The sequence below is a fragment of the Eucalyptus grandis genome, chromosome 2, assembly GCF_016545825.1.
Source record: "Eucalyptus grandis isolate ANBG69807.140 chromosome 2, ASM1654582v1, whole genome shotgun sequence".
Lineage (NCBI taxonomy): Eukaryota > Viridiplantae > Streptophyta > Magnoliopsida > Myrtales > Myrtaceae > Eucalyptus > Eucalyptus grandis.
In genome coordinates this window covers 46,698,538-46,768,820 of record NC_052613.1, presented here as the reverse complement: position 1 = coordinate 46,768,820, position 70,283 = coordinate 46,698,538, and the positions used below count along the sequence as shown (strand labels likewise).

Here is a 70,283-nt window from a genome sequence, read left to right as displayed (position 1 = left end):
AATTGAGGAACCTCAAGTGCCATAATTTGCCAATGTAATCGGGTACCTCTCTGATACGATAGTGACATAATAAAAGCAGCCTCAAGTAATTCAATTCGGATAACAAGTCGCCTAAACACTTTCTTAGACAAATAGGATAACTATTCTAGATGATTTCTTATATCATCTGATTGACCTTAACCACGTGTGATACTACATCACTATCATTCCATCGATAATTAGCTAACTCTGTCATTAGCCCTTTAAGTCTTGCATTTTCTTCGTCCGTTCTTGAAAATGCAGATATGGAATAAAAATAGATTACTTATAATCCACAATGAACAAAAGGGAAAATACAGAATTTTCATGGTTCATGCAACAAATGCAGAATGAAAAAAAAAAGGATTACTTATAATCTATAATAAACAAAACGGCAAATACATAATTTTACATGGTTTCTGCAACATATGCAGAACAAAAAAGGGATTACTTATAATCCACAACAAACAAATTGGAAAATACAAACTTTTTCTTTTTTTTTGGGCCGGTCAACAGTGGTCAACGCCGGTTAACGTAGCTTAACGCAGAGTCAACGGTCAACAGGTTGAGTCAATGGGCAGTCGGGTCGGGTCGGACTAGTCGAGCCAGTCGAGTTGGGTTGGACCAATCAGGTTGGGTAAGGCGAACCGACCGGCACGTGCCACATGCGTGCATGGCACGCGCCACGCACGTGCATGGCACGCGTGCGTGGCACACACCAGGCACCCCGCATGTGTGTCGCACACGCCTGGGGCCGAAACGGTGCGTGCAACGCACGCGCTTAGGGGGGACCAAAGTTCATTCATTTCATTCGTTGATGTTTATATCTACTCTCGTTAAATGGAGAGGCTGGTGGACAATCGCGTCCGTCAATTTTTAATTTTTGCAAACAAGACATCATGTCACCATTATTATTGCTGGCGGTACTTGATTCATCCATATAAACACTTAATCCTCTAGGCAAAGGAATCTTGCAATTTTGGATAATTAGTGATATCAAAGACGTCAACATACCTATTTTAGGGAAGGACACGAGTTTTGGACATTTCTTGATGGTCAACTCTTAAAGAGAGGAAATGGTGTAAATCTCACTTGGGTGCTTCTGCAAATTGATGCAATTTCGTGAGTCCATAGTCTCCAGCTTGCTAGACAACTTTATATCTCATTCTCCAACTCAAAATAATATCAATTCAGGACAATTTTTTGACAATTAACCTCTTTAGACAAGTGAGATTTTGAATTACATCTCCCTCTTGTCATAAGTACATCAACTTTTTACAACTTTTGATCTTAAACTTCTCTAGCTTGATTAAGGAGCTTATAAACCTATCATTTAAGTAGGTTAATTCAACAACATCTTGTATGACAAGAGAGGTTAGAGATGCCAAGTTTACCAAACTCTTTAGCACTCCCTTAGTACAACCTCTGAAGGTCAATTTATTGAGGGATGAAAGGCTAATGATAGAGGATGAGGCATCCATAAGCGGACAAGAGTTGATTTCCAGCTTTTTGGGGGAGCTCAGTTGACTAGGCAATCTTCTGATCAATATAGGACAATTCCAAATGACCAGATGCTCAAGACAAGGAAGAAAGCTCCTACTTCTTCATTGTCGAAGTAATGAGACCAATCCTCTCACGATCGCATGTCCTTGAATTCCCAAGTCATTAAGGATAGAAAAAAACTTTTAGTTCCATAAAATTCAGACCCTACTGTGTGTATTGCATTTAGACCTTTGATATATAGTTCTTTTAGAGAAGATAGTTGTCCCAATAAGGCTAGCGCTTTGTCCCAACAACACCTATCTAAACGTAAATGCACCATGTTAACGTATGAGGGACTTCCTAACCATGACGAGAATTCTAGGTCACCATGAGGCTAGCGCTTTGTCCCCGCAACATCAAGACCTCTAGGTAGTACAATGCAACAATTGACTTTGGAAGGGTTTCAATGTTAGTACACAACAAATTGAGGAACTTCAAGTGCCTTAGTTTGCCAATGCAATCAAGTACATCTCTGATGCGATAGTGACATAATGAAAGCAGCCTCAAGTACTTCAATTTGGATAATAAGTTGCCTAACACTTTCTTAGACAAATAGTATAACCATTCTAGATGATTTTTTGTATCATATGATTGACCTTGACCACGTGTGGTACTACATCACCATCATTCCATCGATAATTAGCTAATTCTGTCATTAGCCATTTAAGTCTTGCATTTTATTCGCCCGTTCTCGAAAATACAGGTATGCGTGTATAACGCATAATAGTTTTTGCAACAAATGCAGAATAAAAATGGAAGCGACCGGAACGTGGCACGCACGTGCGTGGCACGCGCTAGGCACCCCGCACGTGTGTCGCACGCGCCTAGGGCCAAAACGGCGTGTGCGACGCACGCACTTAGGGGGACCAAAGTCCCTTCATTTCATGATATATCTTGAATCTTCTACCCACAATGTGACTACTACTAATGAATGAGGCATGATGAGCTAAAGATGCATTATTTACTCAAACTCTCTTGAGCTAAAACAAGTTGCATCGGCAACTAGCTTTGCGAGGTCATGCACAAGATCATGCATCAAGAAGTATGATTCGCTGCGACTGAACTTTTGAAGTAACGATCTAGAAACTAGCTTGTCGAAAAATTTCAAACCTATATTCCAACGGTTCTTTCATTCTTTTCCTTCAAACAAGCCCTCTGCAATCCACTAGTGAATCGACTCGCCTCGTTCAATTGCATAATCCTTGGGATATATAGCACAGTAAGCGAAACATCTCCTCAAATTCGAAGGGAGATGGAGATAGCTAAGTTTCAAGGTCGGAAGGATGTCATTACCTTCTTTCGGTAGGTCCCAAATTTTGCTATCCAATATAGCTTTCCATTCATGGGGACTGACTTTAAAGCTCAGTAACCCAGCCAAAGTGTTCATATCTAATGGCAACCCTTGACATTTTTTCACTATTTTCATACCTAACCCTTCAAGATATGGATGATGATTGAAATTTCCAACTCCAAAAGCATGAAATGCAAATAAAGTCATACAATAATCTTGCGACAACTCTTTGAGAATATAGGGTCGAGCACGGGCTATTTCAGCAACGTGAAAATTATGAGTCGTGACAATGACCTTGCTTCCCTTCACTCCTGATTGAAAATGCTTCAAGAGAATAGTCCATTCTCCATAATTCTCATTCAAACATCGGCTAGAATGACAAGAAACTTCTTCCCCACAAGGTGTTCCTTCAGCTTAACATGAAGCCAATTTAAGTCATTTCCTTCACAAAGCAAATGGCCATTCACTATCTCAAGGATCTTCTTTGTAATAGCAAGCACGTTGAAATCATCGAAAATGAAGCCCATGCTTTCACATTGAAATAATTGGTAACTCTAGCATTATTGTAGACTTGTTGAGCCAAAGCAATCTTCCCAATACCCCCATCCCCACGATGGGAATCACTTTAGATCTACACATGTCCTATCATCTTCTTCTTCACTGATCAACAATTCAAGGATCTCCATTTTTCAACCTCCCTGCTAACAAAACAAGGCTCGAGCAAACTTGTAGTGTGAAGCAGCTTATCCACTCCTCGGTATGCCGCTATGTTCCTGTTATTCTCTCTCAAGCTCAAAGTATCTTTAGACAAGTGAGATTTTGAATTACATCTCTCTCTTGTCATAAGTACATCAACTTTTACAACTTTTGATCTTAAACTTCTCTAGCTTGATTAAGGAGCTTATAAACCTATCATTTAAGTAGGTTAATTCAACAACATCTTGTATGACAAGAGAGGTTAGAGATGCCAAGTTTACCAAACTCTTTAGCACTCCCTTAGTACAACCTCTGAAGGTCAATTTATTGAGGGATGAAAGGCTAATGATAGAGGATGAGGCATCCATAAGCGGACAAGAGTTGATTTCCAGCTTTTTGGGGGAGCTCAGTTGACTAGGCAATCTTCTGATCAATATAGGACAATTCCAAATGACCAGATGCTCAAGACAAGGGAAGAAAGCTCCTACTTCTTCATTGTCGAAGTAATGAGACCAATCCTCTCACGATCGCATGTCCTTGAATTCCCAAGTCATTAAGGATAGAAAAAAAACTTTTAGTTCCATAAAATTCAGATCCTACTGTGTGTATTGCATTTAGACCTTTGATATATAGTTCTTTTAGAGAAGATAGTTGTCCCAACAAGGCTAGCGCTTTGTCCCGACAACACCTATCTAAACGTAAATGCACCATGTTAACGTATGAGGGACTTCCTAACCATGACGAGAATTCTAGGTCACCATGAGGCTAGCGCTTTGTCCCCGCAACATCAAGACTTCTAGGTAGTACAATGCAACAATTGACTTTGGAAGGGTTTCAATGTTAGTACACAACAAATTGAGGAACTTCAAGTGCCTTAGTTTGCCAATGCAATCAAGTACATCTCTGATGCGATAGTGACATAATGAAAGCAGCCTCAAGTACTTCAATTTGGATAATAAGTTGCCTAACATTTTCTTAGACAAATAGTATAACCATTCTAGATGATTTTTTGTATCATATGATTGACCTTGACCACGTGTGGTACTACATCACCATCATTCCATCGATAATTAGCTAATTCTGTCATTAGCCCTTTAAGTCTTGCATTTTCTTTGCCCGTTCTAAAAAATGCAGGTATGCGTGTATAACGCATCATAGTTTTTGCAACAAATGCAGAATAAAAATGGAAACGACCGGCACGTGGCACGCACGTGCGTGGCACGCGCTAGGCACCTCGCACGTGTGTCGCACGCGCCTAGGGCCGAAACGGTGTGTACGACGCACGCACTTAGGGGGGACCAAAGTCCCTTCATTTCATGATATATCTTGAATCTTCTACCCACAATGTGACTACTACTAATAAATGAGGCATGATAAGCTAAAGATACATTATTTTGATAGCCTTCATAGTCAAACTCTCCTGAGCTAAAACAAGTTGCACCGGCAACTAGCTTTGCGAGGTCATGCACAAGATCATGCATCAAGAAGTATGATTCGCTGCGACTGAACTTTTGAAGTAACGATCTAGAAACTAGCTTGTCGAAAAATTTCAAACCTATATTCCAACGGTTCTTTCATTCTTTTCCTTCAAACAAGCCCTTTGCAATCCACCAGTGAATCGACTCGCCTCGTTCAATTGCATAATCCTTGGGATATATAGCACAGTAAGCGAAACATTTCCTCAAATTCGAAGGGGGATGGAGGTAGCTAATTTTCAAGGTCGGAAGGATGTCATTACCTTCTTTCGGTAGGTCCCAAATTTTGCTATCCAATATAGCTTTCCATTCATGGGGATTGACTTTAAAGCTCAGTAACCCAGCCAAAGTGTTCACATTTAATGGCAACCTTTGACATTTTTTTTTCACTATTTTCATACCTAACCCTTCAAAATATGGATGATGATCGAAATTTCCAACTCCAAAAGCATGAAATGTAAACAAAGTCATACAATAATCTTGCGACAACTCTTTGAGAATATAGGGTCGAGCACGGGCTATTTCAGCAACGTGAAAATTATGAGTCGTGACAATGACCTTGCTTCCCTTCACTCCTGATTGAAAATGCTTCAAGAGAATAGTCCATTCTCCATAATTCTCATTCCAAACATCGGCTAGAATGACAAGAAACTTCTTCCCCACAAGGTGTTCCTTCAGCTTAACATGAAGCCAATTTAAGTCATTTCCTTCACAAAGCAAATGGCCATTCACTATCTCAAGGATCTTCTTTGTAATAGCAAGCACGTCGAAATCATCGAAAATGAAGCCCATGCTTTCACATCGAAATAGTTGGTAACTTTAGCATTATTGTAGACTTGTTGAGCCAAAGCAATCTTCCCAATACCCCCATCCCCACGATGGGAATCACTTTTAGATCTGCACATGTCCTATCATCTTCTTCTTCACCGATCAACAATTCAAGGATCTCCATTTTTTCAACCTCCCTGCTAACAAAACAAGGCTCGAGCAAACTTGTAGTGTGAAGCAGCTTATCCACTCCTCGGTATGCCGCTATGTTCCTGTTATTCTCTCTCAAGCTCAAAGTATCTTTCTGAGTGATGATATCCTTTAATCTACCATCCATCTCTTCTATCTTGGAGCTCATTCTACGATCGAACATAAATGCTTTTGGGCTCAATCTAAACCAACAACTCGGAAGAAGGGAACATGCACTAAAGAAAAAAAAAATATTTTCGAAAAGTTTGATGGATTAATTTTGAGTACAGGAGCACGAATAAATTTATTTTCAAAAACTTTAAAGAAAAAAAAAGAGTTGCCCAAAATTATTTCCAAAATTGGGTTGTTAGGCAAGAAATAGAGAAAAAAATGAGGTGTCGGGTTTGGACACCAAATTTTATAAGCTCAATAACACAATGGGGTTTTAAATTAGGTGCGTGCAAAGTCTGATGGATTAATTTTGAGTATGGGAGCACGTACAAATTTATTTTTGAAAAAAAAAAAGAGTTGCCCAATATTATTTCCAAAATAGGTGGTTGGGCAAGAAAATAGAAAATAAATGGGGTGTCAGGTTTGGACACCAAATTTTATTTTCTCAATAACACAATAAGGATTTAAACTAGGTGCGTACAAAGTTTGATGGATTAATTTTGAGTATGGAAGCACGTACGAATTTATTTATGAAAGCTTTAAAGAAAAAAAAAGAGTTACTCAAGTTTATTTAAAAATGGTGATTGGGCAAGAAATAGAAAAAAGAATGAGGTATTGGGTTTGGACGCCAAATTTTCTATGCTCAATAACACCGTGAGATTTTAAACTAGGTGCGTGCAAAGTTTGATGGATTAATTTTGAGTACGGGAACATGTACGAATTGATTTCCAAAAGCTTTAAAGAAAAAAATAAAAGAATTTCCCAAATTTATTTCAAAAAGGTTGCTGTGCAAGAAATAGAGAAAAAAATGACGTGTTGGTTTTGGATGCCGAGTTTTATCTGCTCAATAACACAATAAGGTTTTAAACTAGGTGCATTCAAAGTTTGATGAATTAATTTTGAATACGGGAACACGTACGAATTGATTTTCGAAAGCTTTAAAGAAAAAAAAAAGAGTTGCTCAAGTTTATTTCAAAAAGGGTTGTTGGGCAAGAAATAGAGAAAAAAATAAAGTGTCGGGTTTGGATGCCAAATTTTGTAAGCTCAATAATACAATGAGGTTTTAAACTAGGTGCGTACAAAGTTTGATAGATTAATTTTGAGTACGGGAGTACGTACGAACTTATTTCCGAAAGCTTTAATGAAGAAAAGAAAATGAGTTGCCTAATATTATTTCCAAAAATGGTGGTTGGGCAAGAAAATAGAAAATAAATTGAGTGTTGGATTTAGACGCCAAATTTTATTTGCTCAATAACACAATGAGATTTTAAATAAGGTACGTGCAAATTTTGATGGATTAATTTTGAGTACGGAACATGTATGAATTTATTTCCAAAAACTTTAAAGAAAAAAAAAAAGAGTTGTCCAAGTTTATTTCAAATATGGTGGTTGGGTAAGAAATAGACAAAGAAAATGAGGTGTCGAGTTTAGACACCAAATTTTATATGCTCAATAACACAATGAGGTTTTAAACTAGGTGCATGCAAAGTTTAATGGATTAATTTTGAGTACGGAAGCACGTATGAATTTTTTTTTTTTTTTGGTGACCCAGGGAACCTCCGTGCGCCGCTTCGCGGCGGAGAGTAAACCCTGGGGTGGACTGGGCTACCACCACAAACCCAGCCACAGGTGAATCGCGCGTTTTGCATTGAAGCAACGCGGACGCGGAGTCTCGAACCCTTCCCCCTGCGGATGGGGTACCAAGCCTTAACCATCGCGGCCACCGCGGGCGGTGGTAGCACGTACGAATTTATTTCTGAAAGCTTGAAAGAAAAAAAGTTGCCCAATATTATTTCAAAAAGTGTGCTTGGGTAAGAAAATAGAAAATAAATATGGGTTTGGACGTCAAATTTTATTTGCTCAATAACACAATGAGGTTTTAAACTAGGTGCATGCAAAGTTTGCTGGATTAATTTTGAGTACGAAAGCATATACGGAATTATTTTCGAAAGCTTTAAATAAAAAATAAAAAAAGAGTTACCCAAGTTTATTTCAAAGACAGTGGTTGGGCAAGAAATAGAGAAAAAAATGAGGTGTCGGGTTTGGATGTCAAATTTTATAAGCTTAATAATACAATGAGGTTTTAAATTAGGTGCGTGCAAAGTTTGATGGATTAGTTTTGATTATGGGAGCACGTATGAACTTATTTCCAAAAGATTTAAAGGAAAAAAAAAAAGAATTGCCTAATATTATTTTCAAAAAGGATGGTTGGGCAAAAAAATAGAAAATAAATGGAATGTCGGGTTTTGACGCCAAATTTTATTTGCTCAATAACACAATGGGGTTTTAAATTAGGTGCGTGCAAAGCTTGATAGATTAATTTTGAGTACAGGAACACGTGCGAAATTTTTTCTTTTTTTGGTAACCCAAAGAACCCTGTAAGCCGACAGCCGAGCAAAGCTTAGGGAAGCAACTGCAGGACTCACCACCACAGTACTCTAGGTAATAATCCCTAATGACGCATCTAGGATTCGAACTTCTCCTCTTCATGAGGGGGAGAGAGCCCGAGCCAGCTACGCCACTGTGGGCGGTGGTCGTGCGAAATTATTCCAAATGCTTGAAAGAAAAAAAAAAGTTGCCCAATATTATTTTCAAAAAGGTTGTTGGGCAATAAATAAAGAAAAAAATGAAGTGTCGGGTTTGGATGCCAAATTTTATAAGCTTAATAATACAATGAGTTTTTAAACTAAGTGCGTATAAATTTTGATAGATTAATTTTGAGTACGAGAGCACGTACGAACTTATTTCCGAAAGTTTTAAAGAAAAAAACAGAGTTGCCCAATATTATTTCCAAAAGGGGTGGTTGGGCAAGAAAATAGAAAATAAATGGGGTGTCGGATTTGAACGCCAAATTTTATTTGCTCATTAACACAATGGGGTTTTAAACTAGATATGTACAAAGTTTCATAGATTAATTTTGAGTACGGGAATACGTATGAATTTATTTTCGAAAGCTTTAAAGAAAAAAACAATTGCCCAAGTTTATTTCAAAAATGGTGGTTGGGGAAGAAGTAGAGAAAAAAAAAATGAGGTGTCGGGTTTGGACGCAAATTTTTTTTTTTTGCTCAATAACACAATGAGGTTTTGAACTCGGTGCATGCAAAGTTTGCTGGATTAATTTTGAGTACGGAAGCACATATGAATTTATTTCCTAAAGCTTTAGAGAAAAAAAAAAAGAGTTGCCTAAATTTATTTCAAAATGGGTGGTTGAGCAAGAAATAGAGAAAAATGAGGTTTCGGGTCTGGACGCTAAATTTTTATACTCAATAATACAATGAGGTTTTAAACTAGGTGCGTACAAAGTTTGATGGATTAATTTTGAGTACAGGAACATATACGAATTTATTTTCGAAAACTTTAAAGAAAAAAAAGAGTTGCCCAAGTTTATTTTAAAAATGGTTATTGGGCAAGAAATAGAGAAAAAAAATGAGGTGTCGGGTTTGAACATTAAATTTTATATGCTCAATAAAGCAAAGAGGTTTTAAAAATGAGGTGTCGGGTTTAGTAGCGCCGGTAGCAAAGAGAAGGTAATCATATCACATTTGTCTAGTGTTTCCTTGAATAGAATTTGCTTAATATTCTCTTCCCAATTTTATATTTACTTAAAATTCTCACTTGCTATTATGTTCGGGAAAAAAAGGTTGATCTGCTAAATAACAAGTTTGGATTTGATGATGCTTTCAACTACAAGGAAGAATTAGACGTGGATGCTCCACTAAAAAGGTGAACCAGGAATATAGTAATGAAGATTGAGCAAATGACTTATGTACATCCAAACTTCAAGAAATGTGACTTGGTTTGGGGCGTGACTGGATGGGAGGAGCGTAGTCTACTTACTGCACCAAAGATTTGTTTTAAGATCGAACACACTGATGTTTTTTTGTTTTACTATACCGACATTCTAGATATGTTCCTTAATCATCTGGTGCAATACATTTTCTATTCCAAGCAAAACAAAGGAGATTGCAAAAACTTGAACTTCATTCATGTTTGAACTTCATGTGGACAAATACATGACATCTACTAGAACAACTTAATAATGCAAATGACATTAACACATTTTACGGCAAAGCTCATTATATCATTCATCTTCATATTTCAAAATAACAAGTTTCCTAAACACACACGACACAACTAACATTGTCTTCACTGCGGAATTTTGTTTCTTTAATTTCAAGACATCTTGTTCGAAATGTTTCAATTGCATCTTAAAAACTATGAATTCTGCATCCATTGAATTGCCATCATCCTCAATATGACTTGATAGTTTCTCTTCAACATTGCTTCGATGAAAAGTTTTTGACACATTTCTTGCCAATTGACTAATTTCCGCATCAACCCAAGCAAAAAAACCGTAACTTTCTCCAATATTGTATTTTGGGCAATCGTGATATCTTCTTCCTCGATTCTTGTTTGTCTTTGTTACTTGTAGTGGACATTTCAAGCCACAATAGCAAAGCACATATGTATCGTTGGTGATTAGCGGGACCGATGTCATTGATTGTGGCGAATTCGTTGGTATCTTCATTGATTGTGATGATTGTTGGAAATAGGAGCCTCTTAAGCCTATGAATATGTGCACTTAGGTTGCACCTGAAAAGATGTAGATATAATGGTCAATAAGATGTAGACAGTACATTGTCAGCATAAATAAGATAGCAATATAGTTAACATGTTGTCTTATTTCTATAAACAAGAGTGAGCACCGGTATATAGAAATAGACAACATTAGAGTGAAGTCTAGTTTAGCTAAAACAAAGCACCAGCAATAACCCAATAATATCTTTAGCATTGTATATTGAGAAAGTGTGAATCTGATCTAGATTTTTTCTATAAGTCAACTTCTATCAGCAGGCTAAGGAGATAATCAAATAGTAAATTCTCAAGCTTCCACAATGGAGAGCTTCAAATGCGAAGGGAAAAAAAAAAAAAAACCTACAATGTTTCATGAATTGCATCATGACAAATTAAAATAAAAAGTTTCAGCTTTCAATCACTTTTTTAAAGTTGCAATCTCGGATATGCATATCATATTCAGTTCGAGTTGTGAAAAAAAATCGATGTGCTCATGGATGATATATACAAAATCTCTTCAAGTATAATATAAAATCCACAACATAGGCTGGCCAAAATTGCCGCAATTGCTGTGAGATTTAGGTGATTCAAACGAGCTTTGGGAAATTAGAAAGAGGAGTATATTAGGAACTCCATATACCTAACAAACTTTGTCGATCTGAACCAGAGGCAGCAACTCAATGTAATATATTCTTCCCAAATGAGCTAAAATTAGCAACAATACAAAAAATTCTAGGTGAGACAGAGACATTCTATGCGAGACCATCCACAAACCCATGTCAGCAATTTGCTTAACCATTTCAAATGAACTAGTTCAACAACCACAAACCCAATACTACAACAAACGCATGTCAACGAAATTTAAAATAAAATTCAAGTGAAATTAAGACGGCTAAAGCCTCAACATAAATATAAAGCACCGCAATTTCAAGAAGATGATGAAGGCCTTGAGTGAGCGTCAAGCATGCGTCGGGCGAATTTGAGTGAGTGTCGGATGGAGGCGTCAGGTGAGTGTCAGATGAAGACGTCGGGCGAGCTGAGCGTCGGATGGAGGCGTCGAGCCGACGCACACGTCGGATGGAAACGTCTGGCGAGCATCGGCCGGAGGGGTTGGACAGAGGCATCGAATAGAGGCATTGGACAAGCATTGGCCTGAGGGTTGGACAGAGGTGTCAAACGGAGCATTGGGTGTGTGTTGGCCAAAGGGTTTCGACGGAGGTGTTGAATGGAGGCATCCACCAAGAATCAATGTCAGGCGACCATGAATCAAGGGAAGATCCTCTCAATTTAGGTTCCCTGCTTGATTTTGGGAAAGAACCCGCCAACCCCACCCCTTTTCTCTTCATGCTCTTTTCTCTTTTGCCTTTTGTTTTTGTTTTTTTTTTTTTTTTTTTTTTAAAGCAAAAGGGTGACGTTTTGCTCTTCGGTGCCATGTCAGCGTCGGCAAAGCCGACTAGCGCTGACTAGGATGTCACATCAGATTTTTCCGACTATGCATGGCCGGATAGACTGAACTTGAGCAAAAACAAAATGTTCAGGACTAAATTGGCCAAAAAAAAAATTATGATTAAATTGGCACAATTATAATAGGTTTAGGACTTTTTGATAATTGACGTTCACGCGTGCCCTAGCTGTCATTTTTCCTGGACTTCGACCATAAATGCTTAATTTCACCGATGATGCTGGAGCTGCCCTTCTCATACCCCACGCCAGGAATCTGCTCCTCTTCCAGATATATTCTGGTGCTCTCGCTTTGCAAGTCCATTAGCTTGGCCGTCAATGCAGAATACTTCTGGAACCTCTTGTGATCTCTCTCGTCGATCGGTCGCCCGCTGCCGTCATTCAAGTCCTTAGTGAGTTCTTGTCTCGCCTTATTTATCATCTTCTCGGTCGATTGTATCTTCTTCTCCACTTTCTTCAGCCTCTCCTCCTTGCTTTGTGAACCCCCCATCCTTCCTCTCTTCTGTGCGTGTATTGCACCGATTTGGACAAGAATTTGCCAAGCAAAAGGATCAAGCATTGAACGATATATAGAGCTGCAGATCGCTGATCTTTACTTTTGCGATTCAAGAAATCCGCGTACCCACCCTGCTGTGGGCACACTGGCTTGGGCAAACGTCCCCATCCCGCTTGGGGGGATTTGATTCTCCATGCGCTCAATTTGCGTGACTTAAGTGTAGCACATGGGAGGTGGGTCCCTGTGCTAGGGTTGGCCCGGATTTATGTGGCCGATTGTTAGCTGTATGGCGGTTCTCGGGTCATAAAAAAAAAAAATCCTTACAAGCGTGATTCTAGATATTCTTAAGTGGTACTGGATGATACACCTTCTTCACCTTTTTAGTGCCCATAAATGATGAAATTGTATTTAATTTATATTGTCAATAATAATAGAATATACTCCAAATTTACATATTACTAATGTTAACCTTATGGGTTATTGGGTTCATTGTCATATAATCCCCATTGTGGTATTATTTTTCAAGAAAATACCCTAAAAATAAGATCTCAAGATAGCTTCTGTCGTATAAAATCCCACAAAAACTGAGATTTGATTAGAGGAGATATTTCTAAATCTTTCCAAATCCTTCTTTCTCTTTCAGAAGAATGTTAGGGTTAAATTTGGATAAGATCCCATCGTGATTCGCGGCATATCTATCTATCCGCAGCTTGGCGCTTTGGAAAAGGGAGGCTAATCACTTTCTGTTGATTTGGTCAAGTGCAACAAAATTGTACCACTAATATAAAAAGTAATTAGGGGGACTGTAGTACATAGCAATATTGTACATAAAAATATCATCAGGCTAATCAATAAAATTGGGGAAAATTCCAAATAAGGATCCGAAATGAATCTATTTTTTTAAATAAGGACCCAAAATGAACTTTGTGTCATATAAGGATTCAAGTGGACCCATTGTTTCAAATAAAGATCCGAAGTGAATTTTGTGTCAAATAAAGATCCGAATTGATCAAGTTAATATTTATTAAGAACCTTAATTTGCCGGCAAATATTTTCTGACAATTAAAATAGGGGCAATTTTGTCAGAAATTTATGATTGAAAAAAAATGAAAAATTTTATATTAATTAAGTTTAAGTTATTCATTTAGATGTTTACGTTTTCTTCTTTCTTCTCCCCACTGCTCCTCACCTTGCATCTCGTCACCTCCTTTGATCATAGGTTAGAAATGTGAGAACCACGAAGTGAACACTTGCTTCCATCAGAGGAAAAGGACGCAGCAAATGTTCACTTTGGAAAGGTTAATACAAGTGGTCCTCTCGGAAGTGTTGACGTTAACTTCAGTATACATCTCCGAGACCAAGTACAGATTTCAGCTGTCCTTCAGAACAATGCATTTGACAGTTATTACGTGAAGTTAGCTTTCTCACGGTAACATGCGTTTCCTTTTTTCGTCTTTCAGTCTAAAAAGACAATGCTACCCAGATGCTGATGCTGATGATGATCAACTGCGCCATTCATGCACAGTACAATGTCATTTCCCATTTGAAAATATTTTAAAAATCAAATCCAAAAACTCGAGTTATTAAATTGAAAGAGGGCATGTGCAGATAAGATTATTAAAGATTCTAACCCCATAAACAAGAGATGTGAAAAAGAATTTAACACCTCCTTGCACATGCAAATCAAACCAAGATCATATGAATACACTTATAACTGCAATTCATGGACTTACATAGAGGTGAGCATCAGTCCAGGGTCAACCCTGGACTGACTGACTTTGGACCGACCCAACCCTGTCGGTCTGGTTTGGTTCCCAGGAGATTGGGTCGGTCCTTAGTCCTTAAATTTCGGACCAAGATTTTGCGGGTCGATCCTCGATCCTAAGAGTTATGGGTTGGTTCCAACCTGCAGACAACCCCGATCATATATATATATATATATATATATATATATATATATATATATATAATATATTATTTATAATTTTTTATATAGAAAAAAATTTAAAATAAACGACGTCAACAACATTAAATAGCTTTTTAGCGAGAAATTCAAGTAATTTACATTATTCTTTAATAACTTAAGTTTTTAATGCCTTTTACGGCATCAATAGTCATAATTTACGTAAGAGGAAAATGTTTTTGTGAAGAGTTCTCATGACATCCAAAAAGGCATTTTATGGCATTCTCCTCTAATATTCGCTTTCTTGTCTTATTTGTCTTCTTAGTCTTCAATTTGCTAAAATCGAAAAAAAAAAAAAAAAAAACAATTTCTCCGCTCACCACTTGACACTCGCCTCGCTCGCTTTCGCCACTCGTCTTTGCTCGCCGTTGATGCTCACTTGGCTTCTTGCTCCCCACTCGACATTCGATGCTCATTCTCTTCGACTCTCACCCCACTTGACCCTCACCGCTTGCCTTTCTTAGCTGACCTTACTTATCATTGAACCCATCGGATCAGTATGATCCTCTATTGCCCTTTCAAGGAGTACAAAAAATGAAATAAAAAATTATTAGTTAGTCTTATATTGACCTTGAAACCGGACCGAACCCATTGGATCAATCCAGTCCTTAATCGTTTTTTTAAGGAGTATAAAAATTGAAATAAAAAATTATCAATTGGTCCTGGGTTGACCTTGGAACCGGACTGAACCCATTAGGTCAGTCCGGTTCTCGGTCTTAAGCTCAATAGGGTTAGTCCTCAATCCCAAAAATTGATGACTAATACTGTGTGAGTTGGTCATAGGGTTAGGAGATGGATCGGCTCAACCCGGATCATACTCACCCCTAGACTTACATGTGAAATAAACTTAAATGGGGGTGACATAGATCGAAACTTAACTCTTAATACCATGATAAAAGTCAAACCCCCCGAGCTCAAACCATGAGGCCATAAATCTATAAACAAGCGACGTGGACAACACTTCAGCACAGCGGAGATTTTGTAACAAACTCTGAATAAATGACCAATCACTTTATCCCCACGACACAAATGCCTGAACTTATTTCTTGAAGTTGAAACCCATCTATGAAATGCTTAATTGATGAAATCGAAACCCTAAAGCTTCGAGTACAAAATTCACGGTGGATCCAGTTGATGGACTGTTTATTGTTCAAGCAATCACATGCAATTATAGGGGGGAAAACCTTGTATCATCACAAGTCCATACCAATCCCAAGAAATATTTGTAACTCGTATGCAAGAGACCAAGTTAACTATGGAGGTAATATATCCAAATCGATGTCTTCTTGATCAAAAGGAAGGAGAACACCTACAACTCCCTCAAAGACAAGGATTTCATACCTTTTTACAGTAGTTCTCCTTAGTTATTTGAATATGGTAATGATTACAAAAGATAATTCCTTGGCTACCTAATGACATCTAATATTCATGGTGCAATTAAGTTTTTTTTTTGGTCGGTATGGTGTAATTAAGTTAAGCTAACCGACCAAAAAATAAAAGTTAAGCTAGTTGTAAGCTACTCAATGTGTGTGTATGTATATTTGGGTTTTGGAGCATTAATGATGGACTATACCTTTTTTTGGTCGAAATGGGCTGTCCTTGATCACTCATTCTTTATTCTTTTAAGTCCTTAAACAAGTTGGTTTTAGGAAAAATTATTATTTGAAAGACATTACTAACAACATCTTAGATATCTATAATCATATAAAAAAAGTGAGCCATTAATGCTTTTTTTTTTTTGAGAATTATAAATAGGGACTAATGTGTTTTCAAATAGATACTAATGGTAATAATTATCAACAAATGAGAGGTTATGACATCAAGAGACAAAGGCTCTACAATGCGGGTCTCGAAAAGTTGACGTAAATTGAAGTTCTTCAAGAAAATTTTGCACTTTCACAGTTTTTTCTCTAACCACGCGAATATTATTTTGCTTTGAGTTTGTGCGACATATAGTCCCATGAACTTTCAAGAAAATTAAAATAAATAGCAAGCGTTATCAATTAACCACCCTCTACTCTTTGAAAACAAATTTGAATTAAATATTAAATATACCATACTCTGTGTTTTTATACTATTTACCGTAAATAAGTTATTTGCTTTAATTTCAACTTGGCCAACAATGGTCTTTGTTTTTTTTTTTTTTTTTTTTTTTTTTTTTTGCTTTAGATATATCATACTCTGTGTGTGTGTGTGTGTTGTTTTTTTCTCTAATTTCAAGCCTTCCCATGTTGACCTGAATATCAGGCGTGCAAGTGAGGTCCAAATGCGACAATCGGTCTGATTCGCAGGTGGTTGACGATACAGAGGATGTTTTTGCTTTGCGGTCTCTTGTGATGGCTGTTTGAATCCCTTTAAAACAGATATCTCGTTTTCAATTTTCAAAATTGGGTCGGAAAAGGAAGTGAAAACATGGATATATACAATACCTCGGATGTTTGCTTTTTTCGTTTCTATGATGGGGACGTTATCTTACAATACATTTTTCATACATCGATTTAAGTCTACCTTCACGGTTCGTTTTTCTTTATATACTCGTCAACATATTGTAATTCTCATCATTCCACATAAACCGTGGCTACATCTTCCTTGACATTTATCGTGGCCAATTACAAATTTAGCAGAAGCTCAATTTATTAAGACCAATTTAAGAAATTGATTAACAATAAATGCTTGATACTGCAAGCGCTTTTAAACACTTTTCTTCTAGCCATGTAACGCACTAACAAACGCGGGAGATCAAAGCATCAAACACGATTATCTATTAATCTCCTTGCGCCGGGTCAACAATTGAGTGCATCATTTTATTAGCTCCTAGAATCCACATAATATGACCGGCTTGAAACCTCGAAAGTTGAAAGACTACAGAAGGTCAAAAAGTGGAGATAGCTCAGAGGACGACACTGAAGAACCATTTCATAAATACGACATATGAAGACGTTGATGAGTACCCAAAAAACGAAAAAATCAAATTGAATAAACGTAGCAATCCTCATAAAAACTACACAAGTTGAGCCGGGTCCCGCTAAAAGGGCCCAAAGACACTGTCGAGCGGGCTTGAACGAGGGTCTTCAATTACGAAACCTTGCTTAAACGGGGCGAGTCCGGCTCACCCGGCCCGCATAATCGAATTGCAAATTGCAATTCCCCAGGGCAGGCGGGTCACTTCCTGCCGGGGGGAGGACGGGAGTTGAAGAACTAGTGAAAGGACAGGGATGGTTAGGTCGATGCTACTAGCTAGGCTCGGGCAGGTGAGAAGGGGGCAAATTCGCGACCAAGGCGGAGGAAGGCAGGAAAGAGAAAAAAACCAGAACAGCGACGACAGCGAACGTTTGGTAGGCTCCGCACGCGAGGCCGTCTTTTCTTTCACGGTCTGCGGACTTCACGAGAAGAACTGAAGCAAGTCCCCCATCTTCCCCCTTGCCCCCTTTATATTTTATAGGCACGTCTTCGTATTCCTCACCAACCTCCACTTCCTCCTCCTCCTCCTCCTCCTCCTTCTCCCTCTCGCTCGCTCGATCGGATTCCTCCGTGCGAAGAGAAGGGAAATGGCCTGCGCCAGCTTCGCCAAGCTCAACGCCACCTCCTCCAAGTGGATCGCCGGGCAGCAGTCCTTCGCCCCGCGCCCCCGGTCGTCCGCCGCCCGCTTCCCCGCCCGCCGCGTCTCCGCCCCGATCCGCGCCGCCGCTTACTCCGACGAGCTCGTCCAGACCGCCGTCAGTCCCTCCCTCCCTCGTTACAATCGGTTGTTTTTGTTTTGGGCAATTGATCAGTTGGTGCTCGCTGTTTGCATGCGGGTTTGGTGTGGGGTTTTGGGTTTGGGATCTCTGATTATGAGGTTTGAGGGCTCTGGGTAGCTCGATTGATCCTTTGTTGGGCGCTTGGATCTTGAATCTTGAATCTTGCTGGGTTTGATCGTTGACCGGTGGAGTGTTCCCGTGGGTCAATTATTGCTTGAAGTTCCATGGAGACAGAATTGACTTCTGTTGGGCCAGGAGAGATAGCTATCGATTGTCGATCTTTCGTTGGATTTATCTGCGTTCTTTTGTTTTGTCAGCTTTGTCTCAAATGAGTGGTCCACCTCCTTGGGTCCGCTCGTTTGCATTCGTAAAAAATAAAACTTGACCTACCATCAACTTCGTTCGTATCGGAGACGAGCCTTCCTGCCTAACCGTTACCGCGATCCCGAGGGAACTCTCCTCGTGATGGATAATGAAAACTAATGTTGCCGCCGGGCGTGCATATGGAATAAATGAACATAGCGTTCCTTGTTTTTCTTTCGTCTTTGGGACCCCAATTGGTGGAGACACTTTTTACATTTCATTTGACTCGTCCCTACTTTACCTCTTAATTCAGTTTATGCTGGATTTCTCCTACCAAAGTTACTTTGGCCCAAAACAGCCAACTCCGTGGGATGTTTCAAATTCCTTCTGTATTTCCCTCGAGGAGGTGTACCTCATAATTTTAAATTTCATAAGATTCTAATCCTAAGTGTCCTCTCATGTTATCCTATCTTGCACCTGTTGTTTTGGAATATGAGATTGAGTTTTGCTATCACTATTGTCTTCTGGCAATGCATAGCAGTTTCATATTTTTGTCATCTGATTATATTCTTATGTTGGATGAGTCGTAGTGCATTATGACAAGCCCAAACATTTTTCCCTTTATCTGATCTTGCAATAAATTGCAACTATTGTTGCTCTATGTAAGAGATAGAGCGAGACAGAGAGAGAGAGTTAAGTAATTCTTTCCCCAAGTTAAGAGTTGAAACATCATTTACTCCCAGTGGGATTTCATTTAAAGGAGATGTTTGTAAACATATTCTACCAGTCTGGTGAGCTTTTTCTTGGTTCATTATGCACAGAAATCCATTGCATCTCCTGGTCGTGGTATCCTTGCCATTGATGAGTCAAATGCAACATGTGGGAAAAGGTTAGCATCCATCGGGTTGGACAACACTGAGGTCAATCGTCAAGCTTATAGACAACTTCTGTTGACCACGCCTGGTCTGGGTGAATACATCTCTGGTGCCATTTTGTTTGAGGAGACACTTTACCAATCGACAACAGATGGGAAGAAATTTGTTGACTGCCTGCGTGAGGAGAAAATTGTTCCAGGCATTAAAGTTGACAAGGTTTGCTTTGAGCGGCCCTTCCTGAATGTCTATGCTTCAAATAGAAACTGTCGTTATCAATGTGCTTATCATCAGTACACTCTGTTTGTCCAAAGGGTTTGGTTCCTCTTCCTGGATCCAATAACGAATCCTGGTGCCAAGGCTTGGATGGATTGGCTTCAAGGTCCGCTGAATACTACAAGCAAGGTGCTCGTTTTGCCAAATGGTGAGTCAGCTTGTGCTCCAATTTGTTCATTAAGATGTTACTTTCGGCCTTTCTTTAATTTCTCTTTATGAAAAAAGAAGTCCAGAAAATATCTTATTACACGACATGTAACTAATCTGTTTGCCATTGCTGAATATGCCCCTTGCTATTTGAATGCTTTACACTTGTGCTCATTAACCTTCAATGCTTAAATTATTTTGCAGGAGGACAGTGGTTAGCATTCCTTGTGGTCCCTCTGCTCTTGCAGTAAAAGAAGCTGCGTGGGGACTTGCACGATATGCTGCCATCTCTCAGGTAACTCATCAACTTAAGACACCTCTGTTCTCATTTTACAAACTGTTTTTGGTGTAAGAACTAAATAAAGGACTTCTCAATGACTGTAACTTCTTGATCACTGTTTTTATATTGGAGCTGAAATTTGAACTGACTGACTGTTCGACAATATGTCCAATTTTATGCCTGCATGACTTGTCAGCTCGATTTGGTCCTTGAAAATGCTTCCTTTTTGGGTGATGCCTTCTACTTAAAAATAGAGTAAATACTATTTTAGATGATTATTTTACTTAAATTTTCTGATAGGCTGGAATTTTCCGATTCAGTAAACATCCGTCTTGAAGGTTGTAAATAGGATGCACTGCTTTCATATCTGGTGTCCCTTAGTTGTTATATATTGTCTAATGTGCAGGATAATGGCCTTGTGCCCATTGTTGAACCTGAGATTCTTCTTGATGGAGACCACCCTATTGAGAGGACTCTTGAAGTGGCAGAGAAGGTTTGGTCTGAGGTCTTTTTCTATTTGGCTGAGAACAATGTTTTGTTTGAGGGTATCCTGCTTAAACCCAGCATGGTAACTCCTGGAGCTGAGCATAAGGAGAAGGCTTCTCCTGAGACGATTGCCAAGTACACTCTTACAATGTTGAGAAGGAGAGTTCCACCTGCTGTTCCAGGAATCATGGTATGTTCATGTTAACATTTACACATCTTTGCAGCCTATTGTAGTACATATAAGCCTAACAATTTAGCAGGCTGGTCGCGTGTTGTCATGCATTCTTATTCTAATGTTTGATGGCTTTTCTTTTTTATTTTCCTTTTGCGGTACATGATGCATATGGTATGTTTCTGCTGAAATAGGCACCAATATATGAAACCGAGGGTAAGTTTGGGCATGTAGGTTTGACTACTATAGATATACTGATGTGGGAGGGATTCTTATGAATATATGATAGTAATCGCAGTTGTGTGGGAGGTTAGCATGATAGCAGGTAATTGCATAGTTATGATCAGAGAGCATCAATTTCAATAGAACCTATTAGATAATGGGCATTTTTTTTTTTCTCTTTGTTTCCAGTTTTTGTCAGGAGGACAATCTGAAGTCCAAGCCACCCAGAACCTTAACGCGATGAACCAGAGCCCCAACCCTTGGCATGTTTCCTTCTCATATGCACGAGCGCTGCAGAATACTGTGCTGAAGACATGGCAAGGAAGGCCAGAGAATGTTGAAGCCGCACAGAAGTCACTGTTGGTGCGTGCCAAGGCGAACTCATTGGCTCAACTTGGACAGTACTCTGCCGAGGGTGAAAGCGAGGAAGCAAAGAAAGGGATGTTCGTAAAAGGATACACATACTAAGCCCCCAAAATTCGGAGCAACTTCGGTACAATGGGACTGCAATTCGGTTGAAGTGTTTTGTGGTCTGTTTTTTCATCTATCGTTCTGTTAAATGAGGATTCGTGAGTGTTTCGGTTCCTTGGCTTGGATCCTTGCCTTATTGCCCTCATACTTCCAAATAATACCCGTGAGAAAGGAAATGGTTCCTGAACGGCATTAGGAGAGTGATGTGATAGTTAAACTAAGACATTAAGTGTATGGATCCTTAAAAAGGTTTAGAACGACTTGTTTTCTAAATGATTTTGTAAGCATTCATAGGATACTTTTTATATGCTGGATTTTTATGTGTGGACAGATACAATATGTCCTTCAATTTGGTCATTTCTATTGTCATGTTACCGTTGTCACGCAAGTTTTTAGCAAGAATAAACCGTGGTCCTCAATTTATGTTCCAAACTTCTTTTTTCACACTTTCTTAGTTCTTTTGAAGATAAGTATATATTTTTTCTTTGGTTAGTCTTACTGTACTCCTATTTTTTACTCTTACTCTTGACTATATTTTACTCTTACTCTTGACTATAGGGCGTGAGAGTCGAAATCCATACTTAAAGTAAATTATCCTTCCAACCTTATCTGAGATTCGAATCCCCACTTCTCCCTAGCTACTGGGGCAAACCCAATGTTCTTTTTTAATGGCCCGGTGATTCTTTTTAAAGATATTTATATGATCGTCTTTGTACTATTACATTGAGATGAAGTAAATACTACCCTTTGAAAACTAATTTTTTATATGCCAATAGAAAAAATCTAATTTTGTATAATTGAGTATCTAATTTTGAGAAAAGAGAGTGTGTAGGGGCAGCTGTCCCTTCCCCGTGTTTAGGACAAGTTAACACAATAGGCCCAAAGAAAGCCCACTATTCATAGCCTACCGGGGGATGGCCCGAACCCTTTTTGTCTTTTCATTATCTGATAGGTCCACTTAACTTGCTCAGTGTCTGCTACCATCCTACACCATGTATGTTCCACGGCAGATTTTGCTCCTCGTCGTTCATTAGGAGACAATATCTGGCACCAAAGGTTGTTTGTCTGAAGTCCAATCTTTGACTATAAATCTACAATTTTTGGGGCAATTCCTTTCATTCTCATTTGCCGGCTGAATTGTTTTGTAGTTGATCATTCTAGTAGTAATAAGCACGGTCATAGGTCGCCTCAGTTTCGAAGTGAATATAACTTTAAGCTCTAATTTCAATCATCTCAATTTCAGTTCTCACCATCATTCTGCTCGGAAGGATGAGATGTGGTTGTGGCTTCAGTTTGGACAATTACTAATCTATTTATCGGTAACAAAGCGATGACTTCATTTTGGACGTTTTTGAGAGCACACACGTGAAAATGGCGACCCCGGACAGATCATAGGCTGTCCATCAGCTGAAGTTTTTTGGCCAGAGATCACATGACTCAAAATCCAAGTCGTGAATTCTTAAATTATCTAATGTCAATCTCTAGAGACCACCTCTGTTGGAGGTGCCTCTGACTCTTAACCTTAGACTAGACTTTCTCGCGGCGTGTTTTGTCTTCTAAGGCAGCTTTTCAATTTTCATATATGTTCCCCGAATCTGACCTGACCAAACTCCAACACCACTATAATCAATACTATCATATAACATAAAAAAATTTAATATATCTTTTTGGGTATCTCAAATCTTTTTCTTTCTTCCAAATATAATGGAAACGGACAGTTACTAGCTTCAAATATGCCATCTAATCGGTCCAATCAATGGGTGGACCATGACAATTTGAGTAACTATTTACTTATTATAATCCTAATATGACAAGGCCCATTGATGTACGGGACCACATCGAATGCCACAAGAAAGTTTGTAACTTCTATGCGACTCGTGGTAAATTTATATTTGTGTTACCACGGCAGTGCTTAGAGTAACCAAAATTACGATTCACGTCTCATTTAATTAGGAAAAAAAATTAATTATTGTTATCTTCGAACGAAAGGATTAGTGTCAACGATATTGTCTTCATTGCCCCCACTGACTTCGAGGTCAAGATCTCTAAGCCCTCTTGTTATCGTGTCACGTTGTCATCAAACAGTTGGAATCTTGCTCACATGTGTCCTTCATATGCAAATGGTTATGCTAATATAATATGCATATATATATATATATATATATATATATATATATATCACTCTTGGCCACTAGAAATTATCCGATATTTGCTATGAAAAAGTATAGGAATAAAAGTGACGCTGATTCGAATATTCTTTCCTATTTAGCATGTCGCAGCAGATTCAATTTTGTTAAGAGCACAACCTTATATGAAGAAAATTTAAGGTTGCTTTCTCAGCTTGCCATTCTTGTCCTCTTAGAAACTTCCTTTATATGGATTAATACCACTAAAAAATTTCAAATTGGTAGATACTTATGACAAATCTATCTTCTGTTAAAGTCCGTTCATGACGAAAAATCAGATGTGACAAATACTTCATATGATCGATGTGTGATGTGAATTGAATATGTAAATTTGACATGGATGAGTCTCCTAAATGATATCATTTTGGGAATGTAGATTTGGAACAAATGAGCTGAGATTTGAAATCTTCTAAAATTGCCACTTTGCCATAAGAGCTGCCTTTCACGTTTAAAAAAATCTGCTGAATCTTTCGTTTTGCCCCAATTTGCCTTAGTATTTGGATAGATTTGCCTCCATACCGATTTGATATTTTTTTCATAACGCAAAAATCAACTCCGGTATATATGGCACAGATGTACTGATTTGGAACTTTTTGACGAAAATCAATTTAAATAAATATGGCACAAATGTATCAAGTTGAGAATTTTGCCGGTGTTAATGTTAACCATTTTCTTTTATCTTCACTCACAGTGGTAACAATTGAAACGTACTTATTAACATGGATAAATGACAATTCTAATCTAGGGATATATATATAAAATAAAATAAAAATCAACACCCAAATATCCAGAGTTTTGAGTCAAACGAAAAAAAAAAGAACATGAAATTTTACTTGAGATCCGAATAATTTTCCTATTTATTACTGCGCAAATACAAAGACATGGACAATGGACACCACAAGTTTTTCTGAGGAAATTGAGTAATTAGGATGGGGCAATGAGCGAGCGTAACGCGTCGAGCCGGAAAAAAACGGTGCGTTTCGGGAAGAAGACCCATTAAACCATGTGGAGATGCGGTTTCGTCGTCGAGCTGTAGCCTGTTCCTGTAGGGCTGCCGGGGTGTCGGGCCATGGCTGGGATTCGCCATTTTTCAAGCATTTATAGATTGGCTGGAAATATGAAAATAAGACTTATATCATGTTCCTAATTATTTTATGCAGTTCTTTTCTTTTTCTTTTTTCTTTTTTTTAATAAAAGAAAAGGGGATTCTATGTCACCTTTCTCTCTATTATTTCATGCAATGAAAAAAATTACAGATTCCAAGAAAAAAAATCTTGAAAAGATATGGTAGCATGATTAATTGATAGCGAGATAAGTGAAGTTGACAAGCACGTTTGATTTGAGAGAGACGGATTAAGGGTGCGTTTGAAAATGCTTTCGCTTTTAAGATTTTGTAATGAGTAAAAGATCCTTGACTTGAAATTACTTTTATCGTACTAATTCGTTTGGCAACGGATATTTAATCACTTAACTATAATGGCAACTTTAAAGTGGAGAGACAAAGAGTTACGAAAGAAGCTTTAAGGGAAATTGAGAACAAATGCCAAACAAAGATGGCGGTCCTACTACCAGATCTGGCTCTCCTAAAGTTGCACGAGACCCTGCTTTCGCAACTTAATGTCAATGCCACCACATCTCTCTCTCTCTCTCTCTAGTGCAGACACCTCAATCCCATAAGCTTATGTTACCACAACATGTCCGTCGACTTCGTAGGCATAGTTGGCAACGGTAGCCGCGAGCATCAGCTAACCAGCTAACTCTCCCTCCTTTTTGTACTATGGTGGCTTGGGTATGTTAGGACTACAGGGGACGAAATCGGAAGAATAATTAGCTTGCCAGGGTAAGATAGGGACCCAAGGATTCATTAGAGCCCTCGCGTAGCATTTCGAAAATGTTTCAAAGTCAAAGTTGGTGGGCACTTGCTTTGTTTTGAGCTTTGCCAAGGCAAGTTTTTGGCTTAAAGTACCTCAGAAAAATGATCTAGACGTTTGACAAGGTTTGGTGAAACGTACCTAATTCCGGCGCCCAAAAGTTTTGATACTATATAACCTAAAATGTGTTTAATACCCCAAAAAGGAAATTTTCAAAAAGAAGTCAAACAGTTCAGCTGGACATTTAGGCCTGATTTAGTGGGCACGCAGTCCGGTTGACAAATCCTCCTTATAAACCGGAGGGCAATAACCGACCAAAAAAAACCGGAAGGTAATGGCTCTGCTCACCACTATAAACCCATGTGAAGATGAAAACGATGATGTCAAATTAGGGAAATGGGGTGGGACATGGACGTTGGAAACTACACACGATGCGGAGCAAGTGGAGCGAGTGTCAGAACGACAATGCATTTGTTTGGAAGGTTTCGTTTGTTTTCCCCCGATCATGTACATATGTTTTGAATTTCTTCTTTGTTTATGTTTGCATTTGTGGGTAGAGATTGCTAGGGTTTTGGAACATGACCCCCCCACGCATGTTTGATGCTCTTTCTCCTCTTTCGACCGGCATCAGGGCATGCAAGATTGGATTGCGATCGTTGTTCGCATATGAGGACATTGATTATGTTACCATATCTGTCAGTCCCCCCCACCTTCCTTCTCTTTTCCTCTCTCCTTCTCCAGCTGGAGAAATCATATGTACTCATCTCCAATTGGACAAATAGTTTTTTCAAATGTATAGTAAGAGCTGTAGGTGTTTTCCGTCAGATTATGCTGTAGGACTTTTGAGAGCAGTACATATGAGAGAGAGAGAGAAATAACTCTACTCCTGAGCCAGGTTAGTTTAGCCCAGTATGTCTCATTTCGAAAATACTTTTCACCTCGGCTAACGTTTATTTTGTAAAAAACCTGATATTCCAGGAATATGTTTTTTAAAAATTCATTTTCCGAGAATATGATAATAGTTTTTGGTATTTAACCGAAATATGTAAATGAACTAGAAATCATTTTTCATTATTTAGAAAGGAAAATTTTATTTTCTTTTTCTAATAAACGTGTACTATTCATATGATGTAAGACAAAATTTCTAGGACAAAAATTTATTTCTTTAAATTGATTTCTCAATTTCGAAACAAAAATTTTAGCTTCTGATTTCTTCTTCAAATCTATTTTTGGAATATAAATCTTTTCCAGAAATAGAAAAATCAAATTGTGTTACCAAATGAATTTCTGTTCCAAACATATTCCAGGAAACAGAGAAATAGAGAAATAGAAATTTTATCATGCATGCCCTCAATTGCTCGGATCTCAATTGCATGAGTGAGTGTTTCATGGGCCCAACCACCGAAAATCTAAGACATTGAGGACTAGGCTCGTCCTTGATGGACTTGGGATCAAGTGCCGGTGACTTGGGCATAGGACTCAAGTACCTAGGCATGAACACCAAGGTTCAAATCTAGCCTTGAGGAACTTGAGCCCAAGCCTTTGTGGAACCAGATTTGAGCCAATGACTTGGGTGTGGAAGTTGGGTACTCAAGCATGGGCATCGAGGTCTCAGGCATGGTTGCAAGGGCCTTTGGCATGGGCAATGGGGACTTGAGCTTGACCTTTGTGGACAGTGACTTGGGCATAGGAGCAAGTGCATGGGACACTTGTTGAGGACGTGAGTATGGGCATCGAGGACTTGGGCCTAGTCTCGATGGACTCAAGCTCTGGGGCCGGTGACTTGCATGTGTAGAGCCGGGTACCTAGGTATACCGTCAAGGACCTAAGCACGGATACCGAGGTCTCGAGCCCGACCTTCATGGACTAAGGCTTTGCCTCTATGAACTCGAACCCATGCACCAATGAGTTGGGCACCAGAGTCGGGTACTTGGGCATGGTTGCTAGAGACTCGATCAGGGCACCGACGTCTCTAGCTTGACTTGTGTGGACTTGGGCCTGAGCACTGATGATTCGAGAGTGATAGTTGAATACCTAGACATTTCTATCGAGGACTTGGGCACGGGCACCGGAGTCCCATGCCTCTATGGACCTAAGTTTGGCCTTAATGGACTTAAGCATTGAATTAGGACTCAAGTGCCACTGACTTGGTGTGGGAGCCAAACATAGTCGTCAAGGATCCAAGCACCCAGCATGGGTGTCTCAGGCTCGACCTCCATGGACTCGAGTCCAAGTGCTAGTGACATGAGCATAGAAGAATAGTAACTAGGGTCTTGGGCTCGGCTATAAGGGATTTGGGGCAAGCCTTTGTAGTTCGAGCTTGGTAGCCATGGAATTGATCCTAATTTCAATGGACTTGGGACTATGGCCACATTTGGTTCGAGCTTTTCCAAAGGGCTTTGAGGAAAATATTATGTATTTGACAATCATTTTTTGAAGTCCCTTAGCCAAATGTTAGCATTGGGAATATAGAAAGCCCAAAAGAGGTCCAATTTGTTTTGGGTTTTCAATATTTTGGAAATACAAGTCCACCTTCTATTGTTGACCCATTGACCTTAACTTTTTCCTCCAAGTGTTCATCTTCTCATACTTGCTGAAGGCTGGCCAACCACCGACAAGGCTCCCTGAGGTTAGGTGAGCCCAAATCTAGCCGCCGGCGAGGCTGCCTGAGGTCGTGTGACCTCAAGCAGTGACTCTTGGGCCTCGCCGATGGCTAGATTTGGGTTCGCGCAACCTCAAACGGCATCACCTGGGTTGTGTGGACCCAAGCGACGCTTCCTAAGATTGCGTGACCTTAGGCGATGCTTGTCTTGGATGTGCAAACCTAAATCTGTCTGCTAGCAAGGCCCAGGCGACAGCATTGCCTGAGGTTGTGCAACCTCAAGCAGCCTAGCCGATGGCTAGATCTAGGTTTAATTGACCTCAGGGAGCCTCACCGGTGGCCAAGGTGGTGGTCGTTGGTCGGCAGCAGAGTTTCATCAGACTTGATTTTAATTTTTTTAAAAATAATAATAAAAGCCCTTTGCAAATGTAGGGTTTACCAAACAATATTTACGCCAAAGTCACTTTCCAATGCACTTTAAATTATAATTCACCAAACACTGAAGCATTTTGAAAAACTTTTTATCTCAAATGTATTTGCATTTTCCCAACGACATTTCTTAATAGCCGAACCAAACGGGCCCTATTAAGCAGGGTGGCTAGAGACCTGTGCATAAGTTTTGGGGTCTTGAGCATGGTTGTTGTGGACTTGAGCACAGGCAACAATGTCTCGAATTTGGTGTTGTGGACTTTGGCCTTTGTGCCAAAAACTTGATGAAAGAGTTAGGTCCTCGAGCACAAGCACCAAAGTGTCGGGCTGGGCAAGAGTTGGGTACTCGAGCATGGTAGTTAGGGACCCAGCCATGAGAATCAATGTTCTAGCCTCGGCTTTTGTGAACCCAAGCTCGGTCTCTAGAGTCGGGCTTGCTACCAAGGACCCTAGCACAAGCGTCGGGATACTAATACATAAGGACCAAGTTCTTTGATTCAAGTGCCAATATTTAATCATATTTTGAAAAATGATATTTGAATTTTGAAAGAGAAAACCATTTTTCTTAATTTAAGCATAGGTTTTCCATTGATTATGAAATTACTTTTTGTTAACTTAATTTCTTAAGTGCTCTAAATGTCAGAAATGATGAAATAGTTTTTGAGAAAACTTTTCTCGCAGAACAAACGAAGCCTTAATTAATTAAGAAAGTCAATTTCCACCTTTTATAACGTGGCGATTTGCTTGAACAAAAATAGATTTAAGCTTCGCCATTCATTTTCCATGTACCAAACACAAAAATTCAAACAAAACTCTCTTCCGGAAAAAGCGATCTAGTCTGCCATCATTACTTTTAGAGTGGAATTTCAAGCCTATTCTGTAAAAGATTAAGATGTTTACGATATTATGTGTTATGTTTTGAAGTTTAACATAATCGAAGAAATTCAAAGAATATGAATGAGCTCTTGTCGTTGCTTGAAGTTTATGTTCGTACTTGAAGGAGAATCTCGAGATGTGATAAGCCCGATCATCGTCCAAACCTACTTTTAATTCAAATCAGCTTTTTAGAAGTCAAAAGGTGCACACGATCCAAATCTTTAGGCAATCTTGACCAACCTCATTCTCGCTAACAACGCTTATAGTGGCTAAACTATACTTAATGTGTAATTTTTATTCAATACGATCCTGGAATTATCACTAAATATTCAATATAGTCCATTTTATCCAATATGATCTTTGAATTAGTAAAAATCAAGTTATACAAAAAGAACATGTATGAAAAAATCGAAATCATTATCACGTATTCTTATATCATATCGACCCATCATTCTAATAGGAACCATCTAATTTTTTAAAATAGTTTTAAGGTTCATGTCGGTAGAATTAAAAGTCCAAATATGATATTACACGGTAAGGCAAAACTTAAGAATAATAACTGTCCCATTGAGATAATGCATGCAATTATTCGATCCTCGGAACAAAAGGCTATAGCTATTTAGGATTCCTTTGTGCGAGCACACGAGAAAAGAAAAAGGTTGACAAGACAAAAAGCGGTTCTCGTATTGGAAAGCCCTTTTGTGAGCTGTACCCAGAGAAAAGGAGATGCCGACCCTAGTGCAGCCGAAGGCGCAGGAGAAAAGAGAGAGGCCAAAAAAAAAAAAGAGAGGAAGGATTCGATCTCGACACGCAACAACCTCCAAGCGACATTCCCCCTTAGCTGGATCTACACCCCGCATTACATTTATTCCTGCGTCCAACGACCCTTGCCCCTCTCCATTTAATAACCCGTCTCCTACCCTCGCATCATCCTCTGCTGTTGTTCATGAGTTTGCTTTTATAATTCACAAAGATGATGCAGCAGCAGCAGCAGCAGCGGCAGCAAAACGTTGGGCCTTTTGCGCTCTGGGACGGGCGTACTTTGCCCCGCTTTTTATTACACGGGCGGGGGCCGTACGGTCGGAGGGGGGCGTTTGACATTTCGTTTTCATGTTTGAACGGACTGCAATTAAAGAGAGGGGAGTACACGCCTGCTCGGTTGACTCGATCTGGACCTGTACGCGTACACGCAAGTACGCACGTATACACGTCGACAGGACAAAATTGATTACTGTCCTCCACTGCCTTTTTGAAAAGGAAGGGAGGGAGGGAGGGAGGGAGGGGGAGTAGGGCGTACAAATATGAACGGGTCGAGCGTGGTCCGAGAAAAAATGCCTATGGTAATGGTAGTGAGTAGGGGCACGCAACAGGACCCGGACTGGCCTTACTTTTCTCGGGCTCAGATGGTGCTCCGGGAACCTGGACCGGCCCTTTTTCTGAGTTCAATCATGATTGGATAAGGATGCGAGTCAAATCCAAATCCGTTTTCATTCGGCGAGAAATGATGAACCCGAGTCAATGGGAGAAAAGGAAGAGAGAGACCGGGACGATGGATTGGCAGCGATTTTAGGTCCTAAAAAGCGATTGGATAATCATGAGGGGAATCAGGATCAGACGCAAGCAGTGCGCTAATCATGTCGCGAAATCGACCGGGGGAGGGGGAGAGAGAGCATAAAAGGGGAGAGGGGAGAATCGAATCATCAGGGAATGATGCCCCGTAATTACGCCACCAGCAGGAGGGCATTCTCGGGACCTGGCCCGGACAGCTCCCCCCCACCCCCACTCGATTCCCCAGGGGTGGTCCGAAACGTCTTCAAAATCTCCCTTTGACCGTCGTACTCTCTCTCTCTCTCTCTCTCCGAGGAAGAGGAAGACGAAGAAGGCAGTAGGCAGGAGAAAGAACCTTTTTTTTTTTTTTTTAAATTAAAAAAAAAATGTCGCGAGCGTGAATGCGGAGATCAGCAATTAATGGGTGGGAATCATTAAATGATCGCCTCTCCTCTCCGTCGCGCGACCCTTTTAAGCAGCCGTTCGCAGGGACGCGCAGAGGGGTTGGCTTTCTGTATTCATCTCCGTTCCCTCTCCTCCTTCCCCCTTCTCTCTCAACCTTTTCGAGCTCTGTCGTCATCGTCGTCATCTTAAAAGCCTTAAAGCTTCCTCCTTTGCCTCTCAGATTCGGATATAAATAAGTTTTCTCGGTGCCAGAGCGAAAAGGGTGCCCCCCCAAGCCAGCAATCTTCCTGAGTTCCTTTTGCTCTCTCTCTCTCTCTCTCTCTCTCTATCTTTCTCCCGTCAACTCGCGCTTCTCCGTCGTCTGATGCTGCATTGAATTCTTCGCCGCTCGTTAATCTCGCGCGCGCGCGGGCGGCGCGGGGCGGGGCGGGGCGAGCGCGCAGGGAGGTTCTCTCTCTCTCTCTCTCTCAAACGCTCGAGGATCGATCGACCAGTCGCGGCGGCGGTTCCCCCCTGTAGCGTCCGTCTCCGCGATCCGACGGCCCGGATCTTCTCGTCTGCGATCGTACGGCCGAGGGATCCCCTGTCAGCCCGTCCCACCCTCTCTTTTTCTCTCTCTTATCTCTACGTAAGTTCGCTTCGGCACATCTATCTCCCTACTTCCCCTTTAGGGTCACCGTTTTTATGGACGCTCTTCGTGTTTTTTTTTGCGTTTTTTGCCGCCCTCCCTCTCTCTCTCTTGCTGTGTTGTGTAGTGTCGTCGTTGCTCTATGTTCTTCCGACTTTCTTTTTTATCATTTTCTGGCATCTTCTGGGCATCTCTCTGTTCATTTCTTTCCCTCGTTGTTGCTTCTCTGTTAAGCTTAATCCTCCACGTGTTTCTTCTTTTTCAATGTTCTCCCACCAGAAAAGGTCGTCTCTTTCGTGTGCATGTTGATACCCATTGCTCTCCTCTTCTTTTCAGATTTCTGTGGATTATTCTCGCATTTATTTGTTGTTTTTGGTCTTTGAGGAATCCCTGTGGATCCCAATTATCAAAGGTTTCTCCATATTCTTTTCCGGTAATGGTTAAACCGTTTTAAAGTGATTGTCTCAATTCGAAATGGCTGGTAGTGTTTGGCAGTTGCACAGTGGGTAGATGCCTTTCGGGTTTTTTTTTTTATTTTTTATCTTGAAGGGATGAATTGTAGGAAAAGCATCCCTTTTTGTGGGACTGTGATTCCTATGTTTAGTCCAAGCGAAAATTTTCTTTTCTTGGTTAATCGAAAAAAAATGCCCGTTATTGCAAAGACGTTTTGAAAGATAAATAATAAACATATAACTTTGGTTAAATTCCTGGTGTATCTCAATTTCCGGAAATCAGACTATAGAATTCCTACTTTTTCATTTTGAAGTGAGGTTGGTTATATTTTTGTATTTACTTGTCAATATTGATTTACATTTATATTTATTATTATTTTTTTTCACTTGAAGAATAGGTGCACAACATATTGAAGTTGTAGTGAATATAGGGAATGCTTCCTAGAATCTATGCTTACAAAGGTTCGAGATAGATGTTCAGCGTTTACTTCTTAACTTGTTGAAATTTAGATAGATACAACATGTATGTTTTGGGTTAAGCAAGCAAGGTACAATTGCTTTGTTGGAAAGTTGAGGACCTTTTTTAATGGTGTCAAGGTTATTTGTAGCTATAGCAGTGCATAGAGTGCTTCAATGTCGGAAACTTTATTTCAATGGGTACTCATATCATTGGAGTGTTGCTGAATGTAAGTGTATTATCTGGGACAACCTGTAGGGGTCCATGACAGTTTGTGGGATGAGCTGGATTTAAAGATCAGACATCCCATGTTCTTTTTCACCTGCAGATGTTTTTCTTGGGGCGGAGATGCTCTGGAAAGATTACTACATTGTGATGAGTACTTGATGGAACTAAGAACTGTAATGTACATGTTGCAGTACACAGGCTGAAAAGTCACTACTTTTATCTTGTGTGGGGAAAACCTTAGAAGTGGTGGTTTTTGCTATGCCTTTTTCTTTTTCTTTTTCTTTTTCTTGGAGTGAGAGAAAAGGGGGGTCGGCTTTTTTCATGTTAAGACAGTCTCAACAGTAATTTAAGCATTAACTTATTTTTTACTACAGGCAGATGTTAATGTGATGCGTGCATTTGTTGCTTCTGGACAGCACTAACGTTACGTTCGCTATAATTGGCTTTAATTAGTTGTTGCAAGAACAGCGTTCTTTGTTCTTTAATTTAATTACGAAACTTTGTGGGTGGTTTTCTAATGGTAGTTTTATTATGATCCTTATTCTCTTGGAATTAGCTGTTTCTTATCAGATTTTATTTCTAAAGGACATCATGTTTTTATTGTCTTCTATGATTTGCAGGTACTGAGTTGTATCTTATCAGCTATGGAGCCTCATGATCATAGAAGACAAAGGAGACAGAATAATCTTTTGCACGCAAATGGCAATGGCAATGTGACTGTTGTCGATGAATTTGATCCTTGGACTGCATGGGCATACAAGCCACGGACCATATCCCTCTTACTAATTGGAGCATGTTTTCTGATGTAAGTAATTGCTGATTGGCAATGGGCCATATCCCTCTTACTAATTGGAGCATGTTTTCTGATGTAAGTGCATGCTGATTGGCAACCATGGTTCAAATGATATGCAAGCTTACGTTAAGTTTTTTTGCATATAGCTAACATTGAATGACAGACTCTCTTCCTTTAAACTCTGATGTGTTTCTGGTCTTCCTTAATGTTGAAATGAATGTTAACTATGGGCAGAAAGAGAAAAAAAAAAGGTGGGTGCTAGCTACTATCTGTTTCTTTTGTCCTCATGGTGGCATTGTTGGACCTGATTGCTTTCTATGCTGTGCATAACTTCACCTATCTTATGAACTGGAGGAAGACTCGATGATATTTCTTTAACTCACAGGAACATGTGATTTATTTCCTTTTTTGAGCAACTGGAGTTTGTTACGAAAAGTGTAGTAACGTAAATTAAACTATACTTGAGCTGTTCGTTAATTTCCAAAATTCAAATATCTTCTGTCTAGATGGGCAAGTGGAGCTCTTGATCCAGAAAGAAGTGAATCTGGTGATGTCGTTACATCTGTGAAAAGGTACGCCGTCGTGTTTTGCCTCGAATGCTTCATGTTGCATTTCATGTACTTCGCTCATCAAGAATTATCTTTTTAATGCCCTTAATTTGGCTGTTTCTTGCAGGGGGGTGTGGGCCATGATTGCAGTGTTTCTGGCTTATTGCTTGCTGCAAGCCCCATCCACGTAAGTCCGTTTGTTATTCACTTACATCTAACCATCACCTTGTCTTTCTCCTTTCGTGCATGTACTTTACTTACAGGTGGAGCAAATTAGTCTGTCATTTTATATTGTTTTTCATTTTGCACTTGAATATCCTGACATCTAGAGAATAAAAGATATTAAATCCATATGTATTCACTTAGTTAGAACTAAAATGGAGGGAGAAAACCCAATGTTTGGGGGAATGGCCAAGATGGAAGGAGGAAGTGGATAGAGTACTAACTACAACTCCTTTGTATTGTTGTGATTGTGAGGCTGTAGCTCGCAACATTACTAAAATGGTTGCATGTTGACTTGTTGAGCTAATGAAGTACATTAGTCAATGCTGCATTTCCATTTGCTTAAAATAGAGAAGGGGATGGTGTGATGGCATGATGAGGGGATGGAGTGACTGCATGATCATTCTTGCATAGTTTATTACCTTTACTTAGTGGGATTAGCAACTTTAGTTGTTGTTCTTGTATTCACCCTTGCATACTGTCCGTTGTTATATACCTGATGCAATGACAGGGATTTTTTATAAGTAACAGATCCAGATTATAGTGATATCACGACAAGTTTTTGAATGATGTGTTGAAAAATAGAGAATGGAATTGTGTGACAGTCATGACTTCTGATAATTGTTAATGCCTTTGGTTTACCGGTTCTAGTTGGGTTTCTATCACATTCTGATCTTCTAATGGCTTATGGTCAGGTTTAGTTACTTTCCTGCTTCTAATTTGAAATTTCTGTTTGTTGTTTTATCCAACTTTCGCTAATGCTGCAATATTTAGGGGCTGTCTAACTTTCACCTATCTGCTGCATTATGCAGGGTCCTTATTAGGCCTCATCCTGCAATTTGGCGTCTAGTCCATGGCATGGCTGTTATATACCTTGTTGCTCTCACATTCTTGCTTTTTCAGGTTGGTTCCCATGTAGCCAGCCATTCTTATAACTACTCTCTCTGGCCAAGTCTGCTGTTGTTTTTCCTCTGTTCTGTGTTTTTTTTCTCTCCCCAATTCTTCTGGTTAAGTCTACTTCGATTTGTTTTCCCTGGTCCACAGAGTGTTTACTCTATATTTTAATTTTTTTGGGGGGATGAGGATTTGCGATATTGGTAATTGAGGCAAATAGTCAGGAAAACTTAAGGAACTTCAACTTGTCCCAATCATTTATTCTGCTGAATATTTGTTACGGCTGATAATTGTCTGCATATACTTTTTCAACTTTTGATGATCTTTTTAATGTTCTATTTGACATTCTGACTAGGAAATACATGCTTGGTACTCTGAAATTTTAAAAGACCTTGTTAGCTACTTATCTCTGCCATAATTTAAGGTGTTTAACTGACTTCATATTGCAATATGTTCCAGAAGCGTGATGATGCTCGACAATTCATGAAGTTTCTCCATCCTGATCTGGGAGTCGGTAATGATTCCATTCACACCTACTGTCATGATGCATTAGTTGTTGGGCCTTTTGAGTGTTCTTCTGTTGATGTAGATAGTATGAAAAATTCAGTTTCCTACATTAATGTTTTCAGTTGGACTTGGGACTGAGTGAAATCTGCTTGAACTTTGCAGAACTTCCTGAACGATCATACGGAGCTGACTGCAGGATTTATCTCCCAGAAAATCCTACGAGCAGGTTTAAGAATGTTTATGTATGATTTCTTCCTGAATGGTCATTTTACCTTCCCTTGCTTTAAGTCTGATCTTATGGAATGTCTATCTGATCGTTTTCCTTAATGCCATTCCTTTTCCAGGATACACTGTTTGATGAATTTGTGCTTGCCCACATCTTTGGCTGGTGGGGAAAAGCGATATTGATTCGTAATCAGCCACTTCTGTGGCTGCTATCAGTTGGATTTGAGTTCATGGAGGTTTGTGCTTTTGGCCTTGTGTGTATGCTTATGTGCATCCAAACACGTGAATGCCCCTTCTTGTGTTTGTCTACAGTTGTGGAATGTTTTCTGTTCTGAACTTATAGTGGGACCCTTGTTTTTTGCAATTAAGCTGCTTTTCTCTTTGGTTTCAGCTCACATTTCGTCACATGTTACCCAACTTCAATGAGTGCTGGTGGGACAGCATTATTCTGGATATATTCATATGCAACTGGTTTGGTCAGTTTTTTCCTTCCCCTTCTTAGGTTCTTTTTATATTTTCTCAATTGGGTCATTATAGTTTAATAATTACTATATGTGTGCATGTATCGATGTTTAAAGTGGTCTTGTAAAAGCGGTTTTACCTATTTTCTTGAGTTTATCTGATAGGATTTTCTGCTTGGATTATTTGTTGAGCTTTGTAAAAAAATGTGCAGGCTTTTTCATAATTTATGATCGTGTAGCTCCTGTATAATTGCTGTTACAGAGACTGTCATTGCCTTGCTGCATGATGAGCATTGCATGAACATAACATGCTTCATGAATAATATCAGTCAAATTTCTACTAGGCCTTTGGCGATGTCATGTCTTGAGTTCTGTTGCTTTTGACAGAATTAACTGCACGAAATATTAAGCATTTGGTGACTAATTCTTTGCTTCAATTTTCAGGTATTTGGGCTGGAATGCATACTGTCAGGTATTTTGATGGGAAAACATATGAGTGGGTTGGTATAAGTCAACAACCTAATGTCATAGGGAAGGTACAGAGGAATTTACAGCTTGGACATTGTAATTTATTCCTCATTTTTGTAAATCGATATTGTCCATTCATTTTGCTATATATAGATAAAAGTCATAAGCATGATAAAAGGACGCATCTCAAGAATTCTTCAGGAAATCCTGCTATATATTATATGCATGTCATGTGGCTTCATTTTCCATTTGATTTTTCTTTGGTAAAGTAGTTTACTTTTGACTCCTGAGTCTAAAGTTGGAAAGTTAGTATCATCCTTTCAAGCTTAATGTCTCCAAAACCAAAACCCATGAAAATAACTGAAAACAAAATAACCATCCCTCAGTTTCGTCCATAGTAAGCAGTGAATCACATGGCATCCGGTTGGTTGTTTCTTTCGGAGTAATTTTGGTCTTCCAGAAAATATATTGTAGTGCGGGAATTTCAGGAACCTAGAACCTCTTTTTGCTATGTCAGCCTCTTTCTTTGAAGTTTGTGGTGTTGGTGTGCTTTTGTGCTCTGGTCTTTGGTAAAATGACTCGTGCATAGCTGGCTTAAATTGGATCGTGCAACACTGTGTCTCTGAAGTCTGAAAACTTTATACTTGGTTAATTTAATGCCCCTCTGCATGCCATTTTTTGGCTCTTAATGGGCTGCTGAACTTTGCTTTTCAGGTTAAACGGACATTGGGACAATTCACCCCAGCTCAGTGGGACAAAGACGAGTGGCACCCCTTGCTTGGTCCATGGCGTTTCATTCAAGTCCTTAGTCTTTGTGTTGTCTTCTTGACAGTGGAGCTGAACACATTCTTTCTCAAGTTCTGTCTGTGGGTTCCTCCAAGGAACCCGGTCATCGTGTATAGGTTGATCCTATGGTGGCTCATTGCAATCCCCACAATCCGTGAATACAATTCATATCTCCAGGACAGGTCTCTCTCTCTCTCTCTCTCTCTCCCGCGCGCGTGCGCGCGCTCGTGCGTGTGCAAGTGGGACATTATCTGGGAATGTTTAGAATTGTGATTCGAACTATTAGTAGTTCATTAACATGATTACTTTTTAAATATTCAAGGAAAAAGGTGAAAAAGGTTGGGGCTTTAGTTTGGCTTTCGCTGGCAATATGTATTGTGGAGCTTCTCATATGCATCAAGTTTGGACATGGTAAATTCTCTTGATGGCTAATTCATTGGTGTTGATGGTAGGTGAGATTTTCATCAGTAATGACTTGGCTCTGTTGAATTTTGCAAGGTTTGTATCCAAACCCGATGCCTCAGTGGTTGGTAGTCTTCTGGTCTTCTGTTGGTTTGGGCATCGTAGCATTTCTCATTGTCTGGTCGTGGCAGCTACATAGAAGCATGCAAAGAAAGAGGCATTGACTTACGATTTATCGGGCATTGATTCTTTGATTTCTTTTTCTTCCTTGTACTGCTGTATATGCTTTTAACGTCTTAAAGAATTGTAAATGCTTGTTTTGCTAGGCCAGAGAGAATCAGAGTCCTAGATAATAGTCAGTTCGTGTCGTCCTCTTAAGGGACTTTTTTTTAGCAGTTTCGGTCAGAGAGTTGCTTCCATGTTTTTGCGACATTCGCCGTACGGTTGGTTTGATAATTTTATGCAGCTTAGCCATTTGGAATGTGCTTCACATGTTTTATATCTCGCACCATCTTTTGGACGGTCATCCGCTGCATCGAAAGCTCTCAGTAGGCTTTAGTGCCCTGGAACTTTTCCAATAAAGGTGTTCATTGGATTTGCCTTGACCAGTGACATTGTTGTTGACCATGTCAAGATGGAAGGCGGAAGTGGTACACAGGAGTTATTATCTTTCTCCATACGGTTCTACTGTACCGAATGTGTTTTTTCGCCCAATATGGATCCTTGGAGGAAAAGGGAAAATCACGTGGTCCGCAAGTTCTGCTTTGTAAAACAGTTCATCTGTCTTTCAACTTGTCTGAATATTAAAGGAAAGTTTCAGATGGAAGGTCGAACGGAATTACATCCAATCGAAGAAACGTTACCATAAAAGTGGAAATTATTTACGCATTGGTTGCAAAACTTGGCAGTGTAAATGAAAGTTCCGATCAATTACGTATGTGAAGAACAATGACACAAAAGAAGTTAACCATCAACTTGGGAAGATCATTACTTTTGGGGATAATTATGAATCACAGTACTAAGAGAACTTATGACCACCTAAGAGAAATTACACCCTCTAAACAGAAGTCACGAAATCATACATTACCGATAAATCACTATAGTGAAGAAAGGAAAGTAATATTCATAGGTAATTTCCAAATAATGGGAAAAGAAATTTATTATTTACTTAGGCAAGTTACCATGTTTTTATGGAATATTACAAACCATAGGACCCACAAAACTTATGATTCCAAAATGGGAATTATGTCTTGTATATAAAAGATAGATAATAATATTATGTAACGAGCAAATTATTATAAGAGGCGAACAAGTTTGCCCAACAAATGCATTAGAAATGATAATGACAAAATGGGAATTACGCCTTGTGAACAAAAGATTTATAATAATATAGAACAAGAAAAGTACTATAAGTGATGAAAATAACGAATGATAAAAATAAATTAAGATCAATTAAGTAGTATCTGTACTACTATCTGATATGGTCTTTATTATTATTATTTTTTTTTTTACGGGATTGTAATTTATGGTGAGAAGGATACGTAAAAAATAGTCGAGATCACATAGCTTGTGTGAAATGGAGTGTTGTCCTGTGAAAAACAAAATGATCATCTGAGAAAATTGTTCTCATCATCTCCATTTTAAGGAAATAACAGTAGCCAACAAAAGTAACTTTGATTACAATTGCAGGATTTGTCCAAACCCGTTTCTCAGCCAACCGTTCCAACACGCAGCCTTCAGATTTTTCCTTCTTCTTCGCGAGAGAGAAGAGAGAGAGAGAGAGATACAATTGCTTGCTCTGGAATCGAAGTCCGGAAGATGGGGAGCACGAGCGCCGCCGCTCTCGTCCCTCATTTGCAGCTCGGCAGCTGCTGCTTCAGCCCTCTTAATTCCGCGAGAAGGAGCGGCCCCGGCCGGGGCCTGAGCTCGCTCCGCTTCGGCAGCTCGAGGAGGACGAGATTGAGATTGGCTTGGAGCGGTCTGAGGAGTCGCGGGGGTTTCCGTGAAGAAGCTGTCTGCTTTGCCTTCGAGGACGGTGATGGCGGGAATAAGCAACCCGAGCTGGGCACTAGCGGCAGCGTTGGCTCCGCCGTGGAGGATAGACCTGGTAAATTGCTGAATTCAATCGCTTTTATCTTTTTAATTTAAAAATATTGTTTTGTTCCATGTGATGCGTTCGCAAGTTGGTGAATTGTGCTCCTTTTTGGCTGGTGAAAGATTGGGTGTCCTTGGTTCGGAGGTGGTAATGAATTGGGAATTATTGGTATTGGATTTGATGGTTCTTGTTGAGGGATACTAATGGAGAAGTGTCCAGATCAGGAATCAATTTGTGATTTTCGTATGCCCGAGAAGTCGCATGAAGGAAATGGTGAATCGGGTTTGATGTCACTTGGGACATTGGCGCTTCTATGGCCGCATTTAGTTCTTGTTTTTCCTGTAACTAGTTGTACGATTGTGGATGATCTCTTCTAGCGTATGACTTTTCAAGCTTAAGTACCTCTTGTAATATTTGAAGAGCTTAAATAGTTGCAGCATCAACCTAGAGGATGATCAGATTGATTTCTGTGCTATATGTTTGGTCAAATGGTGTTGTCATATCAGGCACCGACTTTAGAGGTTGTTCCTGAAACGCTTATTTCTGTGCTACATCTTTGGTGAAATTTTGTGTTGTCCTATAGGGCACCAGCTCGAGAGGTTCTTCTTATGTATAATCTAACACTAAACGCATTGTATTCTTTGTACTCTGAGTGCTTCCCACTTTGCTGGCAATCACTCTGTTATCTTAGTGTCTGTTTGGGGTTGCTATGTCTTTTGATTCCTTTGTGATGTGTATATGCAACATGGATGAGTATGTTTGATTTGAAGTGATTTTAGCTTTTAGCTGTGTTAAACACATCTTTCCTTCTTATTCTTTTTTTTTTTTTTTTTTTCCTTTTTCCTTTCTGTTGCACAAATTCACCTCTGTTCGATCAAACCTATCACCGGAAAAAGAATTATGCTGTTGCAGCCATGCAACAACCAATTTGCACTTTCCATCTGCATTGTCTGTCGCTGAAAACATGTTTCTTCTTAGTTAGAGCCGGTATATGCAGGCTAAATCTTTACTATTTTTCTCCTATTCTAATATTCAACTGCAGTTTATATGTTATCACAGCCATACATTTGAGTCATGGAAATAATGTGCTTGTCTAAGTTACATCTGCTGTAAAAGTGTAAGCTGACATCGCATTAGTGGATGATGCAGGTGAGGCTGATACCTTGAGGCAAGAGACTATCGAGGCCTTTAACCAAGATGATGGAAGAAGTCCCCTTTATGATCTTCTGTATCCTGATAAAGAGCTCCTTCCCGATGACAAGGAAATGAGTATATTTGATCATCTTGAAGAGCTGAGACAACGACTATTTGTGTCTGTTATGGCAGTTGGTGCTGCTATTTTGGGATGCTTTGCTTTCTCTAAAGAGTTAGTAGTGATTCTGGAAGCTCCCGTTAAAACACAAGGTGTTAGATTTCTGCAGCTGGCTCCTGGTGAATTCTTCTTTACAACTTTGAAGGTACCTCTCTCTCTCTCTCTCTTATGCGCACACACTTACACAGTGGGTGAGTCGATATCCATGTATCTTCTGTTCAAGTCAAGTGATTCCATCAACAATGTGGATTTCATGACTAGAATATCAGATTTTATACTTTCAGACATGGTTGTACTAGTTCATTGCTAGGCAGATCATGTTTGCTAGGTCTGCTTGCACAACAACATTATTTATTACATGAACCTGCCAATGAGGTGGATTCCTGTTGCTCTGTTGTCTGAATCAACAGATTGTGAGACCTGAGTTGGCAACTTCTAACAAAAACAAAATATGCCTGAGCTCTTTCATATTATCAAGTTGCGTAAGCACTAGAAGAGTTGATATTTAGCATGTGTGGCGTATTTGCCTAATTGTGTGATCCAATTCACATTTTTTTATCCCTTGATCAAACCATGGTTGGGTGACCTGTATATGATGAATGGTGTGCTGTTATGATTTAAGTATTTTATTTCATACTGCAGGTTTCTGGATACTGTGGTCTTCTTCTAGGAAGCCCTGTTATTCTCTATGAGATTATAGCGTTTGTTCTTCCAGGTCTAACGAAAGCAGAAAGAAGGTTCCTTGGGCCTATTGTTTTAGGGTCTTCTGTACTTTTCTATGCTGGCATTGTATTCTCCTACCTAGTTCTTACTCCAGCAGCCTTGAATTTCTTTGTGAGTTATGCGGAAGGGGCCGTTGAGTCACTGTGGTCCATTGATCAATACTTTGAGTTTGTGCTAGTGCTCATGTTCAGCACCGGTCTATCTTTCCAGGTAAAACTTTAGTTTGCAAGTTCATATAATGATATGAGTTCATTGCTTTCTTTGGTCTCCCTAAAATTTGCTTCATGTGGACTTTTACATGGCTGAGTGTGGAGTTAACCATGGAGATTTCTAATGATCTTTTGGGTGTTTTTCTGAAAATTTTATGAAACAAAACTGTTGCTTTCAAAATGGAAACAAGGAACTGCTGCCCAGTGAATTGATAATTAGGATTTAACAGTTGATTTTTTTGGATGGGAAAGATGGAATAGGAAGGAGTTTTTTCTGCTGAATGAATTGATAATTAGGTTTTGTAGTTGATGTTTATGCATGGGCTTCCTCCAATGTTAGAGAGAATGAAATACTGGATGAATGAAAACATCATCCCATGCTTCTAGCAATTTGTCTTGTGTTTTTGGAAAATTTCTACTTTTTTGTCCTCGAATTTTCATGCTTTATCTAATCAAGTCCTTCTACTTTCACTAATTTTTCTAATCAAGTTTATACAACACTTTATTCGATCCAATTCAGTTGACATGACTGTTGAGGCGATACCAAGGTATGATACGCACAAAACATGCGGATGCTCACATGGACATGTGTGGAAAAATTTAGCCAATATAGACAACATCAGAGTATGATGTGTGTAAAATTTAGCAAATGTGGATGCCCACATGGACATGCACATTGGAAAAGTTTTGTCCACATTAGAGGGCTACATCAGTTGATTTAGCCAGATTTAATGTCAAAGGGGCTTGATTAGAAAGTTTGTAAGAGTAGCACGACTTTATTAGACAAATTAAAAGTCTATAGACTTGATCAGAAAAAGTGTGAAATATCATGAAGGAAAATCATCTTTGGCCAAGGGTTTCTGGCAATGATTTCATTTGACATGATTGAGACAACAAATTATTAGAAAGCAGCTCTACTTGAGTTTCATCCTTCATGTTGTCCATTTCCCTGTTCAACTTATAAGATTAGTCAATAATTGTGGTATTGTGTGCTAGAGAATGTGAATTAGACATCGACCATAACCTGTACTAGTGTATGCACATTCCTTGAAAGCTGAATAGTAAAGAAAATCGATACTAGATATTGGTCATGGAATCTTTCCTTTCAATGATGAGATATTCTTTATGAAAGGCACATATGATTTCATTCGACTAAAGAGTGAAATTTGTGGTTCCAGTTTCTGCCACGCTCAGTCATTTCTACAGCTTTGTTCAACTCCTGATATTTTTACTTGTCCTTCAGGTTCCAGTAATACAGCTCCTTCTGGGACAAGTTGGTCTAGTAACAGGAGACCAAATGCTGTCCATTTGGAGATACGTAGTTGTAGGCGCGGTCGTAGCTGCTGCTGTGTTGACACCATCAACAGATCCTCTTACTCAAATGCTGCTGGCAGGACCTCTTCTTGGCCTCTACTTGGGTGGCGCATGGGCGGTTAAGCTCATAGGGCGGTGAACTGTATGTGCTCACAACTTTACTGGTGTGTAAATCAGAGTGCGCTCGGCGCCTGAGACTACCCCAAAGGATGTGCTTGAAAATAGCTGGTAGTGAAGCATTTATGTACAAATCTACTGATCGGTCTTCTCGTCCGAGGGTTTTGTATTCTTTTACACTAGTGATAGCGGGATAACGTTTCCCGTTTATAGTGGAGCAATTTCAATACATTTGCTCTTCAGTCATTGTCTCTTTACTCCTGTCCAAAAGCTTCTATCGCTTATCACAAGAATTTGTTGCTAACATAAACGCCAAAGCTTCTGCTCTTTCAAATTTTCCTTCTAACCTATGCAGTCCATCACGCTTCTTCCTTGAACACATCTTCAATTTCTCGATCAATAAGAATTCTCAACATTTTGCACAACCAGTCGTGCTGTTGTTGGTGTAATTTTTACTTAACCATTTGTAATTATTTTTCAAGTTTGCGCAGGACATCAACCAATTCATTGAAAGCCCTTCTGCACTTACCTAGCGTATTGACTTCTCTATAAATATTTTTTGTTGTGGATGCAAAGAAAGGGTCCAGGGAGCAAATTGAGATCATTGGTGCATCACCTATATCCTTCCATCTCCATTTAATAGCGAAAGCATTGAATGATGCCTCCTAAGGCCTTTTGGTCTCTAAAGGACCTTGGGTAAAAGTCAGCCGTTTAAAAAAATTTGGAAAAGCTTTGGGAATCATCGTATTTCCAAAACCCCTTAGTCCATGATAACTCCATGGAAGCTTTGAGTTTTAGCATTTTCAGAATGCTAATGTATTTTTTTTTCCAACTTTGACCTCACTGGACTTTTGAAACTCCGAAAATATGCTCATCACACGATGTTTTGAAACAGCATCAGTCCTTTACACTTTCCTTTACAAGTGTAGTTTTTAGCATCTAAACCAATTTTCCTTACATTTTACAAACAATATTTGCATTTTGAAAAAGTTCTCTCATTTAGAATGTTTTTTTTTCTTTATGCTGAGGATCCGGCCTAACTCACTTTACGGGAGCACATCACTCATTTAGAATGTGTTTGTTTCAAGAAAAATGAAAGATTTAGAAAATATTTTCCTTAAATAATTGCTTTTATCGCTTGAATTGTCAATAAAAATGTTTTCATTATCGATAACAATTCATATTTAAACATTTTAATGAATGATGATAATATTTTTCTTTCATTTATTTGTGTAAACAATAGAAATAATCATTTTATAAAAAAAATATATATATTTTCAAATCAATCATTTTTTGCAAATCTTTGCATTTCTCCAAAGTAGCCTTAGCAAAGGCAGCAATATAGTACTTTATAGTTGACCACTTTCATGGAAAGGAGCATATACTTCTGTTATTAATGCAGCTGCAATGCTGTCAATAGAAACTGCTTGTTGGCCGTGCTGACAAGGGGGAGAAAAAGAGAGGTTGCCCATTTTATTTCTTATGAAAGTAGCTTCACATCGTGCGGTGGGAAAGAATCGATTTGAGCAATTTAAAAGCAGTGTTCACTTTTTATTAGCAAACGTCAGCCACTAGCCTAGGGGGAAAGAATCGATTTGAGCATGAATTTCTTCCTAAGAAACTCTTTTCTTGCTCACTCCAGGGCATTGTTTTTCTGAGATCTTCCACGAAATATTCTGTCCCTTGCCCTGTCTGCCTGCAGTATCAGAAAATGGAGAAACAAGGAACACAGCGGTTGTTAATATATCGATAAAATTGTCCGACGAAATCACGCACATCTAGTTCTTTCCTATTAGAATCGTTAAGAAGACTAGTGGCCGGAAGCTGAGGATCTTGGTTTAACTTAAAGAGTCGAAACGATGATTTCAAGATGATGAATCCTCTTCAATCCTCATTGCTTCCTAGCAATCGATAACAAAGTGTACTCGTTTTGGCTTTCGCAAGATTCAACCTAGAAGCAAGCAAGTACCTGCTTGTCCCAATCCGTGCAAGTCGTGACAATGATGAGCAGAGCAGTCTGAACGAAAGAACCAATCTGAATTCCGATCCAAAGCCCCTTTCCTCTCAAGTGTGCATAGAAACCCAACGTTGCAGCAACAGGAATCCCGCAGACGTAATATGCCCCAAGGTTAATGTAAGCTCCAATGTCCTGCCAACCACATCCTCTGGCCACACCTGGGACAGAACCAGAAAAGAAATAAGAAGAAATCAAATGAGATCGCCGCTAACTCTTGTTTGATCCAATTTTCTAAGGAATGAACCTGAAAGGACTCCTTGTAAGTTGTCGAGTATCACAGATAGGCACAAAAGAGGAGCCATGGATTCAACATAATGGACCACCTCTTCCTCGTTGCTGAATATGTAGCCGAATGAGTGGCGGGTGATGAACAGGACTGTGCTTATCACAGCAACCCCCGACACTGTAATCAGCATGGCAACTCTAACAGCGCAACGAGCTGCCTGTGGATTCCCTGCGCCTAGTTCATTTGAAACCCGTGTGCTACGATCACACACTTGTGTTTTAGTAGAGAAGTCGAAGAAAATCGGACAATAACAATTAGGCGTATGTGCATACATGGGTAACATGTACGTGCGAGTTTGTAGGTGCAAACCTTACTGCCGCCCCAAGTCCATCTGGGATCGCATAGAGCGTCGTAAGCACCGCCAAGCTGCCGAGGATTGAGAAGTTGAAATCAATCAGTCTGCAATCTTCTTCCCTTCGGAAGAAAGATACTAAAAGTTTTGAGCATGCAAGCAAAACCAGGAAGAATTCACACGCGAAAGCCTAAGGCCATACCACACAGATAGGACTGAAGTTTCAAGCTTCGGGTTGGGGAGAAGCCCGGAGAGCATCGTCAGAAACTCGAACGACCACCATTGGAGGCTGAAATCATTAGGACGAAAATGCATCATTTGGTGTAACGTCTCGGAGACTAGCAATCCAACTCAAACCCTTCTGAAACAGGAAAACTTAAAGCTAAGACAAAAGCTAGAGAGTCCCCACCAAATCATGACAGCAGAAGGGACAGCGAAGCTGAAGAACTCTCTCACTCCTGGGAACAGCTCCATGGAGATCCGCACACGCGTCTTCGTCTTTGCGCAATCGGGGGAATACTTCATGTACAATGCGAGCAGAATCACATTCAACCAATAGGACAGGCCTATGGCTATCGCCGCTCCGAGGTTGCGGAAGCTGGAGTGGAAAACCAGAGTCCAGCAGAGCGCTAGGTGGAAAATTATCGTGACGAGAGAGCTCACGAGCAGAGGGAAGACAAGGCTCTGAGTCTGAAAGTACCGGACCAGAGGCTGGAGAGTCCCGTAAGCGAAGAGCGCGGGAATGAGGCAGGTGGCGAATCTACCGGCCTCTAGGGAGATCTCCGGATCTTGGCCCATGAGAACCAGCAGCTTTCCCATGAAGATCCACACGAGCGACAAGGGGAGACAGACTAGGACAAGACAGAAAATACCGGTGTGGATTTGGATGCTGAATTTCTGGTATTGCTCAGCTCCATACGCTTGCCCGCAAAGAGTTTCGAGGGCACTCGACATTCCAAACTGCGTCAACAAGTAACACGCGACATGTATAAGCATCCAAGGCATATAAGCATACAAAACTTGGTGAACGAAAATAACAAATCCTGTTCTGTAAGCTCACACACAGGCATGGATATTGATATCAGATATGCACAGTGAGAGAGAGAGAGAGAGGTACGAGTGGACTGAAGCCGGTGACGGCGCAGAAGGAGATGGCGATGGCGGTGCTGGAGAGAGAGAGCTCGCCGAGGTGACCCACCATCATCACCGATACGATCTGCAGGAAGTACTGCGACAGGTTGACGGCCACCATCGGCCCTGCCATGTACCCCATCCTCTTCGTCTCCTCCTTCAATGTCTTCCACCCCGAGCTCAAGGCGGAGACGCCGACGCCGTCGCCGTCGCCATTGCCGCCGCCTCCTCTCTCTCTCCCGCCGCTCGCCAACAGACGCTCGCCCACTTCCATATGCCAATGCGTCACGTGTCTCTCCCTCACTCTCTCTCTCTCTCTTCCTCTCTATGTTCTTTATCTTAAGCGCTTAGCTAGACATTGATCTTTCAATAGCTCCCATGATTTTCTTGTTGACCAAAATAGCTTTTTGCATGATGGGGGTCTTGACTTCATCCGATGGTACTACAGACGAATGATTTCATTTGGTCAGTGGCGCCTATAATATCATTGCCAAGGTCATATATAAACGCAAATCGGCGCGTCGCATTTACGAGCTTTTGAACATTGTTTCCTGATTATTATTATTTTCGACCAAAATGTTTCATGAATTTCAAGACTTGTTGTGCAAACTTTTCCTTTTCACTAATAAAAAGAAAATTTCGAATGACGTAATTACAACGCCATGCGTTCCAAAGTTCGGGGAGTGAGGAATCCTTTTCAAAACTTGAATACCGGGAGAATTAAAAACTTTGATTGTCTTAGGAATTTATGTGACTTTAATAACATAGGTTGTTAGAGATAATTAGGATAATACTTTAGGATATTTTTCTATATTAGAGAATATTAGATACTTTTCTTGATTTTTTGTATATTTAAAGATTACACAAATATCTAATGATATACCTTACCTTACATAGTCATTTCATGAAACATATAAATAGATTTATGTAATTTTCGTCATCATACATCAAATTAAATTAAAAAAACTCTCCCATTCAATTCATTGCCTTTTTGTATCTACTTCGATCCTAAAGTGCACCCACTACACAACCATGTGCTCATTGGGAGCTCATCTTGCTTCTTGTGTTTTTTTTTCCCAATAAGTCCTAATATCCTCATGTCAACGTCGATTTCAACATAGTTTGTTACGTCCAATAACCAATGTCAGACTGTAATGTTGTCACATAGTCTATAGAGCCCTTTCATCTAAGGAAAAGCCATCGAGTTACTATTTCATCCACAAAGCTAGCTGTATTGGCCGCTTGTTGTTTCCCTCTGTTTCTCAGCTTGGTCATTACAACATTGACTGCACAGGCCGCATCGTTCTACAATCATTTTGAAAGTACTAACCCTAGTTGAAGGCATGTTAAGAAAGCAGAAAGCCCAAGGTAGCTTAGGACTTGGCTTGGGCTTTCAGCCTTGATAAGGCTGGCCTTTGCGGAATGGAATTTCAAAAAAATTTGCCAAGCACCTGCAATATTTTGGACGCGGGACTTTGGGATTCTCAAATGCACCATAAACAATTAACTTTGAAGAACAATGCTGATTCGATTCGATTCACATATTTTGTGTGCAGATATTTTATCCACATTTAAACAGTGTTTGCAGACTAGAGAAGAAAAATATGAACATATGAAGGAAAAGACAAAGGAAGAGGACAAAAAAACAAATGATGATACGTCAAATCCTAATGAATCAGCAGCGAGTGGTGGTAGCAAATTAGTATACGACACCCCCTCGCCGTTGGGACCGCCTCCTCGTACGTGGGGCTACAATGCGCGCCCGTATAAGACCGGCACTTCTAAATCCCACTCGGTTTGCCGTGCAACGTTTTAACACGTTATCATGAAAAATACATTAACGTTGTACAAGTCGCAAACTGAAAGCGAACTGCTGTCGAATAGGATTATCTACGAAGGCTAAAGACCTAAACTTAATCGGTGCATGGAGTGTTTCACGAGCTTCCGAATAGTTAGGCCTTTGTACTCGTATCACTGAATTATATAAAAGATAAAGGGGTACGTATAACGCATGTCGACCAGTAAGCGAAAAGAAAAATTCCTGGGACCAGTTTATTTCGCTGTACAGAATCCGAGAGGAGACGTAGAGCTTTTGCATTTCGGTTCCTTCTAACTTTTAGTGCGAAAAGTGCTTGCACGAACAAAGGAGGAGAAAGGAATCTTGAGCACATCGTGAGGGCCCCTTTGGGTTTCTTGGGCGATAATCCGGCTATAAGACTACTTATCGCCGGTCACTATCTATTATTGGTAGGAATCATTGTCTTCTTTGTGGACATAGTTTTCAAAATGGAAGCAAGAAAAGGGGTTTTGCTGCCCAGTGAATTGATAATTTGGCTTTGATATTAGATGTTTTTGCGTGGGAAATGTGGAATAGGAAGGTGCTTTTGCTGCCCAATGAATTGATAATTAAGATTTACACTGTTAGAGAACATGAACTGCTGGGGGAATGAAATATTCATCCCATGCTTCTAGCAATAACTATTTTTTCTTGCAGAAAATTCGACTTTTCGTTTCTTTACTGTCACAATTTATCTAATCAAGTCCTCATACTTCAAATTTGTCTAATCATATCTTTATATTTTCATAAATTTTCTGATCGAGTCATTTTGACACTAAATCCATCGAACTTGGGTGACATGACTAGACAAAACCAAAATATGATGCGATAATATATACAGATTGTCACCTAGACTTGTCCGGAAAATTTTAGCCGACATAGATAGATAAAGTTTAGCCAATGTGAACATTTGCATGAGAAAAGTTGTATTTGCGTAAGACATCACATTCCATGGATTTGGCATCGGAGGAATTCAATTAGAAATTGTGCAAGTACAGGAACATTATTAAATAAATTCAAAGTTATAGACTCGATTAGAATAAGTGTGGCACCCACAAATGTCATGTCAAAGTCATAAATTAACATGATTCCATGGATCGCAATTACAAAACTCTCGAACAATGTTTGATGGTTTTCAAGACTTGTTGTGCAAGGTTTTCTTTTTTTATCAATGAAAAGACATGGGATTATGTAATGACCACATCAGATGCTAGTGGTGACTAAGCAATTCTCTTCAAATCCTGCGTACCAAAGTTGGTTTTGTCATTTGAATTTTGACATGACTACTTCAACTTGCTATACAACAAATGAGCAGTGCAAACGATGCACGCCATACTATTATTCAAAAGTATTTCGCTGTCCTCTATATATTATTTTATATCTGTGCTCATATTTTATCCACAATTAAACAAGGAGTTCGCAGGTTACAGGAGACAAATATCAACAGTTGATTGTTTTTTCACTCATAATGCCAATAATTGCATTTTATATGTTTAGCTTCTGAAGGAAAAGACAGAGGACGAGGAAATCAAAAGAAATAATAATAAAACAAAAGGCCTGATGAGACAGCAGCGAGGAGCTGTCGCAAAGCAGCATACCGACAGGAGCTGAGCTCTCACGAGTGACGAGGAGATAAATGTTTTCTGTCAGGATTCGTGAAGCCGTGCATGAAACATCTTCTCCATCCCCCATCCAACTGATAATCAATCTCATTAGATTCGATCCATCGAATCATATTTTGAATGAGAAGAGAGAGAGAGAGAGAGACTGCATGTTAGAATCTCTTGATGGCACTGGCGAGTAGAGACAAGAAGTGCCACCACCTACTCGCCATCCCTATTGCTTGGCAACACGACACGAACACCATAACAAGTCGCAAAATCATATTATAGCATTTCATCGAATATGATTGTACATAAAAGGTATAGGGACCGCCATTATGCCAGCACTGATGTGCTCTTTCTTATTAAATCATGCAAACTACTTTAAATCGGGACTATCCATGCATATGAAAAGATTAAATTTAATCGGTGCATGGGATGCCCTATGAGCCTTGGAATATTTGAGCTTTATATAATGCAAAACGAAGCACGGCATGTCGGGTGCCACGCGTGCCAAAGAATATATCAAGAAAAATTGCTGGGACCAATTTGATTCGATGTATAGTGTCTGAGAGGAGAAGTAGAACTTTTGCAGTTTGGCTCCTTTTGTACTTTCAGAGCGGAAGTGACTTTGCACGAACGAAGAAGGAAGAAATAATCTCGAGCACATTGTGAGACCTATGAAGCATCGACACTCTTCAAGAGCCTCTATCGTATCGAAGACTTTGGTCGTGTCCGACACTCGACACTCTGTTAATACACGTCGGAAAATCCGACACCCTGGCAACTTTCTCGATACTCTCCGACACTCGAGTCAAAAATTCCGACGTATGAGTTTTCGACATATGATTCCGATATCGAGATCAATTTTAAAAATTCAATAAATGAGAGGAAAAAATATATATGTGAAAAATAAAACATAATAATAAAAATAATAAATGGAAAAATAAGAAAAACCCAATCTTCTCTTCTCTTCTGACTCCCACTTCCCATGATACACAATTCACCCTTTTAATTTTTTTTCTCCTCTTCCAACATATTAAACATGCGAGTCAAGAATATGAATTGCTTATTTTTTTCTCCAAGTTTTATGAATCATTGAAATATAGTTGAATTTGTCAAGTTGAAATAACGAATGATATTAATAAATGACGGATTAATGTTTTGAGTGTATATTCATTCTAGGGTTTATTTATTTATTTATTTATTTATTTGTTTATGAATTTAATTCATATTAATTTTTTTGCCAGAAGTACTGCCGTTTTGGCCCCGCCACGTAAATGCCTGCGCGACACTGGCCTGTGGACCCACCACCGGGCGCCACGCGTAATACACCTAATGGTCTGCCAGCCTCCCCGCAACTTCGTTGCGAAGCTTCAACACCCGCAAGAGCCTACCTAGCGAGCCACCACGGCCGGTGGTTTTAATTCATATTAATTTGATTGAAATAATAATAAAAATGATAATTTATTATGTATATATAAAAACACATTTAATATATAATATATCCCAACGTATCGAAATTCTTTATTTTTTTAGAAACGACATGTCGGCGTGTCGTATCGTGTTGTGTCGCGGGTTGCGCATCGCATGTCAGTATCGATGCTACTTAAGTGAGGACCCTCTGGGTTTCTTGGTGATATCTGGCTAAAGACTACTTATCGTCGGTAGCTACGTATAGGTAAGAAGCATTTATTAGCTTTGGATCTTAATTTATTTTCGATGCTGCTAAAGTTTAGGATAAATCCCGCATTTTTTTCCCCTTCAAAGAGATGGTTAAGCACTCAATTTGAAGATATCCCCCAAAAAGGGTTCTTTGCTGCAACACGATAAATATAAAAACGATGATAGCTAACAACATCACTCGAGTAAAATATCTAGATTTATTTGTTTAGTTCACCAAATATGAAACGGCATCTGAAGTGACCAAGAATCGAGATACAACCTGCCTAATGACTTGATATGATGAGCATTATCCATTTCGGGCAGGGCAATGAAATTACCCTCACTCTTATTTGAATGACAGATGTTCACATATGACTGATGCTTTGTGATTATTGAATGCTGGCTGATGTTCAGGGGTTGGACATTTGTGCGGATATGGTGACCTTGTTCAATGAATTTGAGAGAAAATTGCGTACGTCTGCAGATGCCCCCTGTGATTCAATGCAATCTATGAACGGGATATCACTGAAATCAAGAGCAAACTGGAGAGCTTGTGAATTGCAATATGATCATTCTCTCAGTTGCAAGTCTGCTTGAGCTCAGATAATCGATCCATTATCGGCTGGACAGCTTCCGCCAAATATTCTCTCCCTTGCTTTGCTTGCCTGCAACATCAAAAGCACGTTTAGCACCAGCTTAATTCCTTCGACTGGAAATTGATAAGATCATAGGTGAATGCGGAGCCGAGTACAGCGGGAATTATCAAGAGAAACTTGCAATCGACAAAACATAACATGGCACAACTTTATACATCAACACGAATTGATACCTAGTTCAATGAATACTTCATAATTACATTAAAACATTTTCTGACGACAAGATCAACTAACATGAACAAATCCATGACTGATCTAAATCTTTCAGTTGAGCACAATTAGTTTCTAAATCTTATTGAATCATGCAATCAAGTCCTTGCAAGACAGCAAGGAAATTTTCTAAAGGTTGCCACTAAGGAAAAATTGAAGAATTGATGACAGGAAAAACTTGATTGCACTTCCAATGAAAAGCCATGTATAACTTGTGACCATTGCACCGTGGCTAGAAAGAGGATCTGGGGATGTCCCAAACTCCTCCTCGTCTAGTTTTATGAAGGTATAGCTGCTAAGAAGTCATCCGCAAGGCATGTTGTTGATTTGAGTAGTAGAGGATAAAATAAAATTACCAGCTTTTCCCAATTTGTGCAACAGGTCACAATTGAGAGCAACGATGTCTGCACAATAGCACCCACTTGAATCCCTATCCAAAGTCCCACTCCTCTCAATCCCACCCAAAATCCCAATGTTGCAGCAACTGGAATTCCACACAGATAGAATGCCCCCAGGTTCACATAAGCTCCAATGTGTTGCCATCCGCATCCTCTCGCAATACCTGATCGAGTCAAACATCATCACGAGAGAGGGAAAAAAAAAACATTGCATTATAATCGATTGAGGAGGTGATCGAATTATCTAGTGTAGGCTTCCTTGTTCCTAAATCACAGTTCCATGGTTGGGTCTATCGAGATCAAATCTGGACAAAGTTTTCTCCATTGATACAGAGAGATCGAGTGATACCTGAAAGGACACCTTGTAAGCTGTCTACAATGACGGACAGGCAAACAAGAGGAGACATCTTTGTAACGTAGTCCACAACTTCCTTTTCGTTGCTGAAGGCGTAACCGAAGACTTTATGGGTTGCAAATAAGACTGCGCTCATAATGCTTGTTTCAGTGATTGCTATAAGCGATACTGCATAGACCGCTACACGAGCTGCCTGCGCGTTTCCTGCTCCCAATTCATTGGACACTCTCGTGCTGTTATTGAACAAAGGCAGCGAAAAAGAGTGAGGGTGTTGTTAGAACACTCCAATGGTACTATGGGGGTCAGTCCAACATGCCCCAAAAGGCTAAATGAAGAGTTTACAAACCTTCCAGCAGCTCCAATTGCAAATGGTATTGCGTAAAGTGTTGATATTGTCCCGAGACTATCCATGAGATTAAACAAGAACAGTGAATTACGACACGAGATTGATACACAGCTCTAAAATCAGATGTTGGTCAAGTCATGATAAATGTAACATGAAAGACAGGACATACCACACAGAGAGAACTGAAGTTTCAAGCTGTGGATTCGGTAGAAGCCCAGAAAGCAGGATGAGCAGCTCAAATGACCACCATTCAAGGCTACGATCCATCCAAACGAGTACACAGAAAGAAACTCCATCAACAGAAAATATCTCAAACGGTAAAACAAAAAAGATTAGTTAAGTTCATTTTCCAATCAAGAGGAATGCAAGACTAACGCTAGGTGTACGTCTAGCGGTATAATAAATGGATACATGAAGTGATGTGGTAGACTTCAAGTGAAACAAGTGGGTCACATTCAAAACCCATTTACTATCCATCACTTCCGTTACTGCTAGTATACAAAATACATAGGGTAGTCTTACTAGACCTAGCGTCAGTCATCCTTCAATATAAACAGCATATACACATGCACTGCTACTAGAAAACAAAGAATATCGCACAGAAGTAGCCCTTGGGGATGAACATAAGTTACCATATCATGACAGCTGATGGAACAGCGAAACGGAAGAACTCCTGAATGCCTCGGAATATCTCCATTGACACCGGTGCACGTGTCTTCTGGCACGCACTAGAGAACGTCATGTACAGCACGAGAAATGTCACATTCAACCAATAAGAAATTCCCAATGCCAATGCGGCTCCAAGGTTATGTAGTCCAGACTTGAACACGAGGACCCAACAGAGAGGCACATGTAAGCAGAGCGTGGCACTGGAGCCTATGAGCATCGGAGTGGTGAGGCTCTGGGTCTGGAAGTAACGGACCAGTGGCTGGAGCGCCGCATATGCCAAGAGCGCAGGGACAAGCCACACTATGAACCTACCCGCCTCACGTGAGATCAGCGGGTCTTGGCCCATCAACAGGAGGAGTTTGCCCATGTTGAACCAGAGAAAAGAAAGCGGGACACACACTAAGGTCATAGAGAAGATCGCCGTGTATGTTTGTGTTCCAAGCTTCTGGTATTGTTGAGCTCCGTAGGCTTGTCCGCACAGCGTTTCCAGGGCAGTGGCCATGCCAAGCTGTTGTTGCAGAATCATGAACTAAGAAGTTTAGCCATCTGATGTGATTTCTATGTTATGTATGGCCGTGCCTAAGGGCATATCGGTTGAAGTAGATTCTTCTTTTTGATAAATGAATCAATTTATATCTCCCATGCAGCCGTAGATCAAAATTCGTTCAGACAGACTAGTATGAACATATGTCCCATAAAAGCAACCAAAATGGACGGAATTGCCAGTTTTTTCGTCAACATGCAGTCCATCATCATCGTTGATCAGTTTTCTAAATAGCACAAAGAGCTTTTTCTGGACTCTCATATTCCTAGAATGACTACGTGTTGTGTGTTTTGAAGATATAACACGAGCTTCTTAACCGACAGAAGAGCACCGAATGTAACAAGCTAATTTCAGTACTGTTACATGTACAACTCTAGGAACCCATTGAGAAAGCACATGAGTTCACGCTAATACTAAATTGATTGATAATATAATGTTAAAAAATTATTGTTGGTAAAATGAATACCACTCACTTACTTCAAACATCAATAATGTGATTTCGTCCCATCAAAATCAAATCCCTGTATCTAACACACTGTTGAAGAGCATGTCCCTATGCTTTTTTCCAATACTCACCAACTCGGGTTAATTCATTATTAACTTTTCCACCGTTTCTAATACGACATAGACCACTTAAGCGGGCCAAGTCAAGCCATCGTCAAGAAGAAAGTATTACTAAACTAGCCGCCATCTTGGACTATTCAGCACCAGTCATGTGCCAATGATGCCCTCGGGAACCTCAAAGATCCAACCTCACAGATTCAACTGGCCCAGGCAGATGCTTCAAAGGGTCGTGCGTGGTTTCGAGCAAACTGATTACATCGATATCAGCGGAATCATCATCGAGATTGAGCCTCTGACACACATGTTGTCGCTATTATCATCATGGCTCGTGGAGTTCATTTGTTCGAAAAGAATGAAAGTGAAAAAATCGCTGAGTCTGCTACATGAAATTTAAGTTTAGCTGAAGTGCAGCATTGTTGAGAGCATAAGGAAGCATATGATTGATCATATGGAAACAGATGGCACACGTGTAATTCAAACAAGTAGTCACTGATCATGGGTTGATGTTAAAATCGCTCGTCCGGTAAGAAATATTGGACCACGGTAAAATAATCCAAAACAAAGAGTCAAAAACGTGAAGGGAGGGGAGAGAGAGGGAGAGGGAGAGAGAGAGAGAGAAAGGGTACGAACGAGGAGGCTGAAGCCGGAGACGCCGGCGAGGGAGATGGCGATGGCGGTGCTGGAGAGGGAGAGCTCGCCGAGGTGGCCGACCATCATGACGCAGACCAACTGGAGGAAGTACTGCGACGACGTGACCACCACCATCGGCGCCGCTATGCTCCCCACCCTCTTCACCTCCTCCGTCACTCCTCCCCACGTGATGCCATCGCTCTTGCGCTCTCCCTCCTCCCTCCTGGCCAGCAGCCTCTCCTCCATCTTCTGCTTCGTTTCTTCATCCATGGAAAGACGGGAAAAGATAGAACGAAGGAAAGAGCTGCGGGGTTTGGCGATCTCGGCCGCCTACGCTCGCTCCTTTTAATATGAAGACTCTGACAGAAAGAGAGAGAGAGAGAGAGAGAGGGGCCGAATGTCTGTCTGGAGTAGGTGGTGTTTTGTGAGAGATGATGGGTCGTTTTGGCGGAGGAGTATCGTGTATATCTTTTAGCTTTCTGCCTTTTCTGGATTCTTTGGAGGCAAAATGCGTCAACCATGACGCACGTGGTTTTGAGAAACTCGCGTGGCCGAGAATATTCAAGAGAGGATTGGGGAATAATTTTTAATTTTTTATGAGGTTAATAATTTATTCTAAATTATAAAAAATTAAATAAAAAATAATCATAAATTATTATAGAGTTCATTCTAATATATGACTTACAAAAAATTATCATTTTCATAATATCCTAAAGATTTTTATGTTAGTAAAGTCCAAAATCTTCAATGATTACTTCTCATCACGTCATCATCTAACGTGGAGTTTTTTTCTTAGTTTAATCGATCACCACTTAATACATGTATTGGATGTGGAAATAAATAAAACAAATTAAAAAAATTCTCTCTCTTTCTCCTCCTATGCAGCCGTTGCTCTGGCCACTTTGATTAAATTCTAGCCCTTGCTCCGCCCCAGCCTCCATGCACAAGCCCTCCACCTTGCCATTGTCGCCACATCAGCCGTGATCTGAGTTCTCACCCTCCATCGGGGCCCAACGACAATCGGAATCTCGACCTCGCTTGCCACGGCCATAGACGAGGCTTTGTTTCAAATCTGGAAGTTGGCCGTCGGGAAGACGAAGACGAAGACTAATAGAGGGAGTCACGAGGGGATTGTAAATTTCTAAGTCAACTTTAGCATTCAAATTTGGGTTTCTTTTGTTTTCCTATTCTAGCTATGAGCTACAATTGAAAAAAAAAGGAGACCTTTAGCATTCAAGTTTTTGGGTTTCCTTTTTTTCCCAACTTCCCAGATTTTCCATAACCCAGCTTCCACAGATTCCCTATAACTCAAGTTGTTTGCAACCATGTCTTCTACGTTTGGCCAAAAGAACAAGCCAAGAGACCTACTGATTTTTTACCCACGTTATTCTGTAAACTCCTCCAAATGTCAAATCTTATGGCTAAAAAGACAAACCGAGAGACTCACTGCCCCCTTCCTTGTCTCATAGATTTTTCCTCGGATTTTTTTTTCAGAGACTTCTATTTTTTCCAGATTTTTGGCCATTTGCTTAGGTCAAAAATGGGTAAAGATTGTTAAAATATTAATATATTTTATTATGATTCCAATATTCCATTCTCAATAAATTCCCAATTGATTCCCTATATTAATTCCAATTATTGCCCTTAATTACCCACGTGTATTAAGTGATATTTGTCCGTTATTACATTACCATAATGGTCTTGATGGGAGATACCTAACGTAACTAACGGAATAAAATCGCGCGTCGTCATGTTTCAAACCCTAACGATACGAAAAAACACACCATCAAGTTTTTGTGAAGGGGATTGAAAGCAAAGAGAACAGGACGTGTGTTTTCTACATTGCAAATTTCTTGTGCTGTGTTGTGTGGATCCATCAAAGATCCTGGAGGTTTCCACTTCTAGATTTCATCAATGGCTGGAGGTAAGTTGATATTATGTTTCCGCTATTCGATCCCTGATTTGTATGAATTTACCTGTATGGACAAATTCGGGATCTTCAAGTTTTGTTTATATGCAATATCTAACAGTTGGTATCAGAGCCTTTATTAATCTCTGCCTTGGTGAAGCCTTTTGGAATTTATTTTATTGAATTATATGTGGATAAATTTCGATTTGTATATGGCTTGGATCGGAATTGAGAATTCCGACCAAATTCGGGCTACCCCCATGAAATAATGGATCTGAATGATCACACCGCCATTAGGAAGAGAAATCTATAAATTTTTTCGACATATTACTGATCCTCAGAAGAAATCGAGCGGTGAATTTTTGTGGTTAGGGTTTGATAGGGCAGACTTTTTTTTTGGCTTAATTCTGGTCCATATATGGTCGTTTTTGCCGGATCTTGAATCTATTCGTTCGTCCCGGCGTTCTCTTCGAAACCCATCATCCAATTTGGTCGGACATGGGCTGTGGGAGGAGACCCAGACGGCGGAACAGAGGCGGTCGCGGCGGAAGAAGCGGCGGAAGAAAGCCCGAAAGAAGACCTCGGGCGCGTGCGTCGCACGCGCCCGAGCGCAGCAGCAGGCGCGTGCAACGCACGCGCCCGAAGGGGTGCAGCGGGCGCGTGGAAGGCACGCGCCCGAGAGGGCTGCAGCGGGCGCGTGGAACGCACGCGCCCGAGAGGCTGCAGCGGGCGCGTGGAACGCACGCGCCCGAGTGGCTGAAGCGGGCGCGTGCGTTGCACGCGCCCGAATGGGAAAAAGCACGCGTGCGTTGCACGCGCGCCTGTGGTTTCTCATTTTGCCCCTCCGCTTTAGGAAAATTGCGATTCTGCCCTTGCCCGCAAAATTCTCAATTTTGCCCCTCCGCCTTTATAAAAAATTGCGATTCTGCCCTTGCCCGCGCAAAATTCCAATTTTGCCCTTTTTGGCGTGAAATTCCTGTTTTACCCCTTAAAAGTAAAATTCCAATTCTGGCCTTGCGTGCAAAATTTCAGTTTTACTCCCTTTGCACGTGATTTTACTGTTCTACCCTAAGGTGCAATTCTATGAAGAAAATTAAATGTTTAGTGATCCGTATATATTTAATTAATTAAGGATTAGCCACAGCATCTTTGATTATATTAAATTATATACATTAAGAGCCTTTGGATCACATATGGTTAAAGACAATAATTGTAATTATTCACATTAATATTATGAATTTTATCCCACAGAATTTTCAATATATTAATGTGATTAATTAGGATGAAATATTATTTTATCTTTCTTAATTTACCCACAGGGATTAAGGAAGGGAATATAATTTGATAGTTTCATCATGAAGTAATTATGAATCAATTTAAATTAGAAACTTAACCCACGAGGTAGTTTTTGATGTTATATGATTCATATTTTAAAACATGTTTTACATTGGTAAAATATGATCTAAGTTTATTTGCCTCAAATATATTGATACATAAGTTTCCTTTGATTATAATACAATTTTACCACCTACGATTAGTTCTGGTATAATTGTTCCCAAGCTTACAGGAAATAACTTCAAAGAATGGAGAGAATTAGTTCTTCTCCAATTGGGGTGCATAGATCTTGATTATGCTCTTAGGTCAGACGAACCACCTGAACCTACTGAGAGTAGTACTCATGTTGAGCATACTCATTATGCTCAATGGGAGCGGTCCAACCGCTCGGTGTGATGTACATAAAGACAAAACTCTCTAGCATTCGTGGTTCGGTCATTCAAGATAACAATGCCAAGGAATTGCTGAAGGCCATTGATGCACAATTTGAGTCTTCAGAGAAGGCGCATGCCATGACCCTAATTATGAAGTTCTCATCATTGAAGCTTACCAAAGGTAAGAGGTGTGCGTGAGCACATCATGAAGATGAGGGACATTGCAGCTCACCTGAAGAATCTTGAGGTTGGGATATCGAATCCTTTCTTGTATACTATATCCTAAATACTCTCCCACAAGAGTATGCTCCCTTCAAGATCTCTTATAACACACATAACACTAAGTGGTCAATTAATGAACTCATGACCATGTGTGTTCAAGAGGAAGAGAGGCTACTTATGGAGAAAGGAGAAAGTGCTCATATGGCAACACGGGATAAGTATAAAGGGCAAGGCAAGCAAAAGGGAAGGGTAAGATGTCTCTACCTCCCAAGCTGGCATTAAGAAGGAATCCAAGTGCTTCTTCCGTAAAAAGAAGGGGCACATGAAGAAGGATTGCGCCAAATTTAAGGCGTGGCTCCAAAAGAAAGGTAACCAACTCACATGTGTATGTTATGAATCTAATATAATTGATGTGGGTCACACCACTTGGTGGATTGATTCTGGTTCAACAATCCACATTTCGAATTTCTTGTAGGGTTTTCAAAACCAGCGGAGATTAATGGGAAGTGAACAAAGCATCTATTCGGAAAACAAGATGCGCTCACGTGTAGGAGCTATTGGAACATGCAGATTAATTCTCAATAGTGGTTTTGTTTTAATTATAGATATGACCTTTTATATTTCTAGTTTCTCTAAGAATTTAATTTCAGTTTCATGATTTATACTTTTGCGATACTCCTTTGAATTATCATATTCAATATTCAGTTTATCATATAAATCTAAAATTGTTGGGAGTGGTATTTTGTCCGACGGTCTCTTTCGAATTAATTTACAAGACAATATCGTTAATAATGCGATGCACGTTCATGATAATGCTGGGATAAAACGATGTGTTGTGAATGAGAATTCCTCTATGTTGTGGCACCGGAGGTTGGGACATATCTCCATGGATAGAATTAAGAGACTAGTAAATGATGGAGTACTTAATACTCTAGATTTTACTGATTATGACACTTGTGTGGACTGTATAAAGGGAAAACAGACCAACAAGTCAAAGAAAGGTGCTAAGAGGAGTATAGAAATATTAGAAATCATACATACAGATATTTGTAGTCTAGATATGGACTCAAATGGTCGAGATACTTCATTTCTTTCATAGACGATTATTCACGATTCATGTATCTCTACTTGCTTCGTAATAAGCACGAAGCATTAGATGCCTTCAAGGTATTTAAAACCGAAGTAGAGAAACAATGCGACAAGAAAATTAAGATCGTGAGATCGGATAGAGGTGGAGAATACTATGGTAGATACACTTGAAGATGGACAAGCACTGGTCCATTTGCGAAGTTTCTTGAAGAGCATGGGATTATTGCCCAATACACTATGCAGGTTCACCAGACCAAAATGGTGTCGCGAAAAGAAGAAACCGAACATTATTGGACATGGTGCGGAGTATGCTTAGCAACTCCAAACTTCCTAAGTTTTTGTGGAATGAGGCTCTTAAAACAGCTATGTACATATTAAACCGAGTTCCAACCAAGGCTGTTCCAAGAACGCCTTTTGAATTATTCAAAGGTTGGAAACCGAGTTTGCGACATGTACGTGTTTGGGGATGCCCATTTGAGGTAAGAGTCTACAATCCACAGGAAAAGAAGTTAGATCCAAGGACTATAAGTGGGTATTTCGTTGGATATGCCGAAAAGTCCAAAGGATACAGATTTTATTGTCCATCTCACACCACTAGGTTTGTGGAATCAAGAAATGCTAAATTTCTTGAAAATGATCTGATTAGTGGGAGCGATCAATTCAAGGACTTTGTCCACGAAGAAGGTCATTCAGATACTCAACCTTCCACCTCAGATACTGGATTGGTTGTTTCTTACAGCGCCCTTCATTCAACCGGTCACTGAGCAACCAATCATTGAAGATCCACAACCAAATGATATTGATCCAAGAGACCAAACTGTTCAGCAATTACCGAATCTTTGTTGAACTTCCAAAAGTAGAGAAAGATACTCCTCGGGAGAATGTTGATGCGGCATTAAGAAGGTCTACTAGAATGAAGAAATCAGCGATTCCTAATGACTACATTGTGTATCTACAAGAATCTGACTATAATGTTGGAGCTGAAAGTGATCCTCCGAGTCGTTTTCACAAGCCATGAGTTGTGATAAATCTAATTTATGGTACAATGCCATGAAGGAAGAGATGAATTCTATGGCATCAAACGAAGTCTGGGATTTAGTTGAATTGCCTGATGGTGCAAAGGCCATTGGTTGTAAATGGGTCTTCAAAACTAAGAAGGATTCATCAGGCAATATAGAGAGATATAAAGCTAGACTCGTTGCCAAGGGATTTACTCAAAGGGAGGGAATCGATTACACGGAGACGTTTTCTCCTGTATCCAAGAAAGATTCTCTTCGTACTATTTTGGCATTGGTTGCTCATTTTGATATGGAGTTACATCAAATGGATGTGAAAACGGCATTCCTCAATGGAAAATTAGAAGAAGTGGTTTACATGAAACAACCAGAAGGATTCTTCTCTAATGCTGGTGAGCATTTGGTATGCAAGCTTAAGAGGTCTCTATATGGCTTGAAACAAGCATCCCGCCAATGGTACTTAAGATTCCATGAGATCATCTCTTCATTCGGTTTTAAAGAGAATATCATGGATCAATGTATATACCAGAAGGTCAGTGGGAGCAAAATTTGTTTCCTTGTGCTATATGTAGATGATATTTTACTTGCAACCAATGACAAGGGGTTGTTATATGAAGTGAAACAATTTCTCTCTAAGAGTTTTGATATGAAAGATATGGGTGAAGCATCTTATGTCATTGGCATTAAGATCCATAGAGATAGATCTCGAGGTATATTAGGACTATCTCAAGAAACCTATATCAATAAGGTCTTAGAGAGGTTTCGGATGAAAGATTGTTCACCAAGTATAGCACCCATAGTGAAGGGTGATAGGTTTAATTTAAACCAATGCCCGAAGAATGATTTTGAAAGGGAACAAATGAAGAACATCCCATATGCTTCTGCTGTTGGAAGCTTGATGTATGCTCAGGTTTGCACTCGACCTGACATAGCCTTTGCTGTGGGAATATTGGGAAGATACCAAAGTAATCCAGGTATGGACCACTGGAGAGCTGCAAAGAAGGTGATGAGGTATCTTCAAGGAACAAAGGGACACATGCTTATGTACAGACGGACGGACAACTTGGAGGTAGTTGCTTACTCGGACTCAGACTTTGCTGGCTGCATTGATTCCCGTAAATCAACATCGGGATATATTTTTATGTTCTGGCGGAGCTTGTATCCTGGAGGAGTGCAAAACAAACCTTGGTTGCCACTTCCACTATGGAGGCAGAGTTCGTTTCCTGTTTTGAGGCCACCTCACATGGTGTGTGGTTGAAAGGTTTCATATCGGGCTTAGAATTATGGATTCCATTGCTAGGCCATTAAGAATATTTTGCGACAATTCAGCTGCAGTTTTTATGGCTAAGAACCACAAAAGTGGTAGTCGAAGCAAGCACATCGACATCAAGTATTTAGCCATCGTGAGAACGTGTTAAAGAGAAGAAAGTGGTCATAGAACACATAAGTACTGGATTGATGATAGCTGATTCTTTAACTAAAGGCATGCCGCCAATGAGTTATAAAGATCATGTTTCTAGAATGGGCATTGGTCCAATTATGTAAATTTTTCTTTATATGGAAGAATTTATGAGACTTTTATTCATTTATAATGTTTTTCTCAATACAGTTGTATACATTCAGTTATTATGAGAAAAATAATTACGTTTGACCTGGAGTAAACATAAGGTTTATTCATTAAGTTATTTGATCACATATGGACTGATGAAATACATTGTGATACACGGAAGACAATACTCGCTCTAAGAGGACTCATCGCCGTGATTCATGTGTTTTATTTCAGTATGAAGTTTTGTGGGTTTGGGTTAATAACTCATTTGAAGGAATATTGGGATCAAGTGGGAGAATGTTAAAATATTAATATATTTTATTATGATTCCAATATTCCATTCTCAATAAATTCCCAATTGATTCCCTATATTAATTCCAATTATTGCCCTTAATTACCCACGTGTATTAAGTGATATTTGTCCGTTATTACATTACCATAATGGTCTTGATGGGAGATACCGTAACGTAACCAACGGAATAAAATCGTCAGGTCGTCATTTCAAACCCTAACGATACAGAAAAACACACCATCAAGTTTTTGTGAAGGGGATTGAGCAGTAGAACAGGACGTGTGTTTTCTACATTGCAAATTTCTTGTGCTGTGTTGTGTGGATCCATCAAAGATCCGGAGGTTTCCCACTTCTAGATTTCATCAATGGCTGGAGGTAAGTTGATATTATGTTTCCGCTATTCGATCCCGGATTTGTATGAATTTACCTGTTATGGACAAATTCGGGATCTTCAAGTTTTGTTTATATGCAATATCTAACAAAGATAACCACAAAGACGATGGAGATGGAGGACTCCTTTTTGTGAGGACGAAGCTAACAAGAAGGATGATAGAGGGATAATCTGGTTTGGATGCACACCAATGTTGGCTTTGACGGGCGTCAGCGGTGGACGTGCGAAGGTGACTCTAGCTGGAGGAGGACCAAGAGAGAGAAAGAATTGATGAGCAGATTTTTAATTTTTTGTGATTGCACGTCAGAATACACGTGTCAAGTGGTGACTGGCCAAACTCAAAAAAAATGCGCTCCACGTAGGATGATGACTTGGTGAGAAGCGACCACTAGATATTTTCTCTATGTGAACATATCAATCTCTCGAAACTTTGTGTTTAAATAATTAGGTTAATATCACCAAAAACTCCAAATTATACACCAACAACAAATTTATCCAAAATTAATTTTTTTATCATAAAATTTACATTAATAATACGTGACATATATATCTTTCGTTAGCTTCCATTAAATATTGTAAAAAATGTCTAGCTTGAAAGCCCCGTTGATCAATTAATGATTTAATAACATGAAAAACTTCAAACTGATATCCTTCTGATAAATTTATCCTAGATTAATATTTGGATCAACAAAAATCCCAAATTCGTATACGCATGACACATTTATTCTCTGTTAACTTCCGTCAAAGTGTCACAAGTAAAATTATCGTCTCACCCATATAATCAAGTACCCTCGGAGCAAGTTCATGCTAAATGCTTGGGCATTATTCAAGGACCATAATTTTACCCATGACCGTAATTTTATGCCTCAAAGAAAGATACATGTGCTCGTCTATGTTGTTTTATTTGGATGTGATGTCGAGCACAAAAAAGGTATAGATGTTGGGATTTTATCATCAATCACTATCGCATCTCTTGTCATGGTACATTTTCGGAACACAAGATGCTCTTGTCAATTCGTCCTCTCGACTCATTTCCTACCATTTCTTTCTTTTCAAATTCTTCAATAAATCTAGTTTCTAAAGATTACATACTTGAATTTTCGTTTTCCGAGCTATCTTCTCCTAATCTTGATGCAGGTACTTTTGGTGCTCCCACTTCGGCAGCTTTTGACATATCTATGCCATCCATGGAATCTCCACTCTTTATCAACCTTATGTTTGGTTTTGTGATTTCCATTGATATTCTACTACTCAACAATTAGCAAAGGCAAATAGGAAAAAAAAAGGAAAGAAAATTTAATTTTTTTTTGAAATAATCATTAACGTCAACAATGGTTATGTCATGTAGCATTGCTGTGTTCACGTCAGTGATTTCCGATCAAGATTGAGAAATTATTATATTGATAAATCATCAAAAGATTTAGAATTAAACTAATCGAAAAATTCGGAAGAGAATTAATCACCTGACAATAACTTTAATACTTTGGACAATTATCCTGTTTTTTAATGTGTTCTTTGTTCGTCTATCTTTATTAAAATGTTTCAAAAGTACTATGTTGGCATAGGAATGTCGACCTGGATGCCGAATAGACGTGGTCTTTCATGTTTCACTGGAAATTCTTACGTGGCTCTACCTCACTAATCTGAAAGTTAGATAGAAAAAAAAAGTGGCGTCACAGAGAGAGAGAGAGAGAGAGAGAGAGAGAGAGATTTGACGAGCGCAACTGGTAATGCAACAATGATGACTCCCTGGAGCAAGCGAGAGAGAGAGAGAGAGCATGACCCTCAATGCGAGGATGATGACTGCCCAGACGATGGCTCATGACGATATCCTTTTCCGATTTGATTTGAGTGAGCGAGAGGTAGGGTGAAAGAGAGAGAGAGAGAGAGAGAGAGAGAGAGAGAAAAGGGAAAAGAGGGTAACGTAAGCAATGGTCCATGCTCCTCGGAAAGGAGATAGCTACTTGAGGTGTTTTTTTTTTCCTTGTTTTATTGTGCCCTCAGCATCGTCATCTTTAGAACAGAATTCCTACTCTCGAGGGTCAAAGGCGAGGCTTTCGAGACGTGGCGAAGCCTGAAACGCACTCTCCGGTGCCTTCGATCTAGTGAAATAAGTACACGAGAGTCTTGGGCGAGTAGCATTTGAAAAGCACTTTAGACATCCAAAGCCCAAGCCAAGTAAAAGATTGCCTTGGGATTTTAGCTTTCTCGGTGTCCCATATCATATTGTACAATCTTTCTTTCTTCCCTCGAAACTGTCCTCGTCGACTTTTTATTTTTTTCGTTTTTACCCTCATTTTGTGACACTATTCATCTTCCCCGAGCTCTGAGGGATTGATGATGGCTCAAGAGATGCTAGCATAGACGCAGCAACCTAAGCGACCCTCGCTGGAGGGTCAAGCAACCTCCGCAGGTCGGCGACCCAAATCGGCGGCCCCCGTGCTGTGGTCGCATGGTGCGGCAACCCGCGGAGGTTGCCTTCTAGGTCACCGCAACTCAAATTTGAGTCTCCGCGACCCAGATCTGGGTCGCCGCAACTCGTATGGGGTCATCAAACCCAGATCAACAGCCCCCTCACCGTGGTTGCACGGTGCGACACGGCGACTTGCGGAGGTTGCCTTCTAGGTCGTCACGACTCAGATCTGGGTCGCACTGACCCAGATCTAGGCCGCCACAACTCGCAGGGGGTTGCTTGACCTAGATCGATGGCCCCCTCGCCGTGGTCGCAAGGCGTGGCGACCCAGATCTTGGTCTCCTGAGCCACCACGACCCAGCAACCTCGCGACACTTGGAGAGGTCAAGGTAGTTGATGGAGTCCCCACGGGAGTCGGTGACAATAGTGAGAGAGGCATCAGTGACACGAGGGCAAAGGGAGAGGTCGAGGGCCTAGCCTTGGGGTAGCGGCTGAGGGCAGTGGGGAGGTGCTGGACCTCCGAGCTTTTGCTTCTTCGTGGTCCTCAAGAAGAGAGAAGGTGGTTGAGATGAAGAGGAGGAGAAAATGTTGTGATGATGAGTTTGACAATGCGATCTCAATCGCTAGCATTAGATTTCAATAGCCAGCGACTACCTACCCTTTGCCAACTGACTATTTTTTTTTCCTTGTTTAATCACAAAAGACCTTTATAAATAGAAATTTCTCCATACATTATTTTGCCCAAAGATACTTCACAAATGACTTTTTGATTACAATTAACCAAACGCAATTCACAATTTACAAAACTCCTTTAACTTAAAGTTTTTTACATTTTTCCTACAGCTTTTTTCAAAAGTCCAACCAAATGCATCATTTTATCTCTCTCATATTGCCGTGCAAGAGGAGCATGGGAACATCGAAAAGGGATCCTACTAACTTGTCCTAATTTAGAATAATGAGCTCACGAGCTTGATTTTACTTTACTGTCCCAAAATGAAGACTTTCATCTCCAAGTTGAACTCACATGCAAAGATGTAGGTCCTTTCCCTTCTCTTTTGGATGAATGGAATGCATTTGTCCCCTTAAATCGGTGTTGTTAAGCTCACGCAATGAAGAATCAGTTCAAAGGACTCCATCAAAAGCAAAAGAAAGAACACACAAACAGAGGACAAATTTTTGTGAAAAGTGAACCGACTACAGCAGTAACGTGTACTGTGTGTCGTGGGTTCTCTAGTGTTACTGGTTTGGTCTCTGTTATACCTATAGGAACTTCAGTTTTTATATATGAATAGGGCCAGGCCGGGCCACTCGGAGTCGTGTATCTAAAGCACGAAAAACTGAAACCACCCGAACGGTAAAAAAAAAGGGAATATTTTGGGCCCAGTGGCCCGGCCCAGTCCAACCAAAGTCTGAAAAAATAGGGCCGATCCGGGCCGGCCAGTCCGGGTTTTCGATCTACCCGGGTTTTCAACAATCATCTCTTACTTAAGACGATTCTGATCAATTCTCCATATTATAGTCGGCTGTCACGGTCATGAGAAGGCCGGCAAAAGGAGATTGCTCTATGACGGCCCCCTGGGACATGAAAACAAAAAGGATGATGATTAGGTGATTGATACCCTCACACAACTTTGCCTTGTGGACTGGTGTGCAAGGTGAAAAATTGTCCAAAAAGTCCAAACCTATTGCGTTTTTGCCAATTTAATCATAAACTTTTTAATTTTGCTAATTCAGTCCTAAAATTTTTAATTTTGCTTATTTAGTCCTAAACATTTTCACTTCTTGCCCATTAAGTCCATCTAACCAATTTTGATAGGAAACCATTGATATGAACACCGGCAATACTGTTAATTCTCACATTTCTTCTCTTCTCATGCTGATGCAATTATGAAGACAAAATATATATAATTATCACTGTATGATAGTGCATAAAAAAAAAAAAAAAAAACTATATCGAATTGGAGAATCCTTTCTACGGCTCAACCGAGCTTGAACTTTCTAAGTTCGAGCTTAATTAGAGGTAGAATAAATTACGACAGCTGGAGCCTAAATTTACTCGATTTGACACAATAATCAAAAGTGATCATTAGTCTAAGATCGACTTAGGCTTGAGTTCTAAC

The 70,283-nt window shown here is 39.9% G+C and overlaps 5 protein-coding genes across 8 annotated transcripts; 3 read left to right on the top strand and 2 right to left on the bottom strand.

Moving 5' to 3' along the window:
* The first annotated feature begins 17,951 nt into the window (after positions 1–17,951).
* On the top strand, positions 17,952–22,046 carry LOC104433167 (fructose-bisphosphate aldolase 3, chloroplastic). Its single transcript, XM_010045831.3, has 6 exons — positions 17,952–18,361; positions 19,510–19,779; positions 19,875–19,984; positions 20,188–20,278; positions 20,670–20,939; positions 21,333–22,046. Exons 1-6 carry the CDS (start codon positions 18,194–18,196, stop codon positions 21,609–21,611), a joined length of 1,188 nt encoding a protein of 395 aa, XP_010044133.2. The 5' UTR covers positions 17,952–18,193; the 3' UTR covers positions 21,612–22,046.
* A 9,465-nt stretch (positions 22,047–31,511) lies between these two features.
* LOC104433168 (CDP-diacylglycerol--serine O-phosphatidyltransferase 1) lies at positions 31,512–39,101 on the top strand. 2 transcript variants are annotated; one of them, XR_005548723.1, is made up of 13 exons: positions 31,512–32,159; positions 33,917–34,101; positions 34,596–34,661; positions 34,765–34,824; positions 35,672–35,762; positions 36,213–36,267; positions 36,423–36,502; positions 36,605–36,721; positions 36,877–36,961; positions 37,391–37,482; positions 38,129–38,382; positions 38,530–38,611; positions 38,699–38,732. XR_005548723.1 is itself a non-coding variant. In XM_010045832.3 (13 exons), exons 2-13 carry the CDS (start codon positions 33,941–33,943, stop codon positions 38,824–38,826), a joined length of 1,278 nt encoding a protein of 425 aa, XP_010044134.2. In that variant the 5' UTR covers positions 31,519–32,159; positions 33,917–33,940; the 3' UTR covers positions 38,827–39,101. The 2 variants fall into 2 exon arrangements, 1 of the variants encoding a protein (XP_010044134.2); XM_010045832.3 differs by having other exon boundaries at positions 31,519–32,159; positions 38,523–38,611; positions 38,699–39,101.
* A 1,230-nt stretch (positions 39,102–40,331) lies between these two features.
* Positions 40,332–44,676, top strand: LOC104433169 (sec-independent protein translocase protein TATC, chloroplastic). 2 transcript variants are annotated; one of them, XM_010045833.3, is made up of 4 exons: positions 40,332–40,709; positions 41,835–42,154; positions 42,652–42,942; positions 44,185–44,676. In XM_010045833.3, the coding sequence occupies exons 1-4, from the start codon at positions 40,421–40,423 to the stop codon at positions 44,392–44,394; spliced, it is 1,110 nt and encodes a 369-aa protein (XP_010044135.2). In that variant the 5' UTR covers positions 40,332–40,420; the 3' UTR covers positions 44,395–44,676. The 2 variants fall into 2 exon arrangements, with proteins under 2 accessions (XP_010044135.2, XP_010044136.2); XM_010045834.3 differs by having other exon boundaries at positions 40,333–40,709; positions 41,847–42,154.
* Positions 44,677–45,820: 1,144 nt separating this feature from the next.
* On the bottom strand, positions 45,821–48,567 carry LOC104433170 (protein DETOXIFICATION 14). 2 transcript variants are annotated; one of them, XM_039304308.1, is made up of 7 exons: positions 48,085–48,567; positions 47,377–47,927; positions 47,170–47,256; positions 46,985–47,089; positions 46,634–46,872; positions 46,342–46,547; positions 45,821–46,068 (listed from the first exon to the last, which is right to left on the bottom strand). In XM_039304308.1, exons 1-7 carry the CDS (start codon positions 48,370–48,372, stop codon positions 46,006–46,008), a joined length of 1,539 nt encoding a protein of 512 aa, XP_039160242.1. In that variant the 5' UTR covers positions 48,373–48,567; the 3' UTR covers positions 45,821–46,005. The 2 variants fall into 2 exon arrangements, with proteins under 2 accessions (XP_039160242.1, XP_010044137.2); XM_010045835.3 differs by having other exon boundaries at positions 46,985–47,041.
* Positions 48,568–53,400: 4,833 nt separating this feature from the next.
* LOC104433171 (protein DETOXIFICATION 12) lies at positions 53,401–58,009 on the bottom strand. The gene is made up of 7 exons (XM_010045838.3): positions 57,574–58,009; positions 55,799–56,343; positions 55,336–55,422; positions 55,167–55,223; positions 54,815–55,053; positions 54,424–54,629; positions 53,401–53,866 (listed from the first exon to the last, which is right to left on the bottom strand). The coding sequence occupies exons 1-7, from the start codon at positions 57,841–57,843 to the stop codon at positions 53,801–53,803; spliced, it is 1,470 nt and encodes a 489-aa protein (XP_010044140.2). The 5' UTR covers positions 57,844–58,009; the 3' UTR covers positions 53,401–53,800.
* Positions 58,010–70,283: the final 12,274 nt, after the last annotated feature.

What these genes read in the sequence shown, in the direction of transcription:
- LOC104433171 (XM_010045838.3), bottom strand. Translation starts at nt 57,843, where the DNA reads ATGGATGAAGAAACGAAGCAGAAGATGGAGGAGAGGCTGCTGGCCAGG. An exon ending in ACTTCAGTTCTCTCTGTGTG is followed by an intron (nt 55,224 to 55,335) that starts GTATGTCCTGTC and finishes TCTCATGGATAG; the next exon opens with TCTCGGGACAATATCAACAC. An exon ending in GCACAAATTGGGAAAAGCTG is followed by an intron (nt 53,867 to 54,423) that starts GTAATTTTATTT and finishes TTGATGTTGCAG; the next exon opens with GCAAGCAAAGCAAGGGAGAG.
- LOC104433170 (XM_039304308.1), bottom strand. Translation starts at nt 48,372, where the DNA reads ATGGAAGTGGGCGAGCGTCTGTTGGCGAGCGGCGGGAGAGAGAGAGGA. An exon ending in TCACCGGCTTCAGTCCACTC is followed by an intron (nt 47,928 to 48,084) that starts GTACCTCTCTCT and finishes TTGTTGACGCAG; the next exon opens with TTTGGAATGTCGAGTGCCCT. An exon ending in ACTTCAGTCCTATCTGTGTG is followed by an intron (nt 47,090 to 47,169) that starts GTATGGCCTTAG and finishes TTTCTTCCGAAG; the next exon opens with GGAAGAAGATTGCAGACTGA.
- LOC104433168 (XM_010045832.3), top strand. Translation starts at nt 33,941, where the DNA reads ATGGAGCCTCATGATCATAGAAGACAAAGGAGACAGAATAATCTTTTG. An exon ending in TCACATTCTTGCTTTTTCAG is followed by an intron (nt 35,763 to 36,212) that starts GTTGGTTCCCAT and finishes AATATGTTCCAG; the next exon opens with AAGCGTGATGATGCTCGACA. An exon ending in AACCTAATGTCATAGGGAAG is followed by an intron (nt 37,483 to 38,128) that starts GTACAGAGGAAT and finishes TTTGCTTTTCAG; the next exon opens with GTTAAACGGACATTGGGACA.
- LOC104433167 (XM_010045831.3), top strand. Translation starts at nt 18,194, where the DNA reads ATGGCCTGCGCCAGCTTCGCCAAGCTCAACGCCACCTCCTCCAAGTGG. An exon ending in ACGAGCTCGTCCAGACCGCC is followed by an intron (nt 18,362 to 19,509) that starts GTCAGTCCCTCC and finishes CATTATGCACAG; the next exon opens with AAATCCATTGCATCTCCTGG. An exon ending in CTGCTGTTCCAGGAATCATG is followed by an intron (nt 20,940 to 21,332) that starts GTATGTTCATGT and finishes CTTTGTTTCCAG; the next exon opens with TTTTTGTCAGGAGGACAATC.
- LOC104433169 (XM_010045833.3), top strand. Translation starts at nt 40,421, where the DNA reads ATGGGGAGCACGAGCGCCGCCGCTCTCGTCCCTCATTTGCAGCTCGGC. An exon ending in TCTTCTTTACAACTTTGAAG is followed by an intron (nt 42,155 to 42,651) that starts GTACCTCTCTCT and finishes TTCATACTGCAG; the next exon opens with GTTTCTGGATACTGTGGTCT. An exon ending in GCACCGGTCTATCTTTCCAG is followed by an intron (nt 42,943 to 44,184) that starts GTAAAACTTTAG and finishes CTTGTCCTTCAG; the next exon opens with GTTCCAGTAATACAGCTCCT.